A 72,089-nucleotide genomic window follows, 5' to 3' on the forward strand; every position below is an offset into this window, starting at 1 on the left:
GAAGTAAGGTGGCTACATTTTAAGATTCATTAGTTGTGTAGTGGGATGAGTTTATCATGTTGATGCTCAGCACTCTGGGCAAAGTTCTAATGCGTGAGACCCCTCAATGTGTTAGTATGATCATATATTCAGCCAAAGTGCGACTGGCATCTTTGCTTTTACATGTTTCAGATGTTTGTTAGGTGTCTCTGCAGAAATGTGGTCAGATTGTGCAGCTCCTAGCACCATGCTGATCACTGCTGCTTATTTAAAGGCCAATGTTGTTCACTTGGGTTTTTTTCACTCACCTACTCCACCCAGATCAACTCCACCCAAAATAAACCACACCGCACACAAAAACACATCCTGCAACACACAACAACTTGGGGCTTTTTATTTTTCTTCAAAGTAATTCTCAGCACCTCAGATGTTGTGTTACATCTCTGCACTTAAAAACAACTCTGCCTTTCCTGCATCAAGGTGAAAGATTGTGCAAGGTTGTTGGCTATTTAGACAGGTTGCTGTTGTGATCTGGAGTGGGGTGCCTGAAAGGGCGGTGGAAGCAGATTCAATAGTAACTTTCAAAGGGAATTGGATAAATACTTGAATAGTAAAAATTTGCAGGGCTTTGGGGAAAGGGCAGGGGAATTGGATTAATTGAATAGCTTTCAAAGTGCCAGCACAGGCACGATGGGCTGAATGGCCTCTTTTTTGTACCATATCATTCTGTGACTCTGTGATGGAACCTGTAGACATTTGGTGTTTCATCTCTGACACAACAGAGCTATAATTTCTTCATACTGCTGGTTTGAACATGCAAAAATCAAGAGAGACTTGGCCCATCTGTTTCTATAGCTGACGTGTAATCTACTTAATCATAGCCTCAAACTGTCCATTTAACATCCTTGGAAAAGTTTGTGTAAATAATGCTCTGATCCACAAACATAATCCAGGAAAATCCCAGAATATTAAACCAATCTCCATTATTCAGGAATCATTGTATTGCACACAGGAATAAATTATCTCATCCCATAACCAAAAGCCTCAATCCTGTCAGGCAGCATCTGGGGGGAGAGAAACAGTTAATGTTTCAGGTTGATCACCTTTCATCTGAATACTGGCCACGTGTTTGTCAGAACACAGGCCATCACCCTGAAACGTTAACTCTGTTTCACGCGCCACAGATGCTGCCAGACCTGCTGAATATTTCCAGCACCTTCTGTTGTTATTTCAGATTTCCAGCATCTGCAGTATTTTGCCGTCATGTACATTTATCCGGTTCTTTTCTTGAAGGAATTAACCCTTTCAACATTGCTTGCTTTAAGTGGGAGTCTGACCCACAGTCCACCACTCACAGGGGAAAGAAATATTTGAGTTTTCCCGTACTCATTCTGAGCCCTGTCCCTTTCTGTGTCACAGTCTGTATCTGGAAGTGGATGAGTGACCATCATTATGCCTTGCCCCTTCCTCCAAGCCACCTCCTATGACATGAGAAAATGCATTAAGCTGAGACTACCTATGATGGTCTTCACATAAAGGGTAGTGGAAATCTGGAACTCTCTCCCCCAAAATGCCATTGAGGTTGCGGTCAGTTGGAAATTTCAAGACTGAGATCAATAGATTTTCTTGGGCGAGGGTATTAAGGGTTATGGAACCAAGGCAGGTAGATAGGTTCGAGGGGCTGAATGGCCTCCTCCTGTTCCTGTATACCTATGAGCATTTCCCAGCTTTTCCCAACCTCATGGTGTCCTGGGCCAAAACTTATCCCTCAACCAACATCACCTGAAACAGATTATCTGGTCGTTACCACATTGCTGTTCGTGGGATCTTGCTGAAAGCAAACTGGTTCCTGCTTTCCTTCATTACAACAGTGACTACACTTCTAAACAGTACTTCATTGGCTGTAAAACTCTTTGGGACATCTTGAAATTGTGCCTGGTGCTATATAAATGCAAGTTCTTTCATTCATTCTGTTGCCCCCTCTCCCACAGCCTCACCTGCCTGTCTTCCTATAATTTCCACTACCTCCTGCCTGTGTGGGCTTAGAGTTTCTGTGATGGTGCTCCCTCCTCCCCCCTGGTTGCACCACTCTCGTACCGGTTATAGACCGGCTTTGCCTGGGGAGGGAGAACAGAAAAGAGCCCAGGATTTCCTCGGAGCTTTTCCTGCTCCTGCTCCTGAATCACAACCTCACCAGAAGTGCAAAACTCTGTTTACAGGCATTTCATTTGCAATGCACTCTCGGCAAAGTTACAGTAGCAGCAGAGCGGGAATAGCTCCAAGGAAGTTTTGGAGCATTGTTGAAGTGCTGGCAAAGTGCCCTTGAAGACAAGCAATAGCCCCTGTAACAGGCCAGATGACTTGGTGGGGTGATTGTGATTTTGGATGATGCTTGTGCGTTTGCATAGGTTCCCCTTACGTAAATTCCCATGACAGACAACAGTGGACAGAGAAAGAATAAGAGACGAATAGGAAGGAGTGCCTGAAAGGCGGTGGAAGCAGATTCAATAGTAACTTTCAAAAGGGAATTGGATAAATACTTGAAAAGGAGAAATTTACCAGTCTATGGGAAAAGAACAGGGGAATGGGACTAATTGGATAGCTCTTTCAAGGAGCCAGCATAGGCACGATGGGCCGAATGGATTCCTTCTGTGCTGTAAGATTCTGTGATGCTATCTATGTGAGGTTGTGACGGGTCTGTCAGTGATAGAGAATGTTGTTGATTTACCTTTGCTGGCCTGTTAAGGTCACTGAACCACTTCCTGTGCTGACTAGCTGTTCTTGGCATCGTGCAGCTTGCACGACTGTTGTGCCACCCATTTCGCACAGCCTTACCCACCCGCTGATGAGCCATCCTACTCTCAGTGCCCAACAATTCATCAATTTGGGCTCTGTCTTCAGCCGCAAGACGTCAGAGGTGTATCCGAGTGCCTACACTAGCTATCTAGCTCCCTCCCAGCAACACTAATCCCATCAGGAGCGGTACCTTGTATTGATAATGAGGGCAGTGCAGCAACTCACCAAGCCTCCGTGAACAGCACCTTGAAAACCTGCGACCCCTACCACCGTGATGGACGAGGGCAGCAGATGCATGGGAACACCACCACCCGCAAGTTCCCCTCCAAGCCACACACCATCCTGACTTGGAACTATATCGCCGTTCCTTCACTGTCGCTGGATCAAAATCCTGGAACTCCCTTCCAAACAGCACTGTGGGTGTACCTACACCACATGGACTGCAGCGGTTCAAGAAGGCAGCTCACCACCACCTTCTCGAGGGCAATTAGGGATGGGCAGTAAATGCTGGCCTAGCCAGCGACACCCACATCCCATGAACGAATAAAAAATGTCAGACTAGAGGGGCTAAATGGCCTACTCCTGTTCCTATGTTCCAACATAGGTTGGTGAGCATATGGGCGATGGGTGAGTGGCACGTTGTGTTAGTTAGGACACGGGCAGCAGAGTTTTGGAGGAATTTAAGTTTACCAGGGTAGAACATGTGAGGCCGGCTAGGACAGTATTGGAATAGTCAAGTTTAGAAGGAACAAAGGCAAGGAGGAGGATTTCAGCAACAGCTGAGATTTGAACGGAGAGTTAGTCTCGCAGACGTATGGGTTCCATTGGAGAGTTAGTTAACTAGAGGGAGGGGAATAAATGGGAGAGTTAGAATGGGCAAAGAGCCTGTCCTTGTCACTGCCTCTGTTTGATTCAACCATGAGTTTAGTCGATTAAGAGGAATTAAGTGAATATGATGAAAAGAAAAAAAAAATTGTAAAGGAAACTTAATCAAATTAAATTGGAAATTCCTGGGGGGGGTGTGACGATGCACTCCAGGCCCCACCCTCCCCCCGCCCCAGATCCAGTGCCCACTGGGTGAAGAAAGCCTCAAGTGTATTGGTGGACACCACGTGCTCTCTCTCCAGGGACACCCAGGTGCAGACATATCCACGGAAGAGAGGCAGGCAGTCGGACCGAATGACCCCCCCCCCTTGACCGTCCACTGCCTAAGCCTTGGCCTAGCAGCTGCTCCACAAGGCTGTCCCTCGATCTGTGCACTAGCCTCCAGACTGGGCGGCCGCAGATCAGGAGTGTGGGACTGAAGTGCAGCCATTAAGGAGCTGACCCCTCAGATAATGAAGGAGGGGCTGCAACCTGACACATCCCACATAGACGTGAAACGTGGAGTACTCCAGGACATAGAAATTAGAGGCGGTCCAGGAGTCCGTGAATAAACTGAACCGCCTATCGCCTGGACCCCGCACACAACCTGCTGATTACCTTTGGGTGACAGCACCATCTGCTGGCAGGGACATGATAGTACAAGACAAAACAGAGCTTTGCCCCATTCATGGAACTGTAACCTCATCTGACACTCCAGTGCAGTACTGAGGGAGTGCTGCACTGTCAGAGGTGCTATCTTTTGGATGAGACATTAAACCAAGAGAACCCATTGCACTATTCAGGGAATAGTAAGAGAGTTCTCCCCGATGTCCTGGGCCAATATCTGTCGCTTAACCAACTTCACTAACAAAAACATTATCTGGTCTTTTATTGTGTTGCTGTTTGTGGGATCTTGCTGTGTGCAAATTGGCTGTTGCAGTTCCTACATAACAACAGTGACTCATTACAAAAGTACTTCATTGTGAAGCGCTTTGAGATGTCCTGAGGTTGTGGAAGGCTCTACAGAAATATGAGTTCTATCTTTTCGCCAGTGAGGTCCTGGAGTGAGCATTGCAGTAGATCACCAGTCCTGAAACTCTGACCACGCCAGAGTGTGGAGTCAGTGGGAGGGAAAATAAGGTGCACAGGACAGGTGGGTACAATCGTCACTGCGCATGCATCACTGGTGCCCACTTGACCTGTGTGGCCGGAATATCTTATGTCTGCCTGGCATGAGGCGCTCAAACCCCAGGAATGTCCCACATGGGTCTGATCCAGCAACACTTCTCCCTTCTTCTGAGAGGGCCTCAACCCTGCTCAGACCCAAACCATAGCATTCACACATTGGGAGTGGCGGTCACTAATTAACAACAGACATCACTCAATAGGTGTGGCAATCGCTAATTAGGAGTAAAAGACGCATTTAGATAAAAGCAAAATAAAGCAGATGCTGGAAATCTGAAATAAAAACAGACTTTGGAGTCTGTCTTGACAAATACATGAATAGGATGGGAATAGAGGGATACGGACCCCGGAAGCGCAGAAGGTTTTAGTTTAGACAGGCAACAGGATCGGCGCAGGCTTGGAGGGCCGAATGGCCTGTTCCTGTGCTGTACTTTTCTTTGTAATGATCACTCATTACATGTTAAACACTAAGTGTTATAGTCATTCATTCGGAATGGCAATCACTAATTAAATGTATCGAACATGTCAGGTAAACTAAACTCCAGCCTTCTATGAATACAGAATATTTGCAATCTACACGGAATTACATGTGATTTACAGCACAGAAAGAGGCCATTCGGCCTAACTAGTCTATGCTGGTCTTTATGCTCCTCCCACTTGTTTGCAGGAGGCAATTTGTGTCTTGATTCATGAAAGAAAAGATCAATTTCAAGTGGTACAACCATCAGGCAGCCCTGGGTATCCATCAGCAAGGCTGTTCATTTCTGTTGCCAATCATTTGGTCAGATCGGATTATAGGGAAACTTTGCAGATTGACAATCACTCCTCATATCTCCCTGGTCTGAAAGGCTTCACAATAACCAGCAGACCCCCCCCCCCCCCCCCCCATCTCCCCCCACTAACCCCTCCCCCCCATCTCCCCCCACTAACCCCTCCCCCCCATCTCCCCCCACTAACCCCTCCCCCCCATCTCCCCCACCCCGGTGGCTGCAGAGGAACATGCCGTCAGGGTGGGACCGTTTGCCGGGCCGCCACGCTCCGTGGGAAGGGATTGTGAGACGGACGGCGGCGGCCGGAAGTGACAGACTGGCGCGGAGCGAAGCAGCGACAATGAGCCAGAAACAGAAACCGGAGCGGCTGCGGCGGCGGGTGAGACTCTACCTGGACCAGGTGAGGGAGAGAGAGGCACCGGGCTGAGGTTTCAGGTCCTGGCCCAGAACAACGGGCGAGGTCCGTCACCTTAATAGGACCCCGTCACAGAGCGTGAATCTGAATGTTTGGCGCCCCCTCGGTACTGCCCCTCCGACAGCGCGGCGCCCCCTCGGTACTGCCCCTCCGACAGCGCGGCGCCCCCTCGGTACTGCCCCTCCGACAGCGCGGCGCCCCCTCGGTACTGCCCCTCCGACAGCGCGGCGCCCCCTCGGTACTGCCCCTCCGACAGCGCGGCGCCCCCTCGGTACTGCCCCTCCGACAGCGCGGCGCCCCCTCGGTACTGCCCCTCCGACAGCGCGGCGCCCCCTCGGTACTGCCCCTCCGACAGCGCGGCGCCCCCTCGGTACTGCCCCTCCGACAGCGCGGCGCCCCCTCGGTATTGCACTGGAATGTCAGCCAGGATTTTGAGCTTGAGCCCAAGTGGGATTTGAACCGACGATCTTCTGACCCAGTGGTACCCCGTGTGCCATGCTTGACCCTGCTACAGTAATTTATATGAGCAGGGTAATGCTTTTCCATTGTTTCCTTGCAGCAACAGTATCAAAGTGCTCTGTTCTGGGCGGACAAAGTTGCTTCGCTATCACATGGTGAGCTCATTTTTATTATTTCCGTTTTTCAGTGGAATGAACCTAAGCCTGGATGAGTTGTGTGTGTCCTGGTGCTCTGCCTAACTAGAGCTGACTGCTCTGATTGATTGGTTGTCCCTTTAGGTCCTTTAGCATTGGCCCTCTGGCCTGTCGTTTCTGGGCCCACTCTGACTCTGCTCCTTCCCATAGACCTCTTTTTAAGGGAGATACATCAACTGGTGAGCCTGAATCTATACTTGGCGATATGTGTTCTAGTGTTTCAGTTTGAGAGGTAAAAGAGATATTTACTGTTTTGCTCCTTATGTTTCTGTGAATGTCTGTTCAGTGAAGGAGTAAGCATAGGCTTGGTTATATTAGTTTGAAGTCCAGCAGCAGTAAAAAATAAAATAAAATAAAATTGAATTGAGGGAAGAGGAGGGGAAACAGAAATAATATTTAATGTTTTGGATTTTAATTTCTAATTGTATCTGAAATGATCACACCACAGTAACAGACTATTCCTGACATTTAAATAACATTATTACTATAAATTACAAGCTGTTTAAGTTTCTAGCTCAAATATCACAAAACTAACAGACAAATCTGATGCAGGGAGGCTGAAATTTCCCTGAGACAGATGATATCTAATGTCCGTTCACCCAGCAAGCTGCTCTGTTCAAATGGCTTCGCCTGTTTGTTTTTTAAACACATACTGGAAATATCTGTTTTTTTCCCATTTTTAATAATTTTTCTTCCAATTTTTATCATCCTTTGTTGTCGTTGCGATGCTGTGGCCGATCTAATTGCCCATCAATTCGCTGTGACGTTGCAAAATGGGAAGAGGGAATGGAACGGGAAGCAAATGAATTGATTTTTTTCGCTGGGCACTGAGTGATGATTGTGTTGGTCTAGTTAATCTATTATACTAACCTCGAAGAAATCAATTCTAACTGCCATGGGTTCTGGAACTAATCATTAATCTTCAACTAATCTCCATGTATTATAAACAGCAACCATTTTTAATGACTGAAGCCCAGTAATCTTGACACGTTGTACTAGAGTGGAAGTACTTGGGTAAATTTGGCAGGGAGCCATGTGTTCAGAGTTAGGCCTTCAACACAGGAGCAAATATTCTGCAAGCCGCACTTCCTGGAAGCACTGAATTTATGCCTCCAGGGATCGCTCGCTGTGTGCTGTTCCTGCCTGTAAGACCAGCTCCATTTTAGTACCCAGTTGTAACGTTGACATGTTTAAGTGTTGTGATTTTGTTTTGTGCTGCAGAGGAGCCCCAGGATATATACTGGCTGTCGCAGTGCCTTTACCTCACAGCCCAGTACCACAGAGCTGCTCACGCTATTCGATCCCGCAAACTTGATAAGGTATGATTTATTTCCCCATTACCCATATTCCTTGTAATTATTTGGGTAACTTCAAATTGTGCAACAGTGCACTTCTTTTCTACAGAATTCGCCGCATTCATTTTGTCCACATGGACTGTATCGGAATGATATAGAAGTTACAACACAGAAACAGGCCATTCGGCCCAGTTGGTCCATCTTGGTGTTTATGCTCCACACGAGTCTCCTCCAACCCTCATACATCTCACCCAATCTGCATATCCTTCGATTCCTTTTTCCCCTCATGTGCTTTCCCTTTAAATGTATCTATGCTACTCACCTCAACCGCTCCTTGAGGCAGTGAGTTCCATATTCTCACCATTTGTAATCTTCTGACCCACAACAAGCTGTTCCTAACAACTACGGATTTCCCATATGCAATGACATTGCAAGAAGCCATTCATTTCCTAGTCGTCGTTCCCATTTTGCGGAGCAAAAATTACAGTCCAGCTGCTCCTGAAAGCAAAAGATTTTTCCCCCCTGTAAACTTACGTTCTAGGAATGCTCTCCAATCCCTTGTTCAGTGCCAATCGCATCAGCTCTGACGTTTTGTTTAGTGCCTGCTCTGTCCTGGTGCCACTTTGATTGGAAAATCGCAGCTAGTAGATGGTTTTGCTTGAGAGTGCCCTGATAATATTTCCCTTCCCCTTGGCAGAGAGACCTGGTCTGGTACAGCGTCCGTTAAATGGCAGTATTTAAAAGTTCTAGGAGACGCAGCGACACTTTGGGAACAGACCAGCCTGCTTGGGGTGTTGCCCTTATTTGTATGATTGCCACACGTTGATCCTGAAGGATTTATCCAGTGTCCTGTACTGTCTGATATCACCTCTTTTCATTTGCATTCAGTGCTTCTAAGCAGCACAGTGTTTTTGCCTTGTGTCTCTGCCTTGTTTGTTTTTGCACTGAATAGAATCTTGCAGCATAGAAGGAGACTATTCAGCCCTTCGTGCCTGTGCTGGCTCTTTGAGCTATCAAATTAATCCCACTCCCCGCTCTTTCCCCATAGCCCTGCAAATTATTCCCCTTCAAATATTTATCCAATTCCCTTTTGAAAGCTACTATTGAATCTGCTTCCACTGCCCTTTCAGGCAGCGCGTTCCAGATCACAACAACTCATTTTTCCCGCCGCCTGGTTCTTTAGTCAATTACCTGCAATCCCTCTCCATTCATGCTCCCTATTTCAGTTCCTGGCTCGTATGCAATTGTCTACATTGAACTTTAAGTTGCTTTGAGCTGTGCAGAAATGTTTTCATTTGTACTTCCTATCTTGATAGACAGATGTGGGTTATTTTGCTGGGTTATGACTTTGCTGAACCCTCATCCAGTCGTCATCTTGGGTATTCTAAGGGAGCAAAGGGGCTCATTCCTGTGCTACAGTTTGGTCTGAGTCTGGATCTGGCAGTGGAAGAGGGAACCTTGTTACAATTCGCTCTGGAGTAAGGTCAGAGCTCATAGTGTAAATTCATCTTAGATTCTTTGTCGATACATCTGCTCGACACTGAACTGAAGAACAATTCATACAAGTTCAGGTACAGCCAGTCTCCTTAGTTTTGTCTTATGGGCGGGATTCTAAGTCCATCCTAAATTTCCTGAAGCAATATTTTCAGTGGGAAAATGCATAAAATTGCAGGCTACATCTGTTTAAATTTCTGTTCTATTTGAGCACTGTAGCTTGTTATTTCAAAGGTTTGCTGAATTGAGGTCGATTTTGCCCTGTAGCCTCTACCCTCAGGCTCTGAATTTGACTTGCAGTGTATACCATCTGTAAGATGCACCGCAGCAACTCACCAAGGCTCCTACAACAGCACCTCCCAAACCCTCAACCTCTCTCACCTGGAAGAACAAGGGCAGCAGGCGCATGAGAACACCACTTCCTGCAAGTTCCCCTCCAAGCCACACACCATCCTGACTTGGAACTATGTCGCTGTTCCTTCACTGTCACTGGGTCAAAATCCTGGAACTCCCTTCCTAACAGCACTGTGGGTGCACTGCAGTGGTTCGGGAAGGCAGCTCACCACCACCACCTCAAGCAACTGAAAATGGACAATAAATGCTAGCCTTGCCAGTGACGCTCACATCCCATGAATGAATAAAAAAAACTCGCAGGCGCTGTTTTCTTTGAATCTCCAAGTTGTTTTCATCTTATCATCTAGATGTAATTCAGATCAAGGAGTCAATGGTAAACATGTTCTCCTTCCACTCCCTCTGTGCAAACTTGGTCTCAAGCTAATTTTCTTTATAAATTTTAACTAGATAACTGTGAACTGACTGTATTTTCACTGGACATCTTTAATGAATTGTTTTCAATATTAAGCAGAATATTATACATCATCTGGTGCTGCAGATGTTTATTGTTTTCCTTCCTGCCCCTAGATCTATGGAGCCTGTCGGTACTTTGCTGCTCAGTGTCATGTGAGTAAAATAGTGTCTTGTTTAGATGTTTCCAACTAAAGTGGGGCCTGTTTTATTATCCTTTAATTTTTCTATTTTCTTGTGTTCTTCCATTGATTTATAAATGTTATTCATCTCACTATAAAACAAAGTCAAATATTTGATTCTGGGCCTTCGTGATGCTGAGGGACTCAAAGGTAAATGCACAATAAGTGATTAAGTGTCGCGCGATCAGATCTCCAAGAATACATCAAACCAGAGTCGGCAACCCACGATCCAGGTTATTGGAAACAACCTGTGAGACATAGTGTCGTGCCGTAGCATCGTGTCATAGTGTCGTGGTTATATTACTGGACTAGTAAACCAGAGGCCTGGATTAATGATCCTGCGACATGAGTTCAAATCCTACCACAGTAACTGAGGAGTTTACGTTCAGTTAATTAAATAAAATCTGCTATTAAGTTAATATTAGTAATGGAAATAATAATCAGTGAATACCAGTTTGTTGCATAAACTCATCTGGTCATTAATGCCCTTTATGGAAGGAAATCTGGCGTCCTTACCCGGTTTGAGCTATATATGACTCCAGACTCAATTCTTTTAAGAGGTACCTGGACATGCACCTGAAGTGCCTTTTGAAAGGGTCTAGCAAGCCACTTCATTGTCTCGAGGGCAGTTAGGGATGGGCGATGGGGATGGGGCGGCACAGTGGTTAGCACCGCAGCCTCACAGCTCCAGCGACCCGGGTTCAATTCTGGGTACTGTGTGGAGTTTGCAAGTTCTCCCTGTGTCTGCGTGGGTTTTCTCCAGGTGCTTTGGTTTCCTCCCACAAGCCAAAAGACTTGCAGGTTGGTAGGTAAATTGGCCATTACAAATTGTCCCTAGTATAGGTAGGTGGTAGGGAAATATAGGGACAGGTGGGGATGTGGTAGGAATATGGGATTAGTGTAGGATTAGTATAAATGGGTGGTTGATGGTCGGCACAGACTCGGTGGGCCGAAGGGCCTGTTTCAGTGCTGTATCTCTAAACTAAACTAAAAACAATGAATGCTGACCTTGTCAATAATGCCTACATCATGAATGAATTTTTAAAAAGACATTTGGATTGTACTGGGCAAGTTGGGGATGGAAGGGAAATCCAAATTTAATTTTCTGTTTATTGAATGAGCAAACATAATTCTAATTATTGTGTGCTTGGAGCCCATGTCCTGCGTTGCTCTGCTGGGTAGCCTCCATGAGTGTTGTTGGATGCAGCAGTGAAGTGCAATCCAGCTGTGAGCTAAAGCCTCTTGACAGCATTAAGTGAATTGGCTCCATCTAGTGACACTTTAGTGAGGTACACAAGTTGACCTGGGGACTGACTCGTCCACCTGTACAAACCTGTATGCACCTTTTCCAAGCGCCTTGTACCTGCGTATTTATCCTCTTAATATAAACATGGCGATTACGAAACTGAATTACTCCTGACACAGAAAACATTTTTTTGTATAGAGTTGTTCATTGCCTGAGCTTCTGTTTACCCATTGACAAAGGAATAATTTTTTTGTGTAATTTTTCTGTAACTAATGCATCAGTTGATTTTTGTAGTCTTGGAGGGTAAGCTCAAACGATAGGCAGGATATTTGAGTGTTTACGTAAATAAATGTCAGCTGTGGCTCAGTGGGTAGCATTCTTACCTCTGAGTCCGAAGGTTGTGTGTTTGAGTCCCACTCCAGAGAAGAGGTGACAAGCCGTCGGTTTAATTTCTCTGCTGAAAGACAGCACCTCCCACAGTGCAGAACTTAAATAGCTCATTAACATATCCCTGTATCACAATATCTATCCTCGAGTACTAAAGCTGCATTTAAATCTTTTGTCTCTTTTTATTTTTCTGTCACAAAAAGTACGCAGCCAAGGAATATCAGCAAGCCCTCGATATCCTGGATATGCAAGAACCAATCAACAAGATAATACTGGAGAAGAATGCTAAAGCTGACAACAAGGTCAAAGAAGCATCGATTGACTGGGGATTATCTCCAGCTGCAGTGAGTGAAGCAGTTCTGCCACAGCCTCTGCCGCTTGATAGGAAGAATATAACTTGTCTTTCCCTTTATCGTTTGCCTTTGGATTAAAGGATGCATGCTGTCCTAGTGGTTTAGCAGCTATATCTAATATTCATTGAGCCATCAGATCGAGAGTGTTTCAGGTTTGACCCCTGCTCTGTGGCAAATAAGCAGCGCTCAACCATGGGGCTAGATTTGCCCTCAGCAGCCTTGGGTTAGAACCATAGAAAAGGTACAGCACAGAACGAGGCCATTCAGCCCATCGTGTCCATGCCGGCCGAATAAACTGGCCGTCCAAACTAATCCCACCGTCCAGCACCTGGTCCATAGCCCCACAGGTTATAACACTTCAGGTGCATGTTCAGGTACCTCTTAAAAGAATTGAGGGTTTCTGCCTCCACCACCATTCCTGGCAGCGGATTTCAGACACCCACCACACTCTGGGTGAATAAGTTTCCCCTCATGTCCCATCTAATCCTTCCACCATTCACCTTAAATCTGTGTCCCCTGGTAACTGACCTCCCCACCAGGGGAAACAGGTCCTTCCTGTCTATTCTATCTAGGCCCCTCATAATTTTGTACACCTCCATTAAGTCACCCCTAGTCTCCTCAGTTCCAAGGAAAACAACCCTTGCCTATCCAATCTTTCTCATAGCTGCAACTTTCAAGTCCTGGAAACATTCTTGTAAATCTCCTCTGTATTCTCTCCAGAGCAATTATGCCCTTCCAGTAATGTGGTGACCAGAACTGTACGCAATACTCCAGATGTGGCCTAACCAGTGTTTTATACAGTTTCAGCATTACATCCCTGCTTTTGAATTCTATACCTCAGCCAATAAAGGAAAGCATCCATATGCCTTCTTCACCACTCTATCTACCTGTCCTGCCACCTTCAGGGACCTGTGGACATGCACTCTAAGGTCTTTCACTTCTTCTCCCCCTCTCAACATCCTCCCGTTTATTGTGTATTCCCTCGCTTTATTTGCCCTCCTCAAATACATTACCTCACACTTCTCTGGATTGAATTCCATTTGTCACTTTTCTGCCCGCTCAACCAAACTATTGATATCATTTTGGAGTCTCCAGCTTTCCTCCTCACTTAACCACACAGCCAATTTTTGTGTATTCGGCAAATTTCCCAAACATGCCTCCCACATTTAAGTAAAAATCATTAATGTATACCACAAACAGCAAGGGACCCAACACTGAGCCCTGTGGAATGCCACTGGAAACCGCTTTCCATTCACAATAACATCCGTCAACCATTACCTTTTGTTTCCTGTCACTGAGCCAATTCTGGATCCAACCTGCCACATTCCCCTGTATCCCATGGACTTTCATTTTACTGACCAGTGTGCCATGCGGGACGTTGCCAAATGCCTTATTACAATCCATGTAGACAACATCCACTGCACTACCCTCATCAATCCTCCTTGTTACTTCCTCAAAACATTCAATCAGTTTAGTAAGACATGACCGTCCCTTATCAAATCCATGCTGACTATCCCTGATTAATCCATGCCTTTCTAAGTGACAGTTTATCCTATCCCTCAGAATAGATTCTAACAATTCATTCTACTAAACGCTGGAGAGTACAGGCCCAGTCTCCTCGCTCTCTCATAGGACAGTCCCGCCATCCGAGGGATCAGTCTGGTGAACCTTCGTTGCACTCCCTCTATGTAAGGAGACCAAAACTGTACACAGTACTCCAGGTGTGGTCTCACTGAGGCTCTATACAATTGCATTAAGACTTCTTTACTCCTGGTACTCAAATCCTCTTGCAATAAAGGCCAGCATGCCATTTGCCTTCCTGTATGTTGGCTTTCCTTACTGCTGATGCACACTGCACTGTTGCTATCAATGAGCTCTCCACCAAGACCTCCAGATCCGTGTGTCCAAGAGCCACCTGGTTTATATTCCAGTTACCCAGTTCCATTATCTTGCTTTTATCCACATTATGTGCCAGTTTCCACTCACCAGTCCAGTTTCCAATCTTTTCACTCCTTTCAATTTGATTTGCCTGTTGCTTATTATTTTATTTCCCACTCCACTGCCCCCCAAAAATTTAGTGTTTACAAATGTAGACATTCTGTTTCTGGCATCAACCCCAAGTTGTGAATGGAACAGTGTCAACTTGCCAAGGAGTCACCAGTGGGCTGACACTCGCATCGCTGCTGCAGTCATTTGTTCGTACCGTTTGTATTGATGTGCATCTTGTTAATTGTATATCAATTGGTAATTAATCAGGTGGAGGGCATTACTTGGGGACTTTTTTTATTCATTCATGGGATGTGGGCATCGTTGGTTAGGCCAGCATTTATTGCCCATCCCTAATTGCCCTTGAGAAGGTGGTGCCGCCTTCTTGAACCAGATGCAGTCCATCTGAGGTAGGTGCACCCACAGTGCTATTAGGAAGGGAGTTCCAGGATTTTTGACCCAGCAACAGTGAAGGAACGGCGATATAGTTCCAAGTCAGGATGGTGTGTGACTTGGAGGGGAACTTGCAGGTGGTGGTGTTCCCATGCAGCTGTTGCCCTTGTCCTTCATGGTGGGAGAGGCCGTGGGTTTGGAAGGCGCTGTCTAAGGAGCCTTGGTGAGTTGCTGCAGTGCATCTTGTAGATGTACACACTGCTGCCACTGTGCGTCAGTGGTGGAGGGAGTGAATGTTTGTGGATGAGGTGCCAATCAAGCGGGCTGCTTTGTCCTGGATGGTGCCAAGCTTCATGAGTGTTGGAGCTGCACCCATCCAGGCAAGTGGAGAGTATTCCATCACACTCCTGACTTGTGCCTTGTAGATGGTGGACAGGCTTTGGGGAGTCAGGAGGTGAAATGCTCACCGCTGGATTCCTTGTCTCTGACCTGCTCTTGTAGCCACAGTATTTATGTGGCTACTGCAGTTCAGTTTCTGGTTAATGGTGACCTCCCCAGGGTGTTGATAGTGGGGGATTCAGTGATTGTAATGCCATTGACTGTCAAGGGGAGATGGTTAGAATTGAGATAGTCGTGGCCTGGCACTTGTGTGGTGCGAATGTTACTTGCCACTTATCAGCCCAAGCCTGGATGTTGTTCGGGTCTTGCTGCATCTGGACATGGGCTGCTTCATTATCTGAGGCGTTGCGAATAGTGCTGAACATTGTGCAATCATCAGTGAACATCCCCACTTCTGACCTTAAGATTGGAGGAAGGTCATTCATGAAGCAGCTGAAGATGGTTGGGCCTAGGACACTACCCTGATGAACTCCTGCAGTGATGACCTGGAACTGAGTGTTTTTCCCCTGATTCCCATTGACTCCAGTTTTGCTAGGGCTGCTTGATGCTATACTCGGTCAAATGCTGCCTTGATGTCAAGGGCAATCAATCTCACCTCACCTGTGCTTAATATACATGTTCTATGACTCTATATAGGAGCAGGCTGAAAGAGAGGTTATTGGTTGGAGTTGCACAGTATGCAATGTGTGACTGAGTAAATGAGAGCTTCTAAGTGTGTAAAGACTAGATCCAGTGTTCTGTCCTTCACTACCTGGCTATCTGTGTTTTGACATATGGATGTCATACATATATGTAAAGTATATCAACACAATAAACTAACAGTAATGGTGCCAGCAGTGATTTGAGTAGAGCTGACTACTGACTCCTTGCTGTGTTGAAACGGCTGCATTCACAGCCACCCCTGACTTTCCTTCCATTAATCTCTGCTGGGGCATTAATTAATAATCTACCCTGATGGTTCTTTGAAAACTCTTCCAACTGTGTGGTTCGTATTCACTCGGTTTAGGTAAAGACAAATTTACAAAGTCTGCACCAGGAAGTGAGAAAGAAATAACTGCAGCAAGTCAGAATAAGAAAGGAGGAATGCAGGTAAGAAAGTGAGGAGGCCAAAATGGAATTTCCAAAGTGAAATTCACATTTGAGATGAGCAACTACCAACTATCTTGTTAAGTTTGTGATAATTGAAAATAATGCTAGGGTGCATTTGATCTCTAACAGTTAGTTATACTTTTGCTGTGTTGCAGCTTTAACATCGACTCTGACTCCAACTTAAATTATGCAATTTCTTTGCCTGGTAAGCTTGTGACTGAAATGTACTGATCCTCCATTAATGGTTTCCAACATGTAACATGGCTAGTTATCTGATGACTTGAATTATTTGATACATTGAGACTACGTCAGGTCGATCTAATACTAACTGTACAAGAGGGGACACAACTTTAAAATTAGAGCTAGACCATTCAGGAGGAAAATCAGGTGGCACTTTTTCACACAAAGAATAGTAGAAATCTGGAATTCTCTCCCCCAGAAAGTTGTGGATGTTGGGGGACAGTTGGAGCATTCAGGACTGAGATTGATAGATTTTAGTTAGGCAAGGGATAAGTGGGTCAGCCATGATCTAACTGAATGGCAGAACAGACTCAAGGGGCTGAAATGGCCTGTTCCTGTTTTCCTGCATATTTAAGTATACTTGTTACTTGCAAGTTTATATTGTATCGATGATTGAAATTTAAAAATAATTTGTGCTATCTATGGTGTAAAGCACCTGATGTGAAGGTGGTTTGGTTTGGTGTGCATTTATTGACTTGTTTTTCATTGAATAATATTGATTGCATTTTAACCTCCTGGAATGTTTCTTGTTAGATCAAGAGCTCTATTTGCCTTTTGCGGGGGAAGATCTATGATGCTATGGATAACCGACCCCTTGCCACCAATAGCTACAGAGAAGCACTGAAGCTTGATGTGTGTTGCTTTGAAGCATTTGATCTATTGACGTCACACCACATGCTGACAGCACAGGAAGGTTTGAGTGCCTATTAATTTGCTACAGTTTGCTTTGGTTGCTGAAACTTGCTGTGGTCAGATATCAAGTTAATGGGAAGTCTGGTTCACTCAGATATTTGTAATAAATTCTGCATTTTGGTCAGGCTCAGAGCCTGTTCCTCTGAGGTTTCTTAAAGGACATCAACTATTTGAAGTGCCTTTCTCAGTTCCTTTCCCCAATCCATGAGGTTACTTAAGAGAAATGATTCAGTCACTGTTTGCAGACAAAATGCCAAAAGGATTGACCATGATCTAATTACATAGTATTTACTGCACAGAAATGGGCCATTCAGCCCAAGTGGTCTGTGCCTGTGTTTATGCTCCACATGAGCCTCCTCTTACCCCTCTTCATCTCACCCTATTATCTATCCTTCAGTTTCTTTCTGCCTCAATTGCTGATGTAGCTTCCCCTTAAATGCATCTACCAGTTGAATGGCCGAACATGCTTGAGGGGCTGAATGGCCTACCCCTAACTTCCTCGGAGAAGGGAGGGCAAGTAACTGACCGTAAATAGGGAGGGTGCATGTCTTCCAGTCCAAAGTTAAAATGAGAATAATCAGGTAGCTGAAGTGATTCAAGGCAAGTGAATGGATTAAAGATTTCACTGCAAAACCGAGTACTTTTACTGATAGGCTAAGTGTACGAAGGATCAGCTGTGCTCAGATAAGAGAGGCAATTTCTTAAGACTGCACTGCTGGATGGGAGCACAGGGTCAGAGCTGGAACTGTAACATTTGCATGGTCAGTTCTGCAAACCGTGCTCCTGGCCTGCCACAATCTCATCCCCCATGAGATTCTATGGGGCAGTTCTCCAATCTGTGCTCTCTGCTACTGAGGCTCACTTTGTCAAATCAAAGAGCAGTTATTGGTTGGAGGTGCAGCATGTGCAATGTGTGTCTTTGTAAATAAAAGCTGTAAGTAAACAAAGACTAGGCTCCAGTGTCCTATCCGCCACTGTGTGGCTATCTGAGGTGTAACAGTGCATCGAGTTAAAATAAACAGCAAAGGGGCAAAACTGAAGGAAACTCATTGCCAAGCAATTGAGTAATGTGAGACGGCCAATTGATGAATGGTGTGCTGGGGCTGAGTTAGCACTCGTGGTAATTATATATAAAACTTTCTCTCCAGAAAAGGAGCTGCTTGAATCATTGCCTTTCAATAAGCAATGCAGTGAAGAAGAACGTGATTTGCTGTACTTTCTGTACAAAAATAAATTGAAAAAGGTAAATGCACCATTTATTTGAATTAGTCAGAGGTTTCTGTGGAACACCAAAAATGCTCGATCAAGAAAAATAAGACATTGCATATTTAATTATTTGTTTAAAAAAGATATATTATAAAATATTAATTCCTCTTGCTACGCCCATTATTCTCTTCAGGTGAAGCAAGGTTAGAGTGTGGGGATGCTTGGAGCAGGGCGCTCAGATGTAATATAATCCCCATTTTAAACTCATACATTTAGTCCTTATTTTTATTTCTATTCTAAATTCCTTTGTCAACATTTACAGTGGGAACTGCCTGAACAAACTTTTCACACTGTAATTACACCCTCCGGCCAGTAGTGGGGCTGCAGTGCCTCACTGGCAGGAGTGTGTAATTACAGTATAACAACAACTTGCAATTTACAAAAGGTAGAACAACATTTCAAAGGCTCTTCACAAAGACATAATCTGGCAAAGAAAAGGCTTTGAGTTGAAGGTGGAGATATTAGGGAATCCAAAAGGCACAGGGTGAGATGGAGAGGTTTGAAGAGGGAATTCCGGAGCACGAGACCTAGATTGCTAGAAGTTGCAGAGATAGGGAAGAGCAAGACTATGAAGGGATTTAAACACCATTTTAAATTGGAAACGTTGAGGGACTGGGTATGAATGTAGGTCAGCAAGGACAGGGGTGATGCATTAGTGGGACTTGGTGCAGGGTAGATATCTCATCTTGCTGCCCCTTGGCGATTATCATTTGAAAACATGTCCGATTCCACATGTATGTCAACTCTACCTCACCATCACCTCTCTCCACTCTTTCACTGTCTCTGTGCTGTCAGACTGCTTGTCCAACATCCATTCTTGGATGAGCTGCAATTTCTTCCAGCTCAACATTGGGAAGACCAAAGCTTCAGATCCCACCACAGATTCCATTCCCTTTCCACCTTCCTCCTCTTGGGCTGCACCAGACTGTTTGCACCTCTGCATTCTCAATGACCGTAACAAGTTTGCACAAGCAGTTTCCATTCTAAATATTGACTTGGTATTTATATATAGTGGGAAATGTTGAGAGGAAATGTGCACAGATGCAAGACTTTTCATATTGGCTGCGTGGAGTGGACATGTTTGAAGGATGAAAGGATATTTCTTTTAGAGCTGGGTATTAGTTTTTTCTGTAGTTTCACACCAGTTTTCCCCACGCGGTAACTTGTAATGTGTTTTTCCATAGCTGGAATTCCTTCAGTAATATAAAATATAATCTTTGCTTTCACACTGTGATGGTCTTATTTTTGTTCCAACAGTATAATAAACCAAGTGAAACGGTCTTTCCTGAGTCAGTAGATGGGCTCCAGGATAACCTGGATGTTGTAGTGTCTGTCGCAGAGAGGAATTACTACAACTGTGATTTTAAGACTTGCTACAAACTCACTTCGATGTAAGTACAGTCTGCACATCATGAATAAAATCTTTTACAGCCAGTTAAGTACTTTTGAAATATAGTCACTGTTGTAATATAGGATACGTGGCAGCCAAATTTGGACACAAGATCCCACAAACAGCAATCTGATGACAGCCAGCTAATTTACTTTTGGTAATGTTGGTTGAGGAATAAATATTGACCAGGACACTGGAGGGAACTCCCCTGCTCTTCTTCGAAATAGTGGCATGGAATATTTTCCGTCCACCTGAGAGAGCAGGCGGGGCTTTGGTTTAATGTCTCATTCAAAGGACAGCACCAACAGTGCAGCACTCCCTCAATACTGCACTGGGGTGTCGGGCTGGATTATGGGCTCAAGTTTCTTGAGTGGAACTTGAACCCACAACCTTCTGACTCAAAGGAGAGAGAGAGAGAGCTGTCCACTGAATCATGGCTGACACCTGGCTTAAATAAATCTGAAGAATATTCCTAATTGTTTAAAAAGCAATTGTTAGTACACGGGGTAAATTTCAAAAGATCAGATGTAACATTTTGCTGTACGTTTCTTGATAGGGTGATGAATAAAGATCCTTATCATGCAGTGCTCCTTCCAGTGCACATTGGAACATTGGTGGAATTGAACAAAGCAAATGGTAAAAACTGAGTCAGCTGTTTTGTTCTGACATTTATTTCTTTTTCCTAATTTAGCTTAAATTGAACTCAAAATCCCTGTCTACAGATCCCACTAGTCTCATCCACACCTACATCTGCAACTATCCCCCTCCACCACTCCCTCGCTCGTGCTGGCTCTGGCTGCCAGTCTGTTCTAGCTTCCCTCCGTTCCAGCATTGGCGGAAGAGCCTTTAGCCACCTCTGTCCTACTCACAGGAACTCCCTCCTCTTCCCTGCCTCCTTCCTGATGTGTAAACGGTGTTGGCAGTTCCCGTTGAAAATCAGTTTTTACGTAAAGAATGACATTTGAATGTTCCATGTAAACTTGTTGATTCAGACTGTTTCTCTGTGATTTTTCTCACTGACAGTTTTTCTGAACATTTGCATATCCTTAATTTTTTTTACATTTTTCTTTCCAACTTTTAGAACTGTTCTACCTTGCGCACAAGTTGGTGGATTTATACCCCAATAATCCTGTAAGTAGCTACACTCACTACTGATTATTTCCTTTTATCATTTCTCTCACAAACTTTCTCCTCTTCTCATCTCGCCTGAAGCTGTTGACTTCTTGCTGGGAAATGGTTCCGTGGGCTGTATCTGAAATTATCATTTATTCATGTGTGCCTTGATAATGTCAGCAAGCTATTTGACTACATGAGGGATCACAAAAGAGCCGCACCCAATGCTGCCTTTAAACTGTGTGGATGTATGGCCAGGCAGCAATACAGAATGTACCGCACAGGCCGCGTGCAACAAAGAAAAACTAGAGGGATCTTTGGCCACAACCTCCCTGTCACTTGATGTCTGCACACATGCTTTCCCATCAGGGGGTCACTGGGCAGTGGCTCGGAAGGAGATACCCTGCTTGATTTTTTTTTTCTCCCCCTTCGTAATCTAGGGGTACTGAGGTCAGTTGAGCCCCTGCCGCCATCCAAATACAGATCAGGGATCAGTTCTGGGGCCCGCATCTGTTCCTCTGTGGCTCACCTTCCCACTGGTTGAGCCTTTGTGAAATCCCATTGCACGTGTTTTCAGTTACTATAGAGAGACAAATTATGTGCATTAATTCCAACCCCCCCCCCCCCGGGGGGTGGCGTGGGGGCAGAACATGCTGCGGGCCGCTACCTGCATGGTCTGCCATTCCTCATTTATATTGTTGAAGAGCAGTTTGTGGGCAGTGGCCTGGGGAGCAGTCTTCCCCCAGTGGAATCAACACAAGTCTGTATTAACAGTGCTACACGAATGAATTTCTCCCTCAAAATGTACAGCACAGAAACAGGCCATTCGGCCCAACTGATCCATGCTGGTGTTTATGCTCTACACGTGTTTCCTCCCACTGTACTTCATCTCAGTCTATCAGCATATCCTTCTATTCCTTTCTCCCTCATGTGCTTATCTAGCTTTCCCTTAAATTCATCTGTGCTATTCACCTTAACCACTCTGGGTGGTAGCAAGTTCCATATTCTCACCACTCTCTGGGTAAAGAGGTTTCAGTTCCAGTGTGTTTAATGTTAAACATTAACTTTCCTGGTACTAATGGTTGTGATTTGCACCACAGGTGTCTTGGTTTGCTGTAGGCTGTTATTATCTCATGGTCGGTCACAAAAATGAACATGCCAGAAGATATCTCAGGTGAGAGCGTTGGCAGTGTTACCTGCGTTATTGAGTAGTTTCCTGTAGCCGTTTGCTTTGCAAAAATCTGTTTCTCTTACTCTTTTCTTTTCACTTTTGTGTTGAAAATGTCTGCACTTTGCTGCTATTCCATTGTACAGTTAAAGGCACATTCATATCAATATTTGAATTGTCATTGTGTATGTAGATGTACAAGTGCACACAATTTATTCAGTGTACATTCCCATGATCTTAATATTAGAGCGGATCATTCAAGAGTGATGCCAAGAAGCACTTTTTCACACACACAGGCTAATAGAAATCTAGAACACTCCCTCCTCCCCCCACCCCAAAAAGGTTGATAAGGCTGGGGGTCAATTGAAAATTTCAAGACTGAGATTGATGAGAGTTTTGCTCGGTAAGGGTATTTTACAGTTATGAAACCAAGGTGGGTAGACAGAGTTAGGTACACATCAGCCATGATCTAATGGAATGATGGAACAGGCTCGAGGGGCTGAAGGGCCTCCTCCTGTTCCTTTATTCGATACATGCGGCATGCAGTGACTTCAGGCTGCTGGTGTGAGGAGCAGTGGAGAGCAGGAAGTGGGGTGAGGCAGCTTGTTTAGCCTTGGGTTCTGGGTTTAGTTAGAGATAGGGTCAGAGGGGAGGAGTGCTACTTATACCAGTGGTCAGGATTTTGGAGTTTGTGCATGTCATGCCCAGTGGGTGTATTGTTGCCCAGAAGGGGAGAGTTTGTGATGAGTGACTGTGCTCAAGAACAGGCCCCAGACGCTTTGATGTTTCTCTAATTATTCATCCTGAAGATGTTTTTGAAAACATGGGATCAGTCTAATGAAGCAGACTGCGCAGACAGATCACATAGTGTGTTATTGAAGAGCAATGATGGAAATTTTTTTCAACTCTATAGTTTATTTAAAAATAATATTTGTTTCACACAATCACTTTTTGTATCCTAAACTTATTTAGGACATCTGGGGAGTTCAAACATAATTGTCCTCTTCAAAAAGTCGTAAAACTAACTGAAGTGCTGCTATAGCAGTACAGTAACAAACTCTGGAGATACTGCATGCATCTCTGCAGTTATTGACAGCACTTTTGGTTTGCTGTCAAAACCAACTTTCTGAAATGCAAGGTGATTTTTATTTTTTTTAAATGTTGAATTGTGAAACAGGCTTGAAGGGCTGAATGGCCTCCTGTTTCATACATGGAACATGCAGTGACTTGAAGCTATTGACTGTTTGAACTTAATAGAATCATGGAATTTTACAGAGTGAAAGGAGGCCAGTTTTGTGCTGAGTGTCTGAAGAGCGATCCCATTCCTCAACCCTTATATATTTAAAAAAATGCTTCTAAGCAGTTCCTTTGTTCATCTGGTGATTTAAATTTGTGCCCTAATCTAAGCCCTAATTTCACTTCTGGTCTCTATAGTAATCCGTGTTAATTGGGAAGGATTCTGTTGACTTATTTTTCTAATCAAAGTTGTTTTAACCTTTCAGTAAAGCCACCACCCTTGAGCGAACTTATGGGCCAGCATGGATCGCCTATGGCCATTCCTTTGCAGTGGAAGGAGAACATGACCAGGCCATGGCTGCTTACTTTACAGCAGCACAGTTAATGAAAGGGTATGTGTAGACTGTCAACTGGAATCGTCAAATCTCAGGAAATCTTTTAATACAAGCTAAGTGATTATTCACCTCATTGGTGATCTCCATCAAATTTTTGGATTTTAAACAAACAGTATTTTTGGTTTTATGCCATCAAGTACTTGGTTGCAAACCTTACTTGCTGGCGCATCTGCCAACGTGGTCTTCAAAACTGATGTCAACCCCTTTTTAAAATAAAAAAACCTACTCTTCAAGTTTTCACCAACTGCCACCCCATTTCTAACCTTCCAACCAGTGTCAATTTGGCTCAGTTGGTAGCACACACTCCTGCAAATCAGAAGGTATGGGTTCCAGCTCGACTCTAAGATTTGAGCATATAATCTCGGCTGACACTTTGGTGCCATACTGAGGGAATGCTCCAATGTCGGAGGTGCTGTCTTTCAGATGAGGTATTAAACAAGGCTCTGTCTGCTTGTTCTGGTGTAAAATAACTCGTGGCACCATTCAGAGAAAAACTGGGAGTCCTTCCGGTGCCGTACCCCGCATTCCCTTTTCATCCAGCACCATCAAAAGCAGATTGGCTGGTCATTTAATCATTTACTGTTTGTGAAACCTTGCTGTGAGCAAATTGGCTCCCACACACGTCAGCATAGCAACCATGACAGCACTTCAAAATAGTCTATTCAAGTGCTTTGGGACATTCCCTGGATGCGACAAGGTTCGATATATAAGCAAGTTTATTCACTTCTTAAATCCTTGTTGTTTATCATTTTCTTGCAGTTTTACCCCAGCACTCCCTGAAATAGTATGTTGCCCAGTGGTACTCATCGACATTTTTAAGTATTTGTTCAGAAACAGAACATTTAAAACTAAATGACTTAGAACTATAGAATCTCACAGCACAGAAGACGACCATTTGGCCCATCAAGAGTTGTCCAATTTAGTCCCACACCCTGGTTTTTTCCCCCATAATGCTGCAATTTAATTCTCCAAGTGCATGTCCAATTTCCTTTGAAAGTTCCTATGGAATCTGATTCCACCATCCTTTCAGGTCTTGTGTTCCACATCTTCACAACCTTCTGTATGAAGAAGTTTCTCCTCATTTCCCCTCCAGTGCTTTTGCCAATTATTTTACATCTATAACTCTGGTTACCGAGCTACTTGTCAGAGGAAACAGTTTTTCCCAATTTACTCCATCAAAACCCCTCATAATTTTGAGCATCTCTATGAAATCTCCCCTTAACCTCTTCTGCTGTAAGGAGAACAATCCCAGCTTCTCCAATCTCTTTGAACATAACTGAAATCCCTCATCTCTGGTATCATCCTGGTTAACCTCTGCAACCTCTCTAAGGCCTTGACATCTTTTATAAAGTGCAGTGCCCAGAACTGGCCACAGTACTCCAGCTGAAGCCCAACCAGTGATTTGTAAAGGTTTTGCTTGGCTTCCTTATTGTATTCCTTGCTCCTAATTACAAAGCCAAGTATCCCATACACTTTCTTAATCACCTTATCAACCTGTCCTTCCACCTTCAAAGATTTACATATATGTGCCCCCCCAGAAATTGGCTCTCTTCCCATTGAGTATTTTCAGTGTTGATTTTTTTCTGTCTGTTTTCATAACTATGTTAAACAAAACTGTATTATGATCACTTACCAAGGTGTTTTCTCATTGCAACACACACCACTTGTCCAACTTCATTCCCCAGATCTAGATCCAGCGCTGCTTCCTCCCTCATTGAGCTAGAAACATACTGATCAAGGAAGTTGTCCTCTACATTATTGGAATTCTTCACCCTCCTTACCCTTTACTCTGTTTTCACATCCCCCCGCCCCCCCCCCCCCCAACCCCAGTCTATATCAGAGTAATTGAAGTCCGCTTGTATTACTGCTTCATTTCTCTGTGATTTGCTTCACTCTTTCTCTCCTTTAAACTATTTGGGCCTCTATAGTAAACACCCAGCAGTGCAACAGCTCTTTTTCTGTTCCTTAACTCTAACCAAATAGGTTCAGTCTTTGAACCCTCTAGCATATTGTATCTCTGTGGAACTGTAATATTATCCTTGATCAATTCTGTCACGCATACCCCTACTTCGCCACCTCCTTCCCTCTGTTTCCCTTCGCTATCCATCCTGAATACATTGTAGCCAGGAATGTTCGTTCCCATTCCTGCCCATGTTTAAGCCATGTCACTGCTGGGACCACTATATCATAATCACATGTGGGAACTTGCGCTTGTAGCTCATCAACCATATTTGTAACACTTCTCACATTAACGTACGTGCATTACAACACCATGCTAGCGTGCCTTTTTTTCCTCCAGCTAATTCCTGCTTTGTTGCTGTTTGTTCCTCCTACTTTTCAATGCATCTAGTCTCTCTCCTCTGCTGCTGTGTACTGGTTCCCCCCTGTTCCTTGTCAATTTAGTCTAAACCCTCCCCCCCCCCCAGAGCATTCATTAACTTCCCTGCAAGGACATTGGTCTCCCTCCACCCCCCACCCCTGTTCAGGTACATGCCATCTGGTTTAAACAGGTCCCGATTTCCCAGAAATCTGAGGTCCTCGCTCCTCCACACATTCGTCTGCACTTTCTTCCTGTTCTGTACATACTGGCACATGGCACTGGGAGTAATCCAGAGATTATCACCTTTTGAGGTCTAGTTAATCATCTTCCTATCTCCTGAAACTCTGCCTGTAGTTCCTTAACCCTTTTCCTATTTATGTCATTGGTGTTAAACCAGTTGATTGGAGTTAGCATTTGTCTTAAAAAAAAAAATGGAGAAGTTCAACTTAATTCCATAAAGCTGTGCGGCTATGGTTAGTTTTTGTGCGAATAAAGAAAGGTTTAGTTTGTAGGTATTTCTGTGCAATGTCCATAATGTGACTGTTGTATTCACTGATGCTAATTTTTATCTATGCTCTTTAGAAAGGGTTGCTTTGTTAGCGTTTCTACATTTTGTTGCCGGCAGGTGTCACTTACCAATGTTGTATATCGGGCTTGAGTACGGACTAACCAACAATTCCAAACTGGCAGAGAGGTTTTTCAGTCAGGCACTGAGCACGGCGCCTGAGGACCCTTTTGTTCTGCATGAGATGGGAGTGGTGGCTTTTCAAAACGCAGAGTAAGTAGGTTATAACTTCTCGATGTACACGCGCACCTCAAACTTATAAATTACACAGTAGATCGTGTTTCATTAATCAAATTGTTTTCAGAAATTGAGTGCTTAAATGGAGAAGATGTAGATTTTAAAAAGATGTTTAATTAACTGCCATACAAGAGACTTTAAAAAAACAGTGAATGCTTTGCCAGGGCAATGGAATTAGAGTGGACAGGCCCAGGCACCAACATAGTCCCACGAGTCAAATAGCCCCTTTCTGATCTGTGCATGGTGTCTGGATATCCAAGTCTCTCTATCGTGCTCGCTCGCTCACTCCTGCGAGCATGCGCTTTCTCTCTCGCATTCTCGTGCTTTCTCGCTCTTGCGCTTTCTCTTTTCCTTGCATGCTCTATGTCACATTGGCTGGGTGTCTCTGTCTCACACACCATACCACTCTAAATGCCTCTCACCCTTTTATTTTGTTTTATATATTTGGTGGCATTATTGCCTAACACTGACATGTCACCAAAGCAGATCAAACGTTTGCTCTTGGGAAACAGAAACCAGGTCTGGAAGTCACGCAAGGGCAAAAATCTAACTTTATAGCAAATCCATATACATTGCCAATTAAGATCTTCTTCTTTGGCCTCCTTGTCTCGAGAGACAATGAGTAAGCGCCTGGAGGTGGTCAGTGGTTTGTGAAGCAGCACCTGGAGTGGCCATAAAGGCCAATTCTAGAGTGACAGACTCTTCCACAGGTGCTGCAGATAAAATTGGTTGTCAGGGCTGTTACATAGTTGGCTCTCTCCTTCCGCTTCTGACTTTTTTCCTGCCAACTGCTAAGTCTCTTTGACTCGCCACGCTTTAGCCCCACCTTTATGGTTGCCCGCCAGCTCTGGCGATCGCTGGCAACTGACTCCCACGACTTGTGATCAATGTCACAGGACTTCATGTCGCGTTTGCAGACGTCTTTAAAGCGGAGACAAGGACGGCCGGTGGGTCTGATACCAGTGACGAGCTCGCTGCACATGTGTCCTTGGGGATCCTGCCATCTTCCATGCGGCTCACATGGCCAAGCCATCTCAGGTGCCGCTGGCTTAGTAGGGTGTATATGCTGGGGATGTTGGCCGTCTCGAGGACTTCTGTGTTGGAGATACGGTCCTGCCACCTGATGCCAAGGATTCTCCGGAGGCAGCGAAGATGAAATGAATTGAGACGTCGCTCTTGGCTGGCGTACGTTGTCCAGGCCTCGCTGCCATAGAGCAAGGCACTGAGGACACAGGCTTGATACACTTGTACTTTTGTGTTCTGTGTCAGTGCGCCATTTTCCCACACTCTCTTGGCCAGTCTGGACATAGCAGTGGAAGCCTTTCCCATGCACTTGTTGATTTCTGCATCTAGAGACAGGTTACTGGTGATAGTTGAGCCTAGGTAGGTGAACTCTTGAACCACTTCCAGAGTGTGGTCACCGATATTTATGGATGGGGCATCATTAACAAAATAATTAGGGTAATGAGAATTTTTTTTACCCAGCGAGTTGTGTTCTGGAATGCGCTGCCTGAAAAGACGATGGAAGCAGATTCTACTGTAACTTTCAAAAGGAAATTGGATAAATGCTTGAAAAGGAAAAATTTGCAGGTCTGTGGGGAAAGAGTACAGAATGGGACTAACTGGATATGTCTTTCAAAGAGCCAGCACAGGCATGATGGGCCGACTGAACTGCTGTGCCCCTGTATGATTCGATGATATAAAAATAAACTGCTAAATAATTATACAACTTGTCCTGGATGGTAGTTTTGCTGTTAGTTGAACTGAGAACCTAAAATACAAGTCAGTTCCTGTAGTGATGTATACAGAGTCGAAATCTAGTGGGATCAGGTGAAGCAGGATCGGAAGCTGGGGAAACTGGGCCGGGGCCACAGACTTAATTCAGTCATGTGAGGGAATCCAAACCTGGGGGCCATCAATATAAGATGGTTCCTAATAAATCTTTACCCAGAGAGCAGTGAGAATGCAGAATTCTCTGCACATGGAGTGGTAGAGGCAAATAGCATAGATGCATTTAAGGGGAAGCTAGATAAGCATGTGAGGGAGAAAGGAATTAGAGAGATATGCTGATAGGGTGAGATGAAGTAATGCGCATAAACACCACCATAGACCAGTTGGGCCGAATGGCCTGTTTCTGTGCTTGGTAATTCTATATTTTTCTCTTCCCGTGATGAATTCCTATGTTCACAATCTGATGGAAACTGCTGTAATTCCACTTTCCTGCCAGTGAGAGGATCTACTGCAGTGAAAAAGAGGGAGAAAAGACAGAGGAGGGTGGAGCAGCAGTCAGGTGAAATTGGAGCAGGGAGAGACCAAACACAGAGAATTAAGTTACACGCATTTAAACAAAGCTTAAATTTGAAATTTGAGTTTTACATTCACTTTTTTTGTGGGAAAAAAGTGATGGCTGAGCACAGCTTACAGTTCAGGAAATTTCAGATGAGATTTGGATAAGTACTTGAAAAGGAAAAATTTGTCAATGGGGAAAGAGCGAGGGAGTGGGATTAATTGGATAACTCTTTCAAAGAGAGGGAGCTGGCACGATGGGCCAAATGGCCACCTGTACTGTATCATTTTATGAAAATTTGCACAAAGCTACCCAGTGCCCAGTTTGTGCATTACAGCATGACACGTTGACATAGGCTAAACTAATTCTAAATGTAGACATAGGCAGTCATAATGTGGGGGAGGGGGCGGGCAGGGAAGTATGACAAAAAAAAAAGTGACATGGGACAACAGGGAAATTAACTGATGAACAGAGGAAGCAGGAATAAGGTCTTTAATATATTATGACTAGATCAATGAACCCAGAGGTTCCAAATCCACAATTGTCTTTTAATTCGTCCCTTCTGTTCTTTGCTGAAATTAGTTTCAATAATTTTGTTTCAGCTGGAAGGCTGCAGAGAAGTATTTTCTGGATGCATTAGATAAAGTGAGAGCAATTGGAAATGAGGTAAAGTGTATATTTCATCTTTTTAAAATCAAAACTTTCATAACTGCATTTCAGTGTGTCTTGTCAACTCAGTGTGGTTGAATGCTGCAATTTGTGTAAATTACTCTGCTTCCCAGGCAGAGCACTGTCCCCGTCTGGTTGATAGGCCTTTCGTTGAATTGAATTGGTTTCGAGGTGACTGATGTGTGTGAGTATAGAATGCACATGTCATACCCATACTTAAGAACATACGAATTCGGAGCAGGAGTAGGCCACTCGGCCTCTCGAACCTGCTCCGCCATTCAATAAGATCATGACTGATCTGATTGTAACCTCAACTCCACATTCTTTCCTACCCTCAATAACCTTTCACCCTCTTGCTTATCAAGAGTCTAACTACCTCTGCCTTAAAAACATTCAAAGACTCTGCTTCCACCATCTTTTGAGGAAGAGAATTCCAAAGACTCATGACCCTCTGAGAGAAAACATCTCTGCTCATCTCTGTCTTAAATGGGCAACCCCTTATTTTTAAATAGTAACTCCTAGTTCTAGATTCTCCCACAGGAGGAAACATCCTTTCCACATCCACCCTGTCAAGACCCTTCAGGATCTTATATTTTTCAGTCAAGTCGCCTCTTACTCTTCTAAACTCCAGCGGATACAAGCCTAGCCTGTCCAACCTTTCCTCATAAGACAACGCGCCCATGCCAGGTATTAGTCTAGTAAACCCTCTCTCAACTGCTTCCAACACTATTACATCCTTCCTTAAATAAGGAGACCAATACTGTACACAGTACTCCAGATGTGGTCTCATCACTGCCCTGTATAACTGAAGCATAACCTCCCTACTTCTGTATTCAATTCTCCTTGCAATAAATGATGACGTTTCTATTAGCTTTCCTAATTATTTGCTATACCTGCATACTAACCTTTTGTGATTCATGCACTAGGACACCCAAATCCCTCTACATCTCAGAACTGTGCAATTTCTCACCATTTAGATAATTTTTCCAATTCTTTCTGCCAAAATGGACAATTTCACATTTTTCCACATTATACTCCATTTGCCAGATCTTTACCTACTCACTTAACCTATGTTTATCCCTTTGTAGCCTCCTTATGTCCTCTTCACAACTTACTTTCCTACCTATCTTTGTCATCAGCAAATTTAGCAAACATACCTTCATCCAAGTCATTTATGTAAATTGTAAAAAGTTGAGGCCCCAGCACTGTACCTTGTGGCACACCACTCATTACATTTTACCAACCAGCAAATGACCAATTTATGCCTACTCTGTTTCCTGTTAGCTAATCAATCTTCTATCCATGCCAAAATGTTACCCCCTACACCATGAGCTTTTATTTTCTGCAATAACCTTTGATGTGGCACCTTATCAAATGCTTTCTGGAAATCTAAGTACAGTACATGCACCAGTTCCCCTTTATCCACAGCACATGTTACTTCTTAAAGAACTGCAATAAATTGGTTAAGCATGATTTCCCTTTCACAAAACCATGTTGACTCTGCTGATTGCTTTGAATTTTTCTAAGTGCCCTGCTATAATGTCTTTAATAAAAGCATCTAACATTTTCCCAATGACGGATGTTAAGCTAACTGGCCTGCAGTTGCATTGGCTATTTTCCAATCCAATGAAACCATTCCCGAATCTAGGGAATTTTGCAAAATTAAAACCAATGCATCAACTATCTCACTGCTGTTATGACTGAGGCGGGAGGATTGCACTGTTAATTCAGTCCCACTTCTCCACAGGTTACAACATATATTTAAATTTTCCCACTTACTGAAACCATCAATCAGATATTCTTTTCCCCCCCCAGAATTAAGCACACCAACCAGGTTTCTTTAATAAACAACAAAATTATCCATTTATTATAAACCATGCCTTAACCAATAATGAAGTAAACATAAGCACAAATTGAAATATTAAAGCCCCTTATTTTTATCCTTGCCCTCACGTGCGCGCACGCACACAGCCGGTTAACCGGGAAAAAATATTTTTTTTTTAACAGCTGTTACAAAGAAATAGAAGGAATAAAAAAAAAAATTAGACTGAAGAGAAGTTATGGAAGTCCTCTGTTTTGGCAATGTGTCCCAAAGGCGAATAGGCGGCTGCCATTGGGAATCTTCTGAGAACAGTTCTTTCCAGACGATGTTGATGAACAGTCTGGATAGGTTTGCAAAAGATGCAGCTGCAGAAGGTTTCACATAGGTCTTACATCAGGTGTGCAGCAACATAGGTTTCAATTATCACACATTAGATGCAAAGTTCTTTCAAAGATGCAAGGTTTCTGCAAGCATTTAGGATTTCTCCAAATATAGGAGGAATCAGGAAACGCGCTTGACACAGGATTTGCTTTTCAAGACAAAGATGAGCTGGCTGGATCTTCTCCTGTTCTCCTGGCAGGTCAATAAACAAACTCCAACTGCCTGTTTTTAACAGTTCAAAATGAAACTAAAACCTTTTCTGAATCAAGCCTTGTGATGACCATAAATTTTGACTTGTCATTTTCTTGTAAATAGCTCTTCAGGTCAAAACACAGTCTCTTGCTGTGCTTACTTGAAATAAGATGCTTTCCAGTACTTGTTACTAGCCAAAACCAGGAACTTTCTTTTGACCTTCCTTTTTTCAAAAAAAACAACCACAAAGTTCAGCTTCTTCAAGATTCCAGATGGGCCAGTGTCCACAATCCAACTATAATTTATTAAAACATATTGTACAAAGAAAAATAGAAGCACTCACGTAACACTAGTCACTTCCTTTAAGACCCTAGCATGAAGTCCATCAGGACCCGGGGACTTTTCGGACCACAGCTCCAACAATTTACTCAGTACCACTTGTCTGGGTGATTGTAATTTTCCTGAGTTCCTCCCTATCTCCCATTTCCTGACTTACAACTATTTATGGGATGTTACTTGTATCCTCTATGGTGAAGACCAATGAAAAATACCTGTTCAGTTCATCTGCCATCTCCTTATTTTTCCTTATTAATTCCCAAGACTCACTTTCTATAGGACCAATACTCACTTTGTTAACTTTTTAAAAAAAATCTGTAGAAACTCTTACTATGAATTTGAAAATAAAACTGATTCTTTCTTTCTTTTGGGCCTCCTTATCTCGAGAGACAATGGATACGCGCCTGGAGGTGGTCAGTGGTTTGTGAAGCAGCGCCTGGAGTGGCTATAAAGGTCAATTCTGGAGTGACAGGCTCTTCCACAGGTGCTGCAGAGAAATTTGTTTGTTGGGGCTGTTGCACAGTTGGCTCTCCCCTTGCGCCTCAAATTGATTAAAACACTAATTAACTATTTAATAAGTAGAGTAACTAAACCAGAGGGAGGAGATTACCGTATTTAGACAGCATTTAATATTTATTGTAGAAATCTAGCACTGGGGACCACATAGTGAAGTGTATCATAATTTAGTAAGGATTTAATAAGTATTTATTTTATATCAATTAACTAATTAGTGATAGAAATGTCAGTTAGAGGGGTGAAGTGCTTCACCTGTGAGATGTGGGAGGTCCGTGACGCTTCCAGCGATCCGGGCGACTACATCTGCAGGAAGTGTACCCAGTTGCAGCTCCTCACAGACCGCATGGATCGGTTGGAGCGGCAACTGGATGCACTTAGGAGCATGCAGGTGGCGGAAAGCATCATAGACAGGAGTTTTAGAGAAGTGGTTACACCCAAAGTGCAGGCAGATAGATGGGTGACTGCTAGAAGGGGCAGGCAGTCAGTGCAGGAATCCCCTGTGGCTATCCCCCTCTCTAACAAGTATACCGTTTTGGATACTGTTGGGGGGGATGGCCTATCAGGGGAAAACAGCAGCAGCCAGAGCAGTGGCACCACGGTTGGCACTGTTGTTCAGCAGGGAGGGACAAAGCGCAGAAGAGCAATAGTTATAGGAGACTTTATAGTCAGGGGCACAGATAGGCGCTTCTGTGGACGTGAAAGAGACTCCAGGAAGGTATGTGGCCTCCCTGGTGCCAGGGTCAAGGATGTCTCTGAACGGACAGAGGGCATTCTGAAGGGCCAGAGGTGAACAGCCAGAGGTTGTGGTACACATCGGTACCAATGACATAGGCAGGAAGAGTGATGAGGTCCTGTAGGGGGAGTTTAGGGAGTTAGGTAGTAAGTTAAAAAACAGGACGTCCAGGGTTGTAATCTCTGGATTACTCCCTGTGCCACATGCCAGTGAGGCGAGAAATAGGAAGATAGTGCAGCTAAACGCGTGGCTGAGCAGCTGGTGTAGAAGGGAGGGTTTCAGATATCTGGACCATTGGGCTCTCTTCAGGGACAGCTGGAGCCTGTACAAGAAGGATGGGTTGCATCTAAACTGGAAGGGCACTAATATCCTGGCTGCAAGGTTTGCTAGCGTCACTCGGGAGGGTTTAAACTAGTGTGGCAGGGGGGTGGGAACCAGAGCAGTAGGACAGCTAGTGAAGTAAATGAAGAGGACATAGTAAATAAGGCCAGTAGGACTAAGAGGAAGAGCAGGCAGGGAGATGTTGCTGAGCACAGCGGGACTGGTGGTCTGAAGTGCATTTGTTTCAATGCGCGAAGTATAACAGGTAAGGCAGATGAATTTAGAGCTTGGATTAGTACTTGGAAATATGATGTTGTTGCTATTACAGAGACTTGGTTGAGGGAAGGGCAGGATTGGCAGCTAAATGTTCCAGGCTTCAGGTGGGATAGAGGGGGATGTAAAAGGGGTGGGGGAGTTGCATTACTGGTTAAGGAGAATATCACAGCTGTACTGCGGGAGGACACCTCAAAGGGGTCATGCAGCAAGGCAATATGGGTGGAGCTCAAGAATAGGAAGGGTGCAGTCACGATGTTGGGGGTTTACTACAGGCCTCCCAACAGCCAGCGGGAGGTAGAGGAGCAGATATGTAGACAGAACTTGGAAAGATGTAAAGGTAACAGGGTTGTAGTGGTGGGTGATTTTAACTTCCCCAATATTGACTGGGCCTCACTTAGTGCTAGGGGCTTGGATGGGGCAGAATTTGTGAGGAGCATCCAGGAGGGCTTCTTGAAACAATATGTAGATAGTCCAACAAGGGATGAGGCCATTCTGGACCTGGTATTGGGGAATGAGCCCGGCCAGGTGGTCGAAGTTTTAGTGGGGGAGCATTTCGGGAGCAGTGACCATAATTCCATAAGTTTTAAGGTACTTGTGGATAAGGACAAGAGTAGTCCTCGGGTGAAGGTGCTAAATTGGGGGAAGGCTAGTTATAACAATATTAGGCAGGAACTGAAGAATTTAGATTGGGGGCGGCTGTTTGAGGGTAAATCAACATCTGACATGTGGGAGTCTTTCAAACGTCAGCTGATTAGAATCCAGGACCAGCATGTTCCTGTGAGGAAGAAAGACAAGTTTGGCAAGTTTCGGGAAGCTTGGATAACACGGGATATTGTGAGCCTAGTCAAAAAGAAAAAGGAAGCATTTGTAAGGGCTGGAAGGCTAGGAACAGATGAAGCACTTGAGGAATATAAAGACAGTAGGAAGGAACTTAAGCAAGGAGTTAGGAGGGCTAAAAGGGGTCATGAAAAGTCATTGGCAAGCAGGATTAAGGAAAATCCCAAGGCTTTTTATACATATATAAAGAGCAAGAGGGTAACCAGGGAAAGGGTTGGCCCACTCAAGGACAGAGATGGGAATCTATGCGTGGAGCCAGAGGAAATGGGCGAGGTGCTAAATGAGTACTTTGCATCAGTATTCACCAAGGAGAAGGACTTGGTGGATGATGAGCCTAGGGAAGGGAGTGCAGATAGTCTCAGTCATCTCATTATCAAAAAGGAGGAGGTGTTGGGTGTCTTGCAAAGCATTAAGGTAGATAAGTCCCAAGGGCCTGATGGGATCTACCCTAGAATACTGAGGGAGGCATGGGAAGGAATTGCAGGGGCCTTGACAGAAATCTTTGCATCCTCATTGGCTACAGGTGAGGTCCCAGAGGACTGGAGAATAGCCAATGTTGTTCCTTTGTTTAAGAAGGGTGGCAAGGATAATCCAGGAAATTATAGGCTGGTGAGCCTTACGTCAGTGGTAGGGAAACTATTAGAGAGGATTCTTCGGGACAGGATTTACTCCCATTTGGAAACAAACAAACTTATTAGCGAGAGACAACATGGTTTTGTGAAGGGGAGGTCGTGTCTTACTAATTTGATTGAGTTTTTTGAGGAAGTGATGAAGATGATTGATGAGAGAAGGGCGGTGGATGTTGTCTATATGGACTTTAGAAAAGCCTTTGACAAGGTTCCGCATGGCAGACTGGTGCAAAAGGTGAAGTCACACGGGATCAGAGGTGAGCTGGCAAGATGGATACAGAACTGGCTCAGTCACAGAAGACAGAGGGTAACAGTGGATGGGTGTTTTTCCGAATGGAGGGATGTGACTAGTGGTGTTCCGCAGGGATCAGTGCTGGGACCTTTGCTGTTTGTAGTATATATAAATGATTTGGAGGAAAATGTAGCTGGTCTGATTAGTAAGTTTGCGGACGACACAAAGGTTGGTGGAGTTGCGGATAATGATGAGGATTGTCAGAGGATACAGCAGGATATAGATCGGTTGGAGACTTGGGCGGAGAAATGGCAGATGGAGTTTAATCCGGACAAATGTGAGGTAATGCATTTTGGAAGGGCTAATGCAGGTGGGAAGTATACAGTAAATGGCAGAACCCTTAAGAGTATTGACAGGCAGAGAGATCTGGGCGTACAGGTCCACAGGTCACTGAAAGTGGCAACGCAGGTGGATAAGGTAGTCAAGAAGGCATTCGGCATGCTTGCCTTCATCGGTCGGGGCATAGAGTATAAAAATTGGCAAGTCATGTTGCAGCTGTACAGAACCTTAGTTAGGCCACACTTAGAATATTGCGTGCAATTCTGGTCGCCACACTACCAGAAGGACGCGGAGGCTTTGGAGAGGGTACAGAGGAGGTTTACCAGGATGTTGCCTGGTCTGGAGGGCATTAGCTATGAGGAGAGGTTGGAAAAACTCGGATTGTTTTCACTGGAACGACGGAGGTGGAGGGACGACATGATAGAGGTTTACAAAGTTATGAGCGGCATGGACAGAGTGGATGGTCAGAAGCTTTTTGCCAGGGTGGAAGAGTCAGTTACTAGGGGACATAGGTTTAAGGTGTAAGGGGCAAAGTTTAGAGGGGATGTGCAAGGCAAGTTTTTTACACAGAGGGTGGTGAGTGCCTGGAACTTGCTGCCAGAGGAGGTGGTGGAAACACATACGATAGCGACGTTAAGAGACATCTTGATAAATATGTGAATAGGATGGGAATAGAGGGATACGGTCCCCGAAAGTGCAAAAGGTGTTAGTTTCGGCAGGCATCAAGATCGGCGCAGGCTTGGAGGGCCGAATGGCCTGTTCCTGTGCTGTTATGTTCTTTGTTCCTCGTACTTCTATATTTTTCACCAGCATTCTCTCGTACTCCTATTAATCTTTAAGTCGTTCTTTGCTGCCTTTTATATTCTATCCAATCTTCTGACCTGCTGCCCGTCTTTGCACAATTATATGCTTTTTCTTTAGGTTTGGTACTATCTTTAACATTTTTAGTTACTTAAAAGCTACAGTTAGGATGCTTATAATTTAAATGAACATTTAAACCACAATACTTCAGGACGATTTTGAACTTTTGCATACTGTTCAGCTACAGGACAGTGACTGCATTTCAAAGCAATTTATTGTATGTGGCGCATCTGAAGATGCTTCTGCCCCCCCCCCCCCCCCCACTCCCCTTTCCCTTAATTTGTTACTACTCTTTCTCCTGTTATGGTTGTTTCACTTTTCATTTTCCCACTGACTTTCATTCTAACAAAATATACTCACCATGGTAAAGAGAACCCAAAGGTTTCTGTGCACTCTCACCACAGCACTAAGGTTTTGACGTGTGTGGTCAAAACGTATATTTAAGTTACCTGCTGCATAGCTCTATTGTAATCAATTTCCCCACCGCACCCAGCTCAGACTATAGTCTAATCTTATTATTTTGAAGTTATTTTTGTTATCTGTTCGTACTGATTTGCGATTGAGGAACAATGCCTCTTGTGCTGGTTTAAAGATTGCTTAATTTAAACTATAACTGGTTATAGTTGTCACAGGAATGTGTACTAATCAGAGATTATTAAACTATTGGGTGTATTCACTGATGACATCTTGTGTCCCTGACATATCGATCTCTGCTTTTGCAGAGCTGAGTAATTTGTTTGATTAATTGTATGAATTAAGAAGTGTTCTTGATTCCTTGATGCAGGAACACTCAGGTATGGGTACAATAATACCTGATATTTGTTATTTGGCATGACTTGAGGCAATAGGAGAAAAGGAGCAGGTGCTGAGCCTTTGCTAGAAAGCTCGGTTGAAGACTTCAAGGAATGTGGGTGCAGGAGGAGGCCCGTTAGCCCCACTATTCAGTTAGATCATTGCTGATCTGTATTTTAACCCCATCTACCTACTTTAGTTCTGTAACCCTTAACCCCCCCTTACCCAACTAAAATCGAACAATATCAATTTTGAAATTTTCATTTGACCTCCAACCTCAACAGCTTTTTGGGGGAGAGAGTTCCAGATTCCCACTACCCTTTGTGTGAAGAAGTGCTTCCTGACATCACCGCTGGATGGCTTGACTCTAACTTGAAGGTTCCGCCCCCTTGTTGTGGACTCTCCCCACCAGAGGAAATAGTTTCTCTCTATCTACTGTGTTAATTCCTGCAATAATTGTAAACACCTCAATTCGGACCCCTCCCCCCCCCCCCACCCCCACTTTTTAGGCTTTTATTCCCTTGAGTATAAAAGATTATCAGGAGGGAAGCAAAAGATTTGAGGACAGAGTTCCATAGAGTTGGACTGAGGCAACTAAAGATTGTATTCTTCACAGCAGAAAATGCTGAGGAAGGGACAATTTAGTCTTGTTTGTGATGGCCACACCATAGACTTGGTTCAGGAAAATGTGGAAGTTATTTATAATAAAGCATATTTTCCCCTTATTCTCTTGTGTTTTTCTGTGCAGTTTTATCACTCTAATTATGTGCAAAGGAGTGACAGATATCAAATGTCCAGGGTTTCCCCCTTGGATGGTTAAGTGTATATGTATGCCACACCCATTCATTTTCAGTTTGCAATTCTGCAAGTCATCTCTACATTACCATCACTAGTTACCTTGTAACTGCCATGCAGGAAATTGAGAAACATTTTGCTTTTGTTGTGGTGAAAGTGGAGATGGACTTGCAGGAATTATTGCAATACCTATAGTAATATATACATGCTTGAAATACTATCACTCCTACCATTATATTTCTTAAACCTGCCAAACTGGGTACGTTTCACTTAGTCACTATTGGTCTCATTTCTTGCAAAGGTTATCATTGTTGTTTGTGATGTCTTTCTGGTCTCTCAATATCTGTTGCAACACAGTGGTTTGACTTGTTTTAATAGCCTAAAGTAAAATTAAATCTTTAAATACAAGGGAGCTAAAATTAAAATATATTTATTTTCAGGAATAAAACATTGATCAGTACTCCTCAAACTCTCTTGCCAGCCGTAGAAGCATCAGTTCATGTTGCCTACAAGGGTGGTGAAAGCGGAGACGGTCAATTATTTCATCAGGAAATTGGATGGGCACTTGAGGGAAATAAACTTGCAAGGCTATGGGGCGATGGGACTGACTGCTCTACAGAGAGCCAGCATGGACTTGATGGGCCAAATGGCCTCATTCTGTGCTGTGATGACTCTGGTTCTATTTTCTTAATCATTTGCTATATTGATTGGAGTGAAACAGCAGTGGTGAGATGTTCAGAAAGAAATTCCTGAGCAGATGAAAACCTGGAAAGCAAAATTGTACCTAAAACTAAGTTTAACTGAAACTTGGGAATGAGTCTAGACAGAAAATAGAACTTTCTGCAACTTCTATCTGCATCGGGACTATCTATATCATGAGCTCAGACTCATTAACTGTTCTCTTGACCCCTGCCTGGCTCACTTCCTGACGTCCTCACCCCAGTGCACACGGACATCACCAGCTGCTCCTTACCTTGGTTACTAATCCCACCCCCACCTTCAGACCTGTCCTCTCTGTCCTACCCATCTCTTCAACTACCCATTCCTGATCTGTCATTTCCTCCAAGGTTCCTGCCAGTCTAACGTTTGCTCAAGTTGCTGAAATTATCATAATGCAGGTCATCAACGACCTGCTATGTGATTGCTGTGCACAACACTCCTCAACCTCAGCAGCTGTTATCGTCTCCACCTCTTATGCCCACCTTCATGGCACTGGACCTTCATGTATCCATTCCTATCTATTGTACACCACGGAGCTTACCAATGGCTTCTTATCATCTGAGCAATGAGCTCTACATGTCCACAAAGTTTCATCCTTGGATCTATGAAACTGACGTCTAAGACAGTGACATATAAAACTCTTAAGAAACTGACTGCCGACAGACAGATACTAAAATAGCAAAAGGTTAACTAAAGACACTGGCAATTCTATCTATCTGTCTGAAACACAATGGAAACATCAAGTAACTTTCAACAGTGAAAAACAAATAATTTACTGAAACAAACTAACATTGGCCTGTTACCCACCAATCCGGGCGCTCCATGGCATTGGCGCCACTTTTTGAATTTCTTTCTCATATTTGTGTGTTCAGCTGGTGCTCTGACTCTGACTTAATGCTCTTGTGAACCCTCTGCCACCTACCCTCCCACTTCTATCTCTTGTCCACTCGCACTGTTTCCCTTCAGGTTTGCCTTCTCCGCTTTCACTGACTCTGACTTTCTTTCCCCTTATGCTTGCTGTCACTGAGTCTCTGTCACCTGTCTTCCCACTTTTATCTGTTGGTCTCTCTCTCTGTTTCCCGTCAGGCTTGCTCTCTTTGCTCTCACTGTCAAGTCACGGTAGGATTTAAACGTATCCCAAAGGCTGTAAATAAAATAAGATCAAAACCTAAACACCCAGGGATGAGGCTAAAATATAAAATTAATTCTAGACTGAAGCACTGCTTCAAATATTTCTCTGGTTATCTGTTCTCTCTGAATATGTATTTTTACAACATGACATTATTGCTTCATAGTTTATTTAATTAAAGTTTCACAACATTGAACACTTGCAGTGGGACATTGTCAATGTATTTCTGTTTGAGTTTTGCCATACTAATGTCTCATGATCTCCTGTGCCACATTACAGTAGCATGCTGGTTATGTCACATAAGAAATAGGAGCAGGAACAGGCCATTTGACCCCTCAAGCCTGCTCCACCATTCAATAAGATCATGGCTGATCTGATTGTGGCCTTAACTCCACTTTCCTGCCTGACCCCCATAACACTTGACCCTCTTGTAAATCAAAAATCTGTCTAACTCAGCTTTTGAATATTTTCAATGACCCAGCCTCCACTGCTGTCTGGGGTAGAGAATTCCAAAGATTCATGACGTCTGTGAGAGAGGAAGTTCCTCATCTGTCTCTTAAATGGGAGACTCCTTATTCTGAAACTGTGCCTTCTAGTTCTAGATTTCACGCCCCCCCCCCCCCCCCCCAACCAAATGAAGGAAAAATCCTCTCAGCAACTACCCTGTCAAGCCCATTCAGAATCTTACGTTTCAATAAGATCACCGCTCATTCTTCTAAACTCCAATGAGTATAGGCCCAATCTGCTCAAACTTTCCTCATAAAACAACCCCTTCATCCCAGGAATCAGCCTAGTGAAACTTCTCTGAACTGCTTCCAATGCAAGGATATCCCTCCTTTTAAATGAGGAGACCAAAACTGTATATAGTACTCTAGATGTGGTCTCAGCAATGCCCTGTACAGTTGTAGCAAGACTTCCCTACTTTTATACTCCATCCTCCATGCAATAAAGGCCAACATCCCATTTGCCTTCCTAAGTTCTTGCTGTACCTGCATGCTAACCTTTTGTGATTCATGTACAAGGACACCCAGATCCCTCTGTACTGCAGCATTCTGCAGTTTCTCTCCATTTAAATAATCTGCTTTTCTATTCTTCCCACCAAAGTGAGCAACGTCACATTTTTTCGCATTATACTCCATCTGCCAAATTTTTGCCCCCTCACTTAACCTATCGATCTCCCTTTGTAGGGATCTACTAGACTAATAATCCTGAGCCCTGGACTAATGCTGTGGAGACATGAGTTCAAATTCCACCAAGGCAGCTGGAAATTTAAATTTGGTGAATGAATAAATCTGCAATAAAAAGCGGATATCAGTAATGTTGACAATGAAACTACAGCATTAATATTAAAAACCCAGCTGGTTCACTAATGTCCTTTAGGAAAGGATATCTACCATTTTTACCCGCTGTTGGACTATGTGACTCCAGAGCCACAGTAATGTGGTTGACTCTTAATTGCCCTCTGAAATGGCTCAGCAACCACCTAGTTGTATTCACGTAGGCAGCTCGCCATTACCTATTCAAGGGCAATTATTGCTGAGTTTGCCGGTAACGCCCACATCCCATGAATGAAGAAAAAAGTTCATTCCGCAACCAGTATCACCGTAAACCGCTTACTTCCTCATTCATTTCACTTCCTGTTTGTAAAGTATTGTTCTTCTTTATTTACCTGCAAAATGACAGTGACTACACAGCAAAGGTAGTTCATTAAATGTGAAGTGCCTTGGAATGTGCTGACCATATGTTAAGGCACTGTGACTTGACTCAGTGGTTGAGCTCTTGCCTCTAAGTCAGAAGGTGGTGGGTTCAAGTCCTTGACGTAACTACATTCCAGTGCAGTAATGAGGAAGTGGTGCACTGTCAGAGGGGTTACACTGTTCAACTGGATCTAAAAGATCCCATAGCACTATTTGAATAAGAGCAGGGAGCGCTCCTGATATTCTGGCCAATATTTATCTTGCCTTTTGAAAATCCACGTATACTACATCTACTTGTTCCCCTTTATCTACCCCACTAGTTACATCCTCAAAAAAACTCAATAAATTTATCAAACAGGATCTCCCTTTAGTAAAACCATGCTGACTTGTTCTAATCATACTGTGCTTTTCCAACTGCAATGTTAAGACTTCTTTAATAATAGTTTCCAGCATCTTCCCAATGACTGATGTTAGGCTACCTGGCCTATAGTTCCTTGTTTTCTCTCTACCTCCTTTCTTGAAAAGCGGCGTAACATTTGCCAACTTACAATCTGTTGGGACCATTCCTGAATCTAAGGAATTCTGGAAAATCATAGCCAGTGCATCCACTGTCTCTGCAGCTATCTCTTTTAGAACCCGAGGATGTAGGTCCGGGACTTGTCAGATTTTGGTCCCTCAAGTTTCTCCAATACTTTTTCTCGACTCATATCAATATCCTTAATTTCCTCACTCTTTTTAGCCCCTAGGTTACTGCCTATTTCTGGTATGGAACTTGTGTCTTCTACTGTGAAGACAGCCACTAAATATTTTTTCAATGCCTCTGCCATTTCCTCATTCCCCATGATGATTTCCCCTGTTTTTGCCTCTAAGGGATCAATGTCTACTTTAGCTACTCTCTTCCTTTTTATGTACTTATAAAAGCTCTTGCAATCTGTTTTTATATTGTTGGTTAGTTTACTCTCATTCTATTTTTTCCCTTCTTTCAATTTTTTTGGGGACCCTTTGCTGGTTTCTAAAACACTCCCAATCCTCAGACTTGCTACTATTTTTTGCAACATTGTAAGCCTCTTCTTCTAGTCTAATACACTCTTTAACTTCCTGAGTGAGCCACGGCTGGGTCTTTCTGGGTGAGTTATTGTTTTTGAACGGAATGTACTTTTGTTGAACCCTTTGAATTGTTTCTTTAAATGCTTCCCACTGTTCATTTACCACCATACCTTCCAGTCTATTTACCCAATTAACCTTAGCCAGTTCTCCCCACATACCTTCGTAATTGGCTTTGTTTAAGTTTAAGATTCTTGTTTGTGATTGAAATGTGTCACTTTCAAGATTAACGTGAAATTCAATGGTATTATGATCACTATTTCCCAGTGGCTTTTACTATGACATTGCTTATTAACCCTGCTTCATTACACAATATGAGATCTAAGCTTTATCCCGAATTGGTTCTACAACTTATTGCGCCAAGAAATTGTCACGAAAGCATTCTACAAATTCATTTTCTAGATTGTCCCAGTCTATATGAAGAGTAAAGTCCCCCACAATTAATGCATTACCTTTTTTACATGCTCCAATAATTCCTCGTTTAATGTTCTGTCCAATAATATAACTACTGTTAGGAGGCCTGTAAATTACTCCCACCAGTGTTTTCTGACTCCTGCTATTCCTAATTTCCACCCAAACTGATTCTACTTCATGATCTTCTGAGGCCAGATCCCTTCTTATTAATGTCCTTCTGTCATCCTTTACTATCAGGGCTTACCCCTCCTTCTTTGCCATTCTGTCTGTCTGTTCGAAATATTGTGTACCCTGGAATATTAATTTCCCAACCTTGATCTCCTTGTAACCATGTCTCGATAATGGCAATTAGCTCTAGATCATTTACCTCTATTCGTGCCACTAGTTCATCTATCTTATTACAGATGCTTCGTGCATTCAGATAAAGGAACTTCAGTTTCGTTTTTTTTTTACCTCTATTCCCTGCAATTACCTTATTTGTCAATGTACAATTTTTGTTTAAAAACTCTGTCCCTTCCTGTGCCATTCTGTTGGGAATTACCCACTTCACTGTCCTGCTCTGATGCCCTGACCTCTCTCTTTGGATTTCTAAATTTCCCTTTACCCAAACAATCCTCTCCCCTGTTAGTTTAAAGCCCTGTCCACAGCCCTAGTTATGCGATTGACCAGGACACTGGTTCCAGCCTGGTTCAAGTGAAGCCCATCCCAACAGAATAGCTCCCTCTTCCCTGAGTACTGATGCCAGTGCCCCAAGAATCGAAACCCCTTCTTCCCACACCACTCTTTGAGCCACGCGTTTAGTTCTCTAATCTGCTTGACCCTGTGCCAATTTGCATGTGGCTCAGGTAACAATCTGGAGCTGATTACCTAAGCAGAACATCATTTCTGGTTCTACCTATGTCATTGGTTCCCACATGGACCACGACAACTGGACCTTCCCCCTCCCACTCCAGGTTCTTCTCCAGCCACGAGGAGATGTCCGTAACCCTGGCAGCTGGCAGGCAACACAGCCATCAGAACTCCTGGTCACGGCTGCAGAGAACAGTATCCCTCCCCCTAACTACACTGTCTCCTATCACTACCACATTCCTCTTCACTCCCGCATTGGAATGGCATCTTTCACCATGGTGCCATGGTCAGTCCGCTCATCCACTTTGCAGCCCTTCTCTTCATCCACACAGGTAGCAAGGACCTCGTACCTGTTGGACAAGTCACTACTTGCTGATTTCCCCCTATCTGCCTCACTTGCAGTCACACCCTCCTGTCCCTGACAATTGGCCATCTCTAATGTTCTCCCTACACTAAGGGGTGCGACTGCCAACCCCACCTCCTTTTCCTTTCCTCCTATCCTTCCGAAATGTCAAATACCCTTGAATATTCAGTTCCCAGCCTTAGTCATCTTGCAACTAAATCTCTAATGGCTATCATATATATATCCATTTATTTCTATTTGTGTCATCAGTTCACCTATCTTGGTATGACTGCTGCGTGCATTCAGATAAAGAGCTTTAATTCAGACTTTTTACCATTTTCCCCTACTCTGACCCTATTTGCTGGTGCACTCTGTTCCTTCCTGTCACACTCAGCTTATCATTACCCATATCGCTACCGTGCACTATTGCCTTGTCCCTTCTCTTAACTTCCCCTCATCTGAATCCTCCCCTCACTATTTAGTTTAAAGCCCTCTCTACAGCCTTAGTTATACAATTCCCCAGGACACTGGTCCAAGCTCAGTTCAAGTGAATCCTGTCCCAATGGAACAGCTCCCAGTGACCCATGAATTGAAACCCATTTCTCCCACACCAATCTCCGAACCACACGTTCAGCTGTCTGATCTTGTTGACCCTGCGCCAAATTGCTCATGGCTTAGGTAGTAATCCAGAGGTTTTTACCTTAAAAGGGGCTTTTTAATTTAGCCCCTTGCTGCTCATACTCACTTAGCATAATCTCTCTCTCTCTCAGTCCTACCTATGTCGTTGATACCCATGTACACCACGGCAACTGGATCCTCCCCCTCCCACTCTGAGTTCCTCTCCAGCCCCGAGGAGATGTCCTTAACCCTGGCACCGGACAGGTAATACAGCCTTCGGGTTTCACGCTCTCGTCTGCAGAGGACAGTATCTATCCCTCTAACTATACTGTCCCTTACTCCACTACATTCCTTTTTATTCCACCAACTTGAATGGCCCCTGATAATCATGTTGCTGTGGTCAGTTTGCTCATCTTCCCTGCAGTCCCTGCTTCATCTACACAGGCTGTAAGAACCTCGAACCTGTTGGACAAGTACAAGGGCTAAGGCTCCTCCAGTGCTCCTTCTGGATCTCCATACCTGCCTCATTCGTTATCATACCCTCCTGTCCCTGATCACGGACCAAATCTGAAATACTTAACCTAAGAGGTGTGACTGCCTCCTGGAACAAAATGTCCAGGTAACTTTCCCCCTCCCTGATGCATTGCAGTGTCTGAAGCTCGGCCTCCAGCTCATCAACTCTGAGCAGAAGTTCCTTGAGCTGCAGACACTTACTGCATGTGTGGTTGCTGTAGATCACACTAGTGTCTATCAGTTCCCACATGCTACAGCTGCAGCACCTCACCTGCCCTGCCATCCCTTTTATTTAACTCATTAGGGTTTCAAGTTTTGAAATGTCACTCCAGCAGTTATTTGTAGCTATCTTTAGTTTAACTATTAAGCTATAAATTTAATGCAGTATTTATATTTCTCCAGTCCTAGTTTAAACTACTGGCTTAGTTTAGAGGGAAAAAACTATAAAACTCATCAACCAGTCACCTACCTGCTGCCTAAATAATGCCGCTAGACCTCCGGTCTCGGACCACTCTTTTTTTTAAAAAGACCAGAACGGTACCTCATCCCTCCACTGCGCCAAATTCCCTCACTCACCAAATTCCCAAGTTAAGTACTCTGTAGACAGGTACTCGGTTGAAATGGATTCCGTGCTACATGTTTAGATAGAGGATCTGGATCGGCGCAGGCTTGGAGGGCCGAAGGGCCTGTTCCTGTGCTGTAATTTTCTTTGTTCTTTGTACTTATTGCACATCAACCCTCTTTGTTGTCTCATCCTAAAAATTGGATCAAGTGAGTTAACCACTGATATAAAATAAAAACAAATACTGGAAATACTCAACAGGTCTGGCAGCATCTGTGGAGAGAGAAACAGAGTTAATGTTTCAGTTCTGTTCCCTTTCATTTTTATTTTATTTTAGTTAACCACTATCTGCCCTTAACAAATCTATGCTGGCTTTCCTTAATTCATCCACATTTCTCCAAGTGACAGTTTTGTCCTGAATTATAGTTTCTAAAAGCTTTCCCATCACCAAGGTTAAACTGACTGGCCTGTAGTTGCTGGACTTATCCTTACAGCCTTTTTAGAACAAAAATGTTACTTGTGCAATTCTCCAGTCTTCTGGCAGCACCCCTGTATTTAGGGAGATAGTCACTAATAAATCCAATAGGGAGTTCAGGAGAAACTTCTTTACCCAGACAGTGGTGAGAATGTGGAACATGCTACCAAATAGCATAGATGCCTTTAAGGGAAAGCTACCCTATGTCTGGCCTTTGTGTTGTGCAGTGTTCAGATTGTTCTTGGGAGCTGGGTCCTGCTGTGTGTTAAACCGGGAATTCTCAACCTTTTTGCTGAGGCCCCCTCCTCCCCAGTTATCAAAATTCCACAGACTCCCTGTAACACAACACAACTATTTTCTAAGAGTGGCTCCTGTCATGTGGTTTAACAACCAGATTTGCACACAGCAAGATCCCACAACTGAAATTCAGATGGGTCAACATATATGTGTGCCTAAGCTTCAGGCTCACTTCACAATATAAAAAGGTCAACTTTTATGGCCACCCGGACCTCGCGTGAGTGATGGCTCTGGGACTTGGACCAAGGTTAGCGAGGTCCCAGCAACAGCATGGAGTTTAGCCAGCCACCCATGCTGTGCTTGTCTCTGTAAGTAGCTGACACAGACAAGAAGTGGTCAGCCAAGTAAAGAGAGACACTGATTAATTCTCAGCCCATTTACCCCACAAAACTGACATCAAACCCCACTGACTTGTTGCTCCACCTCACCGTGTGGCTTACCAAGAAAAGAACCCGCTGCCAATGGTCACTCGTGGATCTGGGGGAGGAGCTGAGGAGTGGTCTTCTGCAACATCAGTCAACCCAACCTTGCATCAGGGCACTGAATTAAACTTTCTTTTTAGACGTAGGTAAAAAAAAATCTAGCCGATTGATTCCGAGATCTCGTTCTTAGTAATAAACAGGGCCCTTCTGATATTGGCAGTGATCAGCCTCACTTTTTTGTTATCTCTGCTTGCAGAACAGGATTAGTAAAAAGATTTTATTCTTGAAAGAGGCTAATTTTGCAGACCCCATGGAAATCTTTTGTGGATTGCCCCCCCCCCCCCCCCCCACCTGCATTCAGAACCCCTGTGTTAAACTACCCGCTCTTCACTTCCGAGACACTAGCTTGAATTAACCCCAGAATGATGGAATGAAAGTCTCCTTTCTCTTGGGGAGTTGGTGATCTTGTGTTCGGTTACCTTAAGCAGTTCTGGTTGTGTTCTTAATAGGTCCAAAACCACTGCACAAAACTGTCTTAAGTTTTCACACAGTTGTCAATCTTTGGAGAATCCATGAGGATGGCTGATGTGGGAAATGGAAGTATTCCAGGGACTGCTGTCCTGAAGTTAGGATAAGCATTTTGTTGGAGTAGAATAGAGGGCACTTTATTCAGTATTTAGCTTATAGCATGTCTGATTACAGTGTGCTTTCTACATAGCTTTACAGTACAGACCAGGCCATTCAACCCAGCTGGTCTATGCCAGTGTTTATGTTCCACACAAGTCTCCACCCACACTACTTCATCTCACCCTGTCAACATGTCCTTCTATTCCTTTCTCCCTCATGTGTTTATTCAGCTTCCCCTTAATGTATCTATACTGTTCACCTCAACCACTCCCTGTGGTAGTGAGTTCCACATTCTCACCACTTATGGCCCCCTAGTTCTGGTCTCTTCCAGAAGTGGAAACATCTTCTCTACGTCTACCCTATCAAATCCTTTCATAATGTTAAAGACCTCTATCAGGTCACTCCTCTGTCTTCTCTTTTCTGGAGGAAAAAGCCCCAGCCTGTTCAGTCTATCCTGATAGTTTTTACCTCTCAGTTCTGGTATTATCCTTGTCAATCAACTGGAGCTACGTTCAAAGGTGGAAAAATAGTTCAATCCCTGAGCGTCAAAGCCTTCAACTTATCGGGCACAAAAATTAACCAAATGTAAAGCCAACTAGCGTCCAGTTTGTGTCTGTGCATAGTCTGTGTTGCTGAATCATGTGTTCCAATATATTTAAGTACATGAGGGAGAAAGGAATAGAGGGGTGAGATGAAGTAGGTGGGAGGAGGCTCATGTGGAGCATAGACCATTTAGGCCAAATGGCCTGTTTCTGTGCTGTTAATTCTATGTAAAATAGGCTGGTGTACAGAGGGTGATAAACAGCCTGTGTGCTCAAAGATACATCTCAAGGTCAGGTGCATCATTTAACCTTGTGTCACAATGATTGGAACTCTTGGAGTGACAATCTCTCTTTTGACTGATGAAGTATTTCTTAAAACGTTAGTTTCAGAATACAATGACCCTCACAACATCAGTTGGTATTTACAGTTAGTGTTTACAGTGGCTGCTCCATTATGTGTCAGTATTGGGTAATGGAAATTGATGGAAGATTGAGACAGTCTAAATTATGATCTTGCATTTGTGGTATAACCGTAACCTTAGGCACTGGAGTTAAGATACAATAACAAGTAAGCAAAGCATTTGCCACAAAAAGGAGGAACGCCCTTTTCCCATTTGGTCGCATGAAAAGTCTGGCAGTGAATGGGGACAGTAGGGAATTGCAATGCAATAATGCAGATTCCCACAGTCTAGTGAACTGTGTACCATATTGTACACAGTTGTACAAGTCAGAATTCCTGGTCACTGCCCATCTCTATGAGATGAATTCTGGGATTTTTAAAATATAATTTTGATTTAAAGTTGCTACCAGAACTATGGAATCATTATATTTGACTGAGTTCCTGAAGAATTATTATTAGTTACATAATGCAGTGCTAAATTTCTTCGCGATCGCATTACTTTTTGTTAAAAGTTCAACTAATATTTTGAATTCCCAATACCAAAGAAAGCATCCACAGTTAGTGCTTCTTGCCAAAGCAATCCTTGTATTTTAACTCTGTGATTGTGGGATTCTCTGAATCCTTTTAAAGAACATCTTTCAGGGGATCTGCCCATTCATTCAGTTGTGTGTTCAAATCATAACTACTCAAGTTAGTGATTCATGAGCTTGTTTTTATGGGTTTTTCTAATTGAATCCTGTCTGTTTACTTTGTAACTGAACATGCCAGAAAATATATGGGCTGATGCTGAATTAAAACGCTGCCTTTTCAAATTAGTCACAATCAATTTAAAATGGGCGGGAGCTTCCTTTTAATAAATTTGAGGGTGGGAACAATCTGCATTCCCCTTCTGATGTTCGATGATGCAAAGGCCCAGCACACCTACCCTATGACACTAATAGAAAACTGTCTTCATGGGTGTCTTTGTCAGTGTGGAGCTGGATGCAGAGCTGTGCCATCCATTGTTGTGATACCTGCAGTTAGCATGCAGTAAAGGGGCTGAAGCAGCCAGTGATGGTGTCAGTCAATGTGTCGTTGTCTTGGTGATGTACTGCAATGCTGTCTTATTCTGTGGAGGGGCATCCTCATCAAAACCACCTCATTTAGCAAGACCTCCATTTCAGCAGAGGTTGTGTCCTGGGTATTACACACCTGCAGTTTAAGATTTCCTTTACCTTTCATTTTGCCTCTTACCTTTTAGTCCTCTAACAGAAGCTGCAAATATTTTGCTCTGATACTTGCAGATGTTTGCCAGCCTATTCTACCACTTCCCTCTAATTGGCCCCATTGCAGATTTCGAATCTGCACTGGGTATTCTTTGATTCCTGTCACTGGGCTGTCCCGTAAGTGCATCCCTTGTGCTTGAGTGTTTAACTTTACTGTCCAATATCCAGGTTACAATAATGTGACTTGGGGCAATAGCAGTGAAAACTTCCGTTTATGCAAACTGGTTCCTAACCTCGTATGTGCACCGCCCCAATATTCCAAGAGGTGGACTGATGCAGTGAGATGAGACCAGATGTAAATCAACAAGGTGATTTACTTTGAGCCTTCGAGATCTCAGTGCTCCTCCAATTCCAGCCTCTTGCGCATCCTCAATTTTAATCGCTCCGCCACTCACGACCATTCCTTCAGCTGCCTGGGCCCTAAGCTCTGGAATTCCCTCCCTAAACCTTACACTGTGTTAAAGGGATTGTATAAATGCAAGTTGTTAAGTAAATGAGCAAGAAAGGAAAGGAGTTGTATTTATATAGCACCTTTCCCAACGTCAGGACGTCCCAAAGTGCTTTTCAGCCATTTAAGTACTTTTGAAGTGTAGTCACTGTTGGAACGTGGGAAACGTGGCAGCTAATTGACACACAGCAAGCTCCCACAAACAACAATGTGATAATAACCAGATAATCTGTTTGTGTTGTTGGTTGAGGGATAAATATTGGCTAGGACATTAGACAGAGCACCCCCGCACTTCTTCGAAATCGTGCAATAGGATCTTCTGTGCCCACCTGAGAGGGCAGACAGAGCTTCGGTTTAATGATTCATCGGAAAGACAGGATCTCAGACAGTGCAGTGTTACCTTAGGTTAGTGTGGGATGCAGGCGGCACCACCTGGGTAGATGCTTTTATCTGAAATCAAATCCACTTCTCCCAGCTCTACTGTTCTAGAGAATTTAACCCGATAACAAATTGCAACTTCAAAATAACATTTTAGCATAAATCACACCATGGCAGAAATTCTGGAAACTTGATAGCGCCAATGCCTTTAGATCTGGCTAACGCACAATTTTCAGCCCCCAACACTGATGTGCTCCCTGTGCATATCCAAGTCTGCACTGAAGCTCTGCTAATGAGCTGACCTTGGAAGTTTGGGGACAGACAGCACACTTCCCTCTCAGTCCATTTGTTTTGAGCTGCATCCATATTGGAAAATCAAGGCCACTGCCTTCTCACTCCATGCATCTTGACCTTGTAGGTATCTGGTAATACCTTAAGGTGTGTCTGTTTTTGATTTGCAGGTAACTGTTGATAAATGGGAACCATTAATGAATAATCTGGGACATGTGTGCAGGAAACTCAAGTAAGTGTCAATGACAAAAAGGTAAGACTGTGTTATAACATTATATAGTTGTGTTTATCCTATGCTAGATTTTAAAGGCAGAGGTAATTATTTGGGGCTGAGATGGAGAGCACTGGAGCTCCAAACTCTTGATTCAGCAGCTTTGTAATGTTTGTTTCTCTGTCCAGTTGGTATATTTCCCCTATAAAATACAGGAATCTATGTAGATATGAGAGTATTGAGCAGGTTGCCATCATCTGTACTGCTTTACACCCTCACAAACATTTTAATTCAGTCCTTATAGTAAAAGGGGGCGGGGAAGTCGTCTGGCAACCATCAAAAAGGAGACAGAATTTTCAAAAAGAGCTAACGTGTTTTTGAAGTGATTTTTAAAATGGCTGCAGCTGTGAATATTCGTGCTCATTCCTAAATATAAAAACACTTCAGTAACCTGCAAAGCAGCATTTAGGATTGTCACTTTCAAAGAGGCGGCACAGACACAATGTGCCGAATGGCTGCCTTCTGTGCTGTAAGATCCTGTGACCGTCACAGCTCTTCCGATTCTGCATCATATTAAGCAGTGTGTGGGCAGAACCATTCTTAATTCTGAAAAGTTTAATAAATAATGGAATCTTTCCTTTTAGGAAATACGATGAAGCGTTAGATTATCACCACCAAGCTCTAGTCCTCATTCCCCAGCATGCGTGCACCTATTCTGCTATTGGTTATGTGCTGAGTCTCATGGGCAACTTTGAGAGTGCCATCAACTATTTTCACACGGTATGGTTTTCCATCACTTGAATAATCTTCAGACATAAAACACATTAACTTTGAATTGATTCTATTTGCTGCCAAATTACTTTAACTCCATTATAGAAAACAATGTTCTGTGATGTTTTCTTTGTAGATTATTAGAAATGAGGAACTGATTGGAGCCCTGCATTAAGAGGGTGAAAGTTTCCTTTGTCTGATGGTAGTAAAATATTCTCTCTGTGAAATGAGTTTGCGATGATTGTTGGGAGAATGCAGTGTGAGGTGCTCTGATTTTGGGGCAAAGTCAAGAGAACTTGACTCTGAAGCTGAGCATTGCCAAATGTCACTGAATTGAAAGTGGGCAGGAAATGATCATTTTGTTTACACAGTCCCAGTGAAGTGCACAAGCACTTCTATTTGCATTCAGTGTTTTGCAAACGCTGGAAAATACAGGATCACAAAAGACTGCAGTCCTTGCAGTCGGTACCAACGACTAAAAACGCTCGATCATCCACAGGCTCAACTATTGCTCCAGTTCTCCGATAAATATTTCCATACCATGTGCCTCTTGGGGGAAATCACTTAACATGCCACCACATTCTACAAAATAGTAATCTAAACCATCTGTGACCCCCTTCTCCCTCGCCCTTGCCCCCCACCTCCACCACCCCCCCCTCCCCCCAAACTTCCTATACCTGCATTACATCAATCCTACATACATTTACAACCAATTAATTACTGGAGCTACCTATTTTTTAAGAAATGTTTTCACTTTCCATGAGGGTGAACGGTTTGTGTTTGACATTTCTTTCTTTCTGTTGTTCAGGCCCTAGGTCTTCGCAGAGATGATACCTTTTCAGTCACGATGCTTGGTCATTGCATAGAGATGTACATTGGGAATGCAGATGCCTATATTGGTGAGCAACATTCTTAAACCATTTCTGTGGACTTTTTAAACCATTATCGAGCTTCGTTTCGCTCTGATTCAGAGAGACTGGGATCAGGAGCTGGCTCTCAGCCTCTGCTCTGTCGATCCCGAGACCTTATTTATATGACTGCTGAGGCCCATTCCTAGTAGCCCTCGAGAAGCTGATGCAGTTTTTTTGAACTGCAGCCTCAACACACCCCAGTAAAGAAACAGCACTGTGTGCCCAGTTAATCAAAGCATTTTTTGCCCTTTGGAGTTTGATCTCTCTTAGCAATGTCAAGTAAAGAAAAAAACACTTGCATTTAACAACCTGAGGATGTCCCAAAGTGCTTTAAAGCCAATTTATTTTTGAAGTATAGTCACTGCCATATTGTAAAAAAAAAATGCAGCAAACAGTTTGTGCACAGCAAAATCCCACAAACACAAATGTGATAAATAACAAGATAATCTGTTTCAGATGATGGTTAAGGGACACCGAGGAGAGCACCCCTCCTTCTCTTTGAGTACTGCCATGGGATCTTTTCTGTCCACCTGGGAGGGCAGGTAGGGCCTCTGTTTAATGTCACATCCAAAATACAGCACCTCCGACAGTGCAGCACTCCCTCGGTACTGCACTGGGAGTGTGTCAGCCTGGATTATAGGTTCAAGTACCTGGAGTGGAGCTGGAACCTACAACCTTCTGACTCGAGAGAGAGAGTGTGACCCACTGTGCCACTTATGGCTCCTGGTGACAAGGTGACTTTTCTATAGAAACTGGAGTTGTGTTAAAGGATCTGAAGATCACAAATATAGTAGTCCTGTGCAAGGTAAGGGGAAAAAGATAAGTCAGGATATCACAGAATAGTTTTACCTTGGTGGTGGGTAAACTTCTAGAAAACACAATGTGGGATTGCGAAGGTACGAGCTGAACTGGGACAATCAGTGTGAAGTCCTAATGGACAGATCGGACGGTGGTGGTGCCACATAGGATTTGTCACATTTAAAGCAAAGAAATTCAATTGTAATTTGTTGAGAGGGAGAGATGTTGGCCGGACACTGGGAGAATCCCCTTCCCTTCAAATAATATTTTGGGGTCATTTACCTGAGCAGACTGGTGTAACATCTCATTTTATTTAATAACACTCTCAGGATGTGGTGTTGATGGCAATGCTGGTATTTATTGCCCATCCCTGGTTGCCCTAAGAGCTGTGGTTTTTGATGCAACAGAGTTCCTTGTTAGGCAACCTCAGAGGAGAATTAAGAGTCAGTCAGTTTGGCCTGGCGCTGGAATCACATATAGGCCCAGAGCAGGTAACAGCAGCAGATTTCCTTCCCAAAAGGGATGTTGAAAGGTTTTTACGAAAATCCAACAACTTCATGGTAACTTTTACAGCCTTTTAATTTCCAGATTTTTAAAAACTGAATTCCAGTTCTCAAACTGCCCTGGTGGAATTTGAACTCCCATTCTCTGGATTATTACTTTAGTAACATAGCCACTACACTGCCAAACCCATAAATCATCTCTAACAATGCTGCACTCATTCAGTACTGCATTGGAGCCTCAGCCTGGTGTGGGACTTGAACCCATCACCCATTGACTGGGATGAGAGTGCTGCCAAGCTGACTATCCGTGATCCCTTCAGTGGTGCCATTGTTTACTATTCAAACTAAGGCTAGGAGAATAATTGAAAATGTGTTACTTTCTGTCGGTTTAAATGGAAGAATCCAGAGGAGTCCCTGAATCTTGTATTGAACTAAAAGCAAACAGGAGGAGGCCATTCAGTCCATCATGTCTGTACCAACCCGGAAAGAGCTAGCCAAATAATGTGTCTTTTTGAATTGCCGCAAAGGAAACTGTTCCATTTATTACAGGGACAGAGTTGAAGGAGAAACTCGGGTGCTACGAGCTCGACATGTCTGCAATGAAGGCACCAGTGATCAGGAAAATGATTTACCCCTCGTGGGAGGAGAGGGAGTGTGATACTGAATTTGAGAGGCAGTCCCTCGAAGAGAGTGGCATCATGGCTCTGGATGCCTCGCCCCAGCAGAGCAAGTTAGCAAATGCTGGGGCTCCTCCTGAAGAGACTCCACTTTTCACGGAGATGGAGATGAATGAAAGTGATATGATGTTGGAAGCGTCCTTGTCTGACCACAGCACCTGACTTCCTTTTGACCAGCTACTTCTGACCGAGATTTCAGGAACCTTTCTCACCTCCGTGACAAGTTTATTCATCTGAACAGTGCAAACATTCTGTGTTGTCTGGTGCTGAGTTAGAACTAACAGCAGCGCTGGTGCAGCAGGGGCATTTAGCAGCCAATGAGCCACTCTTTACTGGTATTGAAATATTGGTACAGGAACTAATAAAAGGGATGGTTCTTTTAGGGATTTAATGAACGTGTGGTGACCTGCAGACTAAAAGGTGATATTTTGAAACATTGCAACCTGCCATTTCACTGTATTAAAATCTCAAATAATATTGGGCTTTGCATTGTTCCATTTTTTGTTCAGTGACTAATTGCAGTCTGAGGCACATGCTGAATGTTAATGCTTTTGCAGTGGTGATATTCCCTATGAGACTGTATTTTGGAACATTAGACCCATCATCTGATATTTCCACTACTCATCGCAAGTCTTTTTCAGACTTCACTACAGCATATTAAAATACCCATTATTTCTACACAGGTTTCTATCACTGCTGCATGTACTTAGGCCAATCTTGATGTGTTTTGTAGGTTGAAGTGAAAATTAAATATCTCTGAAGGCTGGTACATTTTCACCCACCAGCATTTCACAGACATCTACACAGTAGAACAGTCATCGACCACATGTCACTCCAGTATCCCCCTGTGCACTCCTTAAAGTCATAAATGTTACACCACAGAAGGAGGCCATTTGGCCCACATTGCCTGTGTTATCTGCTCTAATCCCATTTCCAGGCCCTTTTTCCCCTTATCTCTACATTGTTTTATCTTTCATATCAAAGTTTTTATTCCAATCTTCTACAGAACCCTATTACAGTAACCAAATGTTTTATTAGTTTATTTTTGAAAATATTCCCTATAAATCTGCCATAAACTTTCTATAATTCTCTGATTCTAAATGGTGTTAGAACTTCGAAGCAGCAATCAGTAATATAGCCTAGGTGACCATCACCATTCCTTGCAGCTGAACATAAACACACAAAGAATTATCCTGCATCTAAAGTTGTTCTGCAAGGGGTAAATTATTTAGTTTCTAATGAATTAATTCTGAGACCTCGTCCCTCTGATGATATTCCTGAAGGGACACGGTGATGTTAATGAACACTGCTGAGGAGCCAGGATCTTGATTAGCTCGAATGTTAAAGTCAATGTGCAATTGGAACTATGCTGTAGGAATGCAGACTGCTTTTTGCGATTCTGATCTTATCTCTGTTGAAGAGGGTACACGATTCCATTTCCTGGTTCTCAACCTCTGAGATTAGTTTGATTGTGTTGCTGGTTCAAAATCCTGAAACTCCCTCCCTAACAGCACTGTGGCTGTACCTACACCACATTGACTGCAGTGGTTCAAGAAGGCGGCTCACCACCACCTTCTCAAGAGCAGTTAGGGGTGGGGAATAAATGTTGACCTTGCCAGTGATGCCCACATCCCACGAATGAATAAAAAAGAAACTGGGAAGGGGGTTCTTTGCTGCTGTAAGGAATCTACTGTCTCTGTGCTAGGCAAATAACCTGCTGTGCAGGGTCTGACAGCTGGATCTAAGTGCTGCTGAATATATTGGCCCAAAGCTTGATGTATGGTGGCCTATGCGATTAAACTCCCTTTGCAACAGCCTGCATTTATATAGCGACTCTAACATAGTAAAACGTCCCAAGGCGCTTCACGGAGTGCAAGTCAGATAATTTGGTACTGAGCTGCATGAGGAGATACGAGAACAGGTAACCAAAAACTTTGCAAAGACGTAGGTTTTAAGGAGCATCTTAAAGGCGAAAAGAGAGTTGGTGAGGTTTGTGGTGGCGGGGGTGGGGGCGGAAGTCCACAGCTTAGGGCTTCAGACATGGCCACCAGTGGTGGAGCTAAGAAAGTAGGGGATTTTGTTTGAACAGAATGGCAAACTCCTTCAGTAATGCTTCAGCCTAAGACAATTGTAGAAAATATTGGCCAACAGGACAGTCAAACTGCAGGAAGTAATCGCTGCAATTGTCAAGCAGGTGTGACAATGGCTGTTGAATTTTTTAGATTCATTTTTGGGATGTGAGTGTTGCTGGCAAGGCCAGCATTTATTGTCCATCCCTAGTTGATTTAGAGATACAGCACTGAAACAGGCCCTTCGGCCCACCGAGTCTGTGCCGACCATTAACCACCCATTTATATTAATCCTACACTAATCCCATATTCCGACCACATCCTCACCTGTCGCTATATTCCCCTACCACCTACCTATACTAGGGGCAATTTATAATGGCCAATTTACCTGTCAACCTGCAAGTCTTTTGGAGGAAACCCACGCAGACACAGGGAGAACTTGCAAACTCCACACAGGCAGAACCCAGAATTGAACCTGGGTCGCTGGAGCTGTGAGGCTGCGGTGCTAACCACTGCGCTACTGTGCCGCCCTTGAGTTGTCCTTGAGAAGGCAGTGGTGAGCCATCACCGCCTAGAACAGCTGCATTCCGTGAGGGGAAGGTATTCGCACAGCGACAGTGAAGGAATGGCGATATGTTTCCCAGTCAGGATGGTGTGTGACTTGGAGGGCAACATGCAGGTGGTGGTGGTGTTCCCATGTGCCTTCTGCCTGTGTCCTTCTAGGTGGTGAAGGATGTGAGTTTGGTGCTACTGTCAAAGAATCTACATTCCCTATCATTAGTGTCTAAAATCTTGAGATGACCCTACACAGTTCTTACTGGGCTGTAGCTCACTAGACATGGTGATACTTCTCAAGTTCCTCTCTCCATAGTTACTATAACAGGAATATGCATATTCCCCTCATCATAAAGATGGAAATGGAGAAGGCTTTTTAAGGAGGAGAGGGTTAAGGAGGGAGTTTAATAAATTAGGACTCAGGTGGAGTTGCACAAAATGGCCAGTGTTACAGGGCTGAAGGAGAGCGCAGAGATGGGGTGATATTAGGGCTGTAGGATGCAGAGATAGGGTGAGGTGAAGTGATCAAGGTAGTCAGCATGTTCTTTAAACTTGCAACAAAAGTGTTGCAAAAACTTTGATCCAATTAAGCCATGCAATGGTAAAATTATAGTGCAAATAATGCAGTATTAACCTAAGCATCAGGCACAGTAGGATGTTTTACACATTAACATTAGTTATTTCAATAGTAGTCAAAGTCTAAATCTCTAGGTAACAAAAATGAGCTGTGCCTGTTGCCTCTCGGGTTACCTGACATTCCTATTAACCTTGTAGCTGAGGGTTTTTGAGTCTAATGTGACTAATAATGGGTTTGCAATTTGTAACAGTTTATTGCATGGCAGAAGGAGATGGAGATAACTGCAAGAGGACAAATAGCTGACACTCACAATGATCTGGTTGCCAAGAGAACAAAATAGGCTGGAGAATATACTGTTATTCTAATTGTAAATGGAATTGTGACGTGGAATAGCTTGTTAGTTCTCTCTGACCCATCTCACCCCAAACCCCCAGATCCAGGGGAAGGCCACTGTTGTAGACCCAGGTGAGGTATAGCCGTATCATTTATCTTCACTTATAGCCTGTACTGCAAGTCTTTGGTCTCCAATTGTTCCCCCAAATGCTGTGTTCGATCAGTGGAGTCTTGTAATGCAGCTGGGCTAAAATTAAACTCCTGACCTCTGTGAAGTTTGGGACCTGTCTACTTTGTGATGTGCTTTATGTGTCCAGCATGAATATTACAGGCTCAAAGGTTTCTGATGTGTGATATTTGCTCTTCTGCACTTAGGCACGCTACACCTTCAGAACAACTTCCTCCAAATGCTGCCCTATACATTTGGCAATATAACGCCCCATTCTATTTGTTCTGTATATTGCTGCTCTGTAGGGACTGGCTAGGTTAAGCATCGAATCTCTCACCCTCCATCTTCACGCAGTCAGTTCAAACCAGTCCTGGAATATGTGTGTCTCCTGAAGCCATTTCATTTAGTTAGTCAAAAGCAAAAAGATTAAAATAACAAGAAATGCTGGAAATACTCAGCAGGTCTGGCAGCATCTGTGCAGAGAGAAGCAGAGTTAACGTTTCAGGTCAGAGACCCTTCTTCAGAACTGACAAATATTAGAAATGTAGAAGGTTTTAAGCAAGTAACGTAGGGGTGGGGCAAGAGATAACAATGGTCAAGGTGTTGATAGGACAGGGTCGCAGAGAATAACTGACCAGAAGGTCATGGAACAAAGACGAACGGTATGTTAATGGTGTGCTGAAAGACAAAGTGTTAGTAAAGAGAGGGTGTGAATGACTATAAAGCACAGAGCACTCCAAGTACAAACAAACTCCAAGCTCCCTTCCGGGAGCGGAGAGGACCTGTGGGGAGAATGCCGAGAGCGAAGCCTATAAATCGAGTCCGAGGATCGAGGCCCAGTCTCTTACCTTCCTGGAGCGGAGAGGAGCTCTTCCAGTGCGCCGGAGTTTTGAAAAAAAAAAGAAAAAGCCAACAGTGACGCCAGAGGAGAGCTGCAAGGTGATTGGTTGGGTGAGTCACTGCTGTTAGTGCATTTAAATATCTTTTTTTTAAAAAGGCGGAAAGTTTTTGTTGAAAGAAAAACCTGGTGATAAGGTGAGTACTACTAAAGTTTTTTTTAAAATTCAGTGTAGCTTATTAAGGACTTTAGATTGGAGTGGGTAGAACAAGGTCCCTAGTGTAATTAGTATATTTTAATTAAGGGAGTAACTAATTAATCTAAAGGTAAGTCATGACAGGAGAGCTCAGCCCCGTGATATGCTCCTCCTGCGCTATGTGGGAAATCAGGGATGCTTCCAGTGTCCCTGACGACCGTGTGTGCAGGAAGTGTATCCATCTGCAGCTACTGACTACCCGCATTACGGAGCTGGAGCTGTGGGTGGATTCACTGGAGCATCCGCAATGCTGAGGACGTCGTGGACAGCACGTTTAGTGAGGTGGTCACACCGCAGGTAATGGCTGCACAGGCAGAAAAGGGATGGGTGACCACCAGCTGGAATAGTGGGTGCAGGCAGGTAGTGCAGGAGTCCCCTGTGGCCATCCCCCTCTCAAACAGATACACTGCTTTGGATACTGTTGGGGGGATGACCTCGCAGGGGAAAGCAGCAACAGCCAAGTTCGTGGCACCGCGGAGGGCTCTGCTGCACAGCAGGGGAGGAAACGGCGTGGAAGAGCTATAGTGATAGGGGATTCTATCGTAAGAGGGTGCAGATAGGTGTTTCTGTGGTTGCAAACGAGACTCCAAGATGGTATGTTGCCTCCCTGGTGCTAGGGTAAAGGAGGTCTCGGAGCAGCTGCAGGACATTCTGAAAGGAGAGGGTGAGCAGCCAGAGGTCGTGGTCCATATTGGCACTAACGACATAGGCAGGAAGAAAGATGAGGTCCTGCAGTTAGGCAGAAGGTTAAAAAACAGGACCTCTAAGGTTGTAATCTCAAGATTACTCCCTGTGCCACGTGCTAGTGAGGGTAGGAATAGGAGGATAAGGCAAATGAATGCGTGGCTGAAGAGCTGGTGTAGGCAGGAGGGCTTCAGCTACTTGGATCACTGGGATCTCTTCTGGTGCAGAGGTGACCTGTACAAGAGGGACGGGGTGCATCTGAACTGGAATGGGACCAATATCCTTGCGGGGAGGTTTGCTAGTACTACTCGGGAGGGTTTAAACTAGTCTGGCAGGGGGGTGGGATCCAAAGTAGTAGTCTCTCCGATGAGATGGTTGAGGCAAACGTAGCGGTTAAAGCAAGCAAGTCCAGTAGGCAGGCCGGGCAGCGGCAGGACAGGGAACATGGAAGGTCTGATAGGCTAAACTCCATTTACTTTAATGCAAGAAGCCTTACAGGTAAGGCAGATGAACTCAGAGCATGGATCGGTACATGGGATTGTGATATTATAGCTATTACGGAAACGTGGTTGAGGGATGAGCAGGACTGGCAGCTCAATGTTCCGGGGTACCGATGCTTCCGGCGTGACAGAGGTGGAGGTAAGAGAGGAGGGGGAGTTGCACTATTGATTAGGGAGGACATCACGGCAGTACTTAGAGAGGATATCCCGGGGGGAATGTCCAGCGAGGCCATATGAGTAGAACTTAGAAATAAGGAAGGGGTGATAACTTTGATGGGATTATACTATAGGCCCCCCAATAGTCAGAGGGAATTGGAGGAGCATATATGTAGGGAAATCACAGATAGGTGTAGGAATTATAGGGTTGTAACAGTAGGTGATTTCAACTTCTGTAGTATTGACTGGGACTGCCTTAGTGCTAAGGGATCAGATGGGGAAGAATTTGTTAAGTGTGTGCAGGATAGTTTTCTGAAGTAGTATGTGGATGGCCCTACTAGAGAAGGGGCTACACTCGACCTCCTTTTAGGAAATGGAGGCCGGGCAGGTGGTTGATGTGTCAGTGGGGGAGCACTTTGGGACCAGTGACCATAACTCTATTAGCTTCAAGATAGTTATGGAAAAGGATAGGACTGGTCCTCAGGTTGAAGTCCTAAATTGGGGGAAGGCTAATTTCGATGGCATCAGACAGGAACTCTCAAAAGTTGAATGGGAGAGGCTGTTTACGGGTAAAGGGACGTCTGGCAAGTGGGAGGCTTTTAAAAGTGAGATAGGAAGAGTTCAGGGCCGGCATGTTCCTGTTAGATGGAAGGGCAAGGCTGACAAGTTTAGGGAACCTTGGTTGGTTGACAAGGGATATTGAGGGTCTGGTCAGGGTAAAGAAGGAGGCATATGTCAGGTATAGGCAGCTGGGATCAAGTGAGTCCCTCGAGGAGTATAGGAGATGTAGGAGTACACTTAAGGAAATTAGGAGGGCGAAAAGGGGCCATGAGATTTCCCTGGCAGATAAGATAAAGGAGAATCCTAAAGATTCTCTAAGTATATTAAGAGTAAAAGGGTAGCTAGGGAGAAAGAAGGTCCCCTTAAGGATCAGTGTGGTAATCTATGTGTGGAGCCACAGGAAATGGGCGAGGTCTTAAGTGAATAAGTCTCGTCTCTATTTAACCTGGAGAAGGTCATGGAAGCTAGTGAGTTCAAGGGAGGGAACAACGATATCCTGGAGCATATCAACATTACAAATGAGGAGGTGTTGGAGGTTTTGAAGCGCATTAAGGTGGATAAATCCCCAGGGCCTGACCAGGTGTATCCTAGGATGCTATGGGAAGCAAGGGAGGAGATTGCTGGGGCCCTGGCAGAGATTTTTGTATCATGGTTAGCCATGGGTGAGGTACCAGAGGACTGGAGGATAGCTAATGTTGTGCCTTTATTTAAGAAGAGCAGCAGGGATAAGCCAGGGAACTACAGGCTGGTGAGCCTTACATCAGTGGTGGGAAAGTTATTGGAAGGGATTCTGAGAGACAGGATTTATATGCATTTGGAAAGGCATGGTCTGATTAGGGATAGTCAGCATGGCTTTGTGCGTGGGAAGTCATGTCTCACGAATTTGATTGAGTTTTTCGAGGAGGTGACCAAGAGAATTGATGAGGGCAGGTCGATGGACGTTGTCTACATGGACTTTAGCAAGGCCTTTGACAAGGTCCCGCATGATAGGCTGGTACAGAAGGTTCGAACACATGGGATCCAGGGTGAGCGAGCCAATTGGATACAAAATTGCCTTGGTGATAGGAGGCAGAGGGTGGTAGTGGAGGGTTGTTTTTCAGATTGGAGGCCGGTGACCAATGGTGTGCCGCAGGGATCGGGGCTGGGCCCTCTGTTGTTTGTCATATATATTAATGACTTGGATGTGAATGTAAGGGGCATGATTAGTAAGTTTGCAGATGACACCAAAATTGGTGGTATAGTGGACAGTGAAGAAGGTTGTCTAAGGTTACAACAGGATATAGATCAACTAGGAAAGTGGTCAAGGGATTGGCAAATGGAATTTAACGCAGACAAGTGCGAAGTGATGCATTTTGGGAAGTTAAACCAGGGCAGCACATATACAGTGAATGGCAGGGCCCTGGAGAGTGTTGTTGAGCAGAGAGACCTTGGGGTGCAAGTACATAGTTCCCTGAAAGTGGCAACACAGGTAGACAGGGTGGTGAAGAAGGCGTATGGCATGCTTGCCTTCATTGGCCGAGGCATTGAGTACAAGAGTTGGGACGTCATGTTACAGTTGTACATAACGTTAGTTAGGCCGCATTTGGAGTACTGTATGCAGTTCTGGTCGCCGCACAACAGGAAAGATGTGATTAAGCTAGAGAGGGTGCAGAAAAGATTCACAAGGATGTTGCCTGGTTTGGAGGGCTTGAGTTATAAAGAGAGATTGGATAGGCTGTGTCTGTTTTCCCTGGAGCGAAGGAGGCTGAGAGGGGACATGATAGAGGTATATAAAATTATGAGAGGCATAGATAGGGTAGATAGCCAGAGTCTGTTTCCCATGGTAGGGGTGACTAAAACTAGAGGGCATAGATTTAAGGTGAGAGGGAGGAGGTTTAAAGGGGATCAAAGGGGTAAATTTTTCACACAAAGAATAGTGGGTATCTGGAATGAGCTGCCTGAGGAGGTGGAGGAGGTGGTGGAGGCAGGAACAGTAGCAACATTTAAGAGGCATCTGGACAGGTACTTGAATGAGCAAGGCATAGAGGGATATGGAATTAATGCAGGCAGGTGGGATTAGTATAGATAGGCATTATGGTCGGCATGGACGCGGTGGGCCGAAGGGCCTGTTTCTATGCTGTACGACTCTATGACTCTATAAAAAAACACATTAAAAAAAACAAAACAATGGGTAAGCACAGTGGAAACAAACTGAAAAACCTAAAATAAAATAACCAAATAAAAAAGGAAAAAGAAAAAATAACTGAGCATAAAAAGGGGGGCCCATCATGCTCTGAAATTATTGAACTCGATGTTCAGTCTGGCAGGCTGTAGTGTGCCTAATCGGTAAATGAGATGCTGTTCCTCGAGCTTGCGTTGATGTTCACTGGAACACTGCAGCAATCCCAGGACAGAGATGTGAGTATGAGAGCAGGGGGGAGTGTTGAAATGGCAAGCAACCGGAAGCTCGGGGTCATGCTTTCGGACTGAGCGGAGGTGTTCCACAAAGCAGTCACCCAGTCTGCGTTTGGTCTCCCCAATGTAGAGGAGGGAATATTGTGAGCAGGAAATACAGTATACTAAATTGAAAGAAGTACAAGTAAATCACTGCTTCACCTGAAAGGAGTGTTTGGGGCCTTGGATAGTGAGGAGAGAGGAGATAAATGGGCAGGTATTACACCTCCTGCGCTTGCAGGGGAAGGTGCCATGGGACGGGGACGAGGTGGTAATGGAGGAGTGGACCAGGGTGTCGCGGAGAGAACGATCCCTTCGGAATGCTGACGGGAAGGGAGGGGAAGATGCGTTTGGTCGTGGCATCACGCTGGAGGTGGCGGAAATGGTGGAGGATGGTCCTTTGGATCTGGAGACGGATGGGGTGGAAATGTGAGGACAAGGGGAACCCTGTCACGGTTCTGGGAGGGAGGGGAAGGGTTGAGGGCAGAGGTACGGGAAATGGGCCGGACACGGTTGAGGGTACTGTCAGCCACAGTGGGAGGGAATCCTCGGTTGAGGAAAAAGGAAGACATATTGGAAACACTGTCATGGAAGGTAGCATCATCAGAGCAGATGCGTCAGAGACGGAGAAACTGGGAGAATGGGGTCCTTACAAGAGGCAGGGTGTGAGGTAGTGTAGTCGAGGTAGCTGTGGGAGTCAGTGGGCTTATAATGGATATTAGTAGACAGCCTATCCCCAGAGATGGAGACAGAGAAGTCGCGGAAGGGAAGGGAAGTGTCGGAGATGGACCATGTGAAGGTGAGAGAAGGGTAGAAATTAGAAGCAAAGTTAATAAAGTTTTCTAGTTCCAGGCGGGAGCAGGAAACGGCACCGATACAGTCATCAATATACCGGGAAAAGAGTTGGGGGAGGGGGCCTGAGTAGGACTGGAACAAGGAATATTCGACATATCCCACAAAAAGACAGGCATAACTAGGACCTATGCGGGTACCCATAGCAACACATTTTACTTGGAGGAAGTGAGTGGAGTTGAAGGAGAAGTTGTTCAATACGAGAACAGGTTCAGCCAGGCGGAGGAGGGTGGTGGTGGATGGTGACTGGTTGGGCCTCTGTTCAAGGAAGAAGCGGAGAGCCCTCAAACCGTCCTGGTGGGGGATGGAGGTGTAGAGAGATTGGACGTCCATAGTGAAGAGGAGGCAGTTGGGACCAGGAAACTGAAAATTGTCAAAATGACGAAGGGCATCAGCAGAGTCACGGATGTAGGTGGGAAGCGACTGGACCAGGGGAGAAAGGATATAGTCAAGATAGGAAGAAACCAGTTCAGTGGGGCAAGAACAGGCTGAAACAATGGGTCTGCCAGGACAGTCCTGTTTGTGGATTTTGGGAAGGAGGTAGAAGTGGGCTGTCCGGGGTTGCGGGACTATGAAGTTGGAAGCTGTAGAAGGAAGATCTCCGGAAGAGATGAGGTCAGTGACAGTTCTGTGGACAGTAGCTTGATGTTCGGTGGTGGGGTCATGGTCCAGGGGGAAGTAGGAAGAAGTGTCTGAGAGTTGGCACTGAGCCTCTGCAAGGTAGAGGTTGGTACGCCAAACAGCAACAGCACCATCCTTATCTGCAGGTTTGAGATTAAAGATTGAGATTAAAGCTTAGCATGGGTACATCACAGTCATGACGGGGATATTGCGACTGTGTTTTCAAACACTGAAACCTAACTCCAATGAAATAAGCTCCAGAACAGCTGATGGAGGCAGAGTATACCCAGATGAATAAAATTGTCCATGGCAGAGCAAGCTAATTTATTGAGTTAGTTAGATGAAGATACAAAAACAATATTACGTATCCATTATATGAATGGATACTCTCGCTGTTCAAATTTAATGTTATATCAGGTCAAACTGATCCCTAGGATGAAATCTACAAAAAAAAGGCTTCATAGAGTCATGTTTTATTTGTGATTCTCCTTGTAGTTTCCTTTGCTACAATGGGATAACTCCATTACTTGTTGCATTCATAGAATCATATAGAAGGAGGCCATTTGGCCCATCGTGCCTGTGCTGGCTTTTTGAAAGAGCTATCTAATTAGTCCACTACTTACCCTTCACCGCATAGCCCTGTAAATGTTTCCTTTTCAAGTATTTATCTATTGCCCTTTTGAACGTTACGAATGAATCTGCTTCCACAGTCCTTTCAGGCAGTGCGTTCCAGATCATATCCAGGCCATTATTTCACAGCCAATGTTTGAATTGATCATCTATAGAAGATAGTTGGTCAAACCAGTCCTGGACAACAGTTTTAAGATGACAAATAAACCTCCATCGGTTATATTAATATGCAGTTAGAACCATAAATATACTCTCAATTCCCATTGCCGAATGGCCTGAGCCCCCATCCTAACTTCACATGAGATTGGTGAACCCCCTCCCCACCGCCAATTCTCCAAGGAAACAACATTGGGCCATTGACCCAATTTCTCTGAAAGTTCCACAAATCACACACACAAAGTACCATGGAAGATGAGGAGCCTGAAGATATTTAGACTTTCGACCTCTAATTTTGTCAGAATTGTGGCAGAAACCTCGTTTGGTCTAGACAGGGCTTCCGATGAAGTTACAGTGGTGCAGTGACAAAATGTCAAAGGACATTCGGGGGCCAGGAGAACCCCAGCTGAGAATCAGTCTTCATATATCGTCCGGAATAACATATGATGAGCATCAGACGAACCTACTTCAGCAAAGTCTTTCTATTAGATATTCTTTGTACTGATATCCCATCCTTCCTCACTAAATGCAAAAGGGTTTTAATACCATAAAAATAATTGATAGATCACGATAATGGGGTAGCTGCATACTGAGGGAGTGCTGCACTGTCGGAGGGTCAGTACTTAGGGAGTGCCGCACTGTCAGAGGGTCAGTACTGAGGGGGTGCTGCACTGTTGGAGGGTCAGTACTTACGGAGTGCCGCACTGTCAGAGGGTCAGTACTGAGGGAGTGCTGCACTGTTGGAGGGTCAGTACTGAAGGAGTGCTGCACTGTTGGAAGGTCAGTACTGAGGGAGTGCTGCACTGTTGGAGGGTCAGTACTGAAGGAGTGCTGCACTGTTGGAAGGTCAGTACTGAGGGAGTGCTGCACTGTTGGAGGGTCAGTACTGAGGGAGAACTGCACTGTCAGAGGGTCAGTACTGAGGGAGAACTGCACTGTACTAGGGTCAGTATTGAGGGAGCGCCGCATTATTGGAGGGAGAGTACTGAAGGAGTGCTGCATTGTCGGAGGGTCAATACTGAGGGAGAACTGCATTGTCGGAGGGTCAGTTCTGAGGGAGCGCTGCAGTGTCAGAGGGTCAGTACTGAAGGAGTGCTGCACTGTTGGAAGGTCAGTACTGAGGGAGTGCTGCACTGTTGGAGGGTCAGTACTGAGGGAGAACTGCACTGTCAGAGGGTCAGTACTGAGGGAGAACTGCACTGTCAGAGGGTCAGTACTGAGGGAGAACTGCACTGTCGGATGGTCAGTACTGAGGGAGAACTGCACTGTAGTAGGGTCAGTATTGAGGGAGCGCCGCATTGTCAGGGTCAGTACTGAGGGAGCGCTGCACTGTCAGAGGGTCAGTACTGAAGGAGTTCTGCACTGTTGGAGGGTCAGTAATGAGGGTGTGCTGCACTGTCGGAGGGTCAGTACTGAGGTAGTGGTGCACTGTCGGAAGGTCAGTACTGAGGGAGTGCCGCACTGTCGGAGGGTCAGTACTGAGGGAGCACCGCACTGTCGGAGGTTCAGTACAGAGGGAGTGCTGCACTGCTGGAGAGTCAGTACTGAAGGAGTGCTGCACTGTCAGAGGGTCAGTACTGAGGGAGTGCTGCACTGTCGGAGGGTCAGTACTTAGTGCTGCACTGTCGGAGGGTCAGTACTGAGGGAGTGCTGCACTGTCGGAGGGTCAGTACTGAGGGAGTGCTGCACTGTCGGAGGGTCAGTACTGAGGGAGTGCTGCACTGTCAGAGGGTCAGTACTGAGGGAGCGCTGCACTGTCGGAGGGTCAGTACTGAGGGAGTGCTGCACTGTCAGAGGGTCAGTACTGAGGGAGTGCTGCACTGTCAGAGGGTCAGTACTGAGGGAGTGCTGCACTGTCGGAGGGTCAGTACTTAGGGAGTGCTGCACTGCTGGAGGGTCAGTACTGAAGGAGTGCTGCACTGTCAGAGGGTCAGTACTGAGGGAGTGCTGCACTGTCAGAGGGTCAGTACCGAGGAAGTGGTGCACTGTCGGAGGGTCAGTACTTAGGGTGTGCCGCACTGTTAGAGGGTCAGTACTGAGGGAGTGCTGCACTGTCGGAGGGTCAGTACTGAGGGAGTGCTGCACTGTCAGAGGGTCAGTTATGAAGCAGTTCTGCACTGTTGGAGGGTCAGTACTGAGGGAGTGGTGCACTGTCGGAAGGTCAGTACTGAGGGAGTGCCGCACAGTGGAAGGGTCAGTACTGAGGGAGTGGTGCACTGTTGGAAGGTCAGTACTGAGGGTGTGCCGCACAGTGGGAGGGTCAGTACTGAGGGAGCGCTGCACTGTTGGAGGGTCAATACTGAGGGAGAACTGCATTGTCGGAGGGTCAGTTCTGAGGGAGCGCTCCACTGTCAGTGGGTCAGTACTGAAGGAGTGCTGCACTGTTGGAAGGTCAGTACCGAGGGAGTGCTACACTGTTGGAGGGTCAGTACTGAGGGAGAACTGCATTGTAGTAGGGTCAGTACTGAGGGAGCGGCACATTGTCAGAGGGTCAGTACTGAGGGAGTGCTGCACTGTCGGAGGGTCAGTACTGAGGGAGTGGTGCACTGTCGGAAGGTCAGTACTGAGGGAGTGCCGCACAGTGGGAGGGTCAGTACTGAGGGAGCGCTGCACTATTGGAGGGAGAGTACTGAAGGAGTGCTGCATTGTTGGAGGGTCAATACTGAGGGAGAACTGCATTGTCGGAGGGTCAGTTCTGAGGGAGCGCTGCAGTGTCAGAGGGTCAGTACTGAAGGAGTGCTGCACTGTTGGAAGGTCAGTACTGAGGGAGTGCTGCACTGTTGGAGGGTCAGTACTGAGGGAGAACTGCACTGTCAGAGGGTCAGTACTGAGGGAGAACTGCACTGTCAGAGGGTCAGTACTGAGGGAGAACTGCACTGTAGTAGGGTCAGTATTGAGGGAGCGCCGCATTGTCAGGGTCAGTACTGAGGGAGCGCTGCACTGTCAGAGGGTCAGTACTGAGGTAGTGGTGCACTGTCGGAAGGTCAGTACTGAGGGAGTGCCGCACTGTCGGAGGGTCAATACTGAGGGAGCGCCGCACTGTCGGAGGTTCAGTACTGAGGGAGTGCTGCACTGTCGGAGGGTCAGTACTGAGGGAGCGCCGCACTGCTGGAGGGTCAGTACTGAGGGAGCGCCGCACTGCTGGAGGGTCAGTACTGAAGGAGTGCTGCACCGTCGGAGGGTCAATACTGAGGGAGAACTGCACTGTAGGAGGGTCAGTACTGAGGGAGCGTTGCACTGTCAGAGGGTCAGTACTGAGGGAGAACTGCACTGTAGGAGGGTGAGTACTGAGGGAGTGGTGCGCTGTCGGAAGGTCAGTACTGAGGGAGCGCCGCACTGTCGGAGGGGGATTCAGTACTGAGGGAGCACTGCACTGTCAGAGGGTCAGTATTGAGGGAGTGCTGCACTGTCGGAGGGTCAGTACTGAGGGAGAACTGCACTGTCGGAGGGTCAGTACTGAGGGAGAACTGCACTGTCGGAGTTGCGAGCTTTCAGCTGAGGTGTTAAGCTGAGGCGCTGTCTGCCCTTTCAAGTGGATGTAAAAGATGTCATGACACTTGGGAACTTGAGCATGTGACACGACAAATGAGTTGAAAGAATCCCTGTGATCTTTCAGTAATATAAAAGCAAAATACTGCGGAGGATGGAAATCTTGCACAAGAACAGAAAATGCTGGAAATAGCAGGTCTGGCAGCATTTGTGGAGAGAAAAACAAAGTTAACATTTCAGTTCTGTGACCTGGCAAAAGTTGAAAGATGTGTCGAGTTTGCAAGATTTTCAAGTGTTGAGATATTGCTCAATTCGGCTGCTGGTATATTCAGAGCATATGTTGCTAAAAGATGCAAATTGTAAGAATGGAATGTTGTCACGGTTCCTCCTTTATATTGAATTTATATATTTTAATGGTCATTTGACGAAAACTGGTTCTTAATTCTTCCCTGTATGCTGCTGTTGTATCTTGATTTCTGTCACTTGTAGATTCTTGGTACAATGAAGATGAGTTGAGTTTGGATGCTTTATCGTGATCGGGATAAAGGGAAGTTTGACAAAGTTGACTTAGAAAACGAAGTGTGTGAAACCTGAGGAAAAATTCTCAAGCGGTGCTGTTGCCAACCCTCCAGGATTGCCCTGGGGTCTCCAGGAATTAAAGATTAATCTCCAGGACAGTGCTGCAGCCAAGACCCGGGAGAAAAATCAGGGCAATAGAAAAATTGTGCTGTTTAAAACATTTTGTTTGAACTCTTCCATTTTCTAGTTATAAAAATATCAGAGACTAGAAAAAAAAAAGTCTGTTTGACAGGCAACAAACATCCAGTCAGGTAATGAAGAGTCTGTTTGCTTTCCAGTGGAGTTGAGAAGACAGAGCACTGTGAGGATGGGCATGTGCGAAGTGTGGGTTGGGGCATTGCAATGATGAACGTGTAGGTTGGTGAAGGGGGAGATGGTTGAAGGTGGAAAGTCATGCGATGAAACCTCCAGGATTTGGAAACTGCTAACAAGAGGCCAAAAGGAGTTTGAAGTAATTTAAAAGATGGAGGAAAAAGAAACTGAAAACAGGGGGAGAATTTGAAGCCAGCTAGGATTAAAAACAGGATGGCGTGGAGAAAATTAACAAATAGTAAAAGTCTTGGGAAATGGAAGTAACAGAATTACCAACTGCAGAGCCCACAAAATAAAGAAATTAGAAAAAGAACATTGTTAGGATAATTACCATGTTCATGTCTGTTGCTTTAGAATGTAATCATGTACCAGCTGATACTTAATCTGGTGTGAAAACAAACTACCAACAGATCTTAACACAAC

General features: G+C 44.6%; 1 protein-coding gene across 1 annotated transcript; it reads left to right on the forward strand.

Annotated features, from left to right (window-relative positions):
* The first annotated feature begins 5,805 nt into the window (after positions 1-5,805).
* On the forward strand, positions 5,806-56,373 carry cdc16 (cell division cycle 16 homolog (S. cerevisiae)). The gene is made up of 18 exons (XM_068034190.1): positions 5,806-5,994; positions 6,569-6,623; positions 7,884-7,981; positions 10,373-10,411; positions 12,274-12,414; positions 17,065-17,224; positions 18,372-18,466; positions 19,747-19,880; positions 20,436-20,515; positions 20,961-21,010; positions 22,093-22,166; positions 23,663-23,788; positions 26,737-26,889; positions 29,803-29,866; positions 52,196-52,257; positions 52,881-53,016; positions 53,816-53,906; positions 55,769-56,373. The coding sequence occupies exons 1-18, from the start codon at positions 5,824-5,826 to the stop codon at positions 56,056-56,058; spliced, it is 2,019 nt and encodes a 672-aa protein (XP_067890291.1). The 5' UTR covers positions 5,806-5,823; the 3' UTR covers positions 56,059-56,373.
* The last annotated feature ends 15,716 nt before the right edge of the window (positions 56,374-72,089 follow it).

The sequence above is a fragment of the Heterodontus francisci genome, chromosome 6 (genome assembly GCF_036365525.1).
Source record: "Heterodontus francisci isolate sHetFra1 chromosome 6, sHetFra1.hap1, whole genome shotgun sequence".
NCBI lineage: Eukaryota > Metazoa > Chordata > Chondrichthyes > Heterodontiformes > Heterodontidae > Heterodontus > Heterodontus francisci.

What these genes read in the sequence shown, in the direction of transcription:
- cdc16 (XM_068034190.1), top strand. Translation starts at nt 5,824, where the DNA reads ATGCCGTCAGGGTGGGACCGTTTGCCGGGCCGCCACGCTCCGTGGGAA. An exon ending in CATGCTGACAGCACAGGAAG is followed by an intron (nt 17,225 to 18,371) that starts GTTTGAGTGCCT and finishes CTTTCTCTCCAG; the next exon opens with AAAAGGAGCTGCTTGAATCA. An exon ending in CCATCAACTATTTTCACACG is followed by an intron (nt 53,017 to 53,815) that starts GTATGGTTTTCC and finishes TCTGTTGTTCAG; the next exon opens with GCCCTAGGTCTTCGCAGAGA.